The sequence below is a fragment of the Metopolophium dirhodum genome, chromosome 1 (genome assembly GCF_019925205.1).
Source record: "Metopolophium dirhodum isolate CAU chromosome 1, ASM1992520v1, whole genome shotgun sequence".
In the NCBI taxonomy this organism is placed as follows: Eukaryota; Metazoa; Arthropoda; class Insecta; order Hemiptera; family Aphididae; genus Metopolophium; species Metopolophium dirhodum.
The window spans coordinates 26,921,830-26,993,918 of NC_083560.1; the positions used below are offsets into that span (position 1 = coordinate 26,921,830).

Consider the following 72,089-nt stretch of genomic DNA (forward strand, 5'->3'; position numbering starts at 1 on the left):
TAACACCATCCATTAAAGTGACCCACTTGTAACCTACTGTACAGCAGAGTGACATCCACTTACCCACCTTTTTATGTATGGAATTTTCAGCCCATTATTATTAATTATATTTTAATTTATATCTATTTTTTTAAATATTTTTAATGTTTAAAGTAGTTCAGTTGATCAAACATAATATAACTACATTTATAATATATTATATTTTATTTAATAAAAATTATTAAATAATTAATAATAATATTGTATTATTAAGTTCAATATAATTTTTACCCAAAATCGATTTTCGACTAAATCTGAATTTCATTTTCTAATTTTGATTTTTGGTGAAATTCTAAGACAAAATAGAAATTAAATTTTGACTGAATGTTTATATTAGCATTTCCTATACACCATAACATTTTCAAAATATTTTGACTTATTTTGAGCTGTTTACGGACATTTTCAGTTTCTTTTTCTATTAGTTTTTTTTTCTATAATTATCAATAAAATGTTATTTGTTGGATACAAAGCTTGAATTTTTAATAGAAAGCTCCTAATATATTGTTTCAAAAACAGATAAAAAACATTAAAATATTTTAAGCCATCATAAAATAAACAATATTCTGTTATATACGTAATATTGTGTAAAATTAAAATATCAATCTGTTGTAACTGTTGATTTTGCAAAATCACCCTTGATCAATCCAACTATGCTATTGTCGTAGATAATGTAAGGAAGTGTTTGGGTTAACACTATCAACACCTATGTTTGAGAAAGTATACAGATAAGTATTTGGAAACTTATAAATTGTATGTTAAGAATTTAAGCTATATATATTTAAATAAGTGACATGGAATCTAATGTCTCTAATAAAATAAATGAGTAAATAATTAACTTTCCATTGTTTCAGTTCTTATAGTTTCATGGAAAAATTTGACTACTGTACATTTATAAGCCGGGTTTGGTCTATAACAAATGCTGTGCATTCATGTTAGGAATTTATAATATTATATTTGAAATAACATACATTTTTTTTTAAAATTTGTTTTGGACTTGACAAATGTTTGGAGATTCCTAGCTATCTTTCGAATTTGTGTTTTTTCTAAACTACTGAACACCAGTATAAAATATTTTCTTATACCCTAAAAATACACTATTATATAATATTGTAATATTTTTGTTAGACCTTCATGGTAATCCGTACATTTTCACTTTAGGAATTCGGTGATCGAAACTGATAGACTTAGCGACCGGCTATTTGTCATACTTTATTAGTATATACTATATAATTGTTTCTGCGTCATTGTTTGTTTAATTAACTGGTTAGATAACAAACAAATATCACTTGGTGCTATAATATTATATTTATAAATTAATTGAACTTTATGACACCTAAAAATCTTGAAATTATCAAAATGTTCATAATAAACATTTTAAGCAATGAACCGTACAATTTGACTGTTTACCTATATTATTATGTGCTGTTCTTAACGCTTTAAAATACGAAGGATATTAAAAAAAAAATCAAAGTTCATTAAAAGCACCGGTGCACGGCAGTAAACCGAAACGTTGTGCGTTTGCGTAAAAAAAGATAATTCAGAAGGATATAAATTCAAAAATAAAAATTACTTCAAATTTATTTTACATCATCGTTCTTAACATGTTGTAATACATGTTTAAAAAAATCAGAAAAACGCGTGAAAAAAAAGTGAATTTATTTGAAATACAAGTAGGTTACCTAATGTTTTATAATTATTATTGTAAATAGGTATTTATAATTTTTATCTTGACACTGGACGTCCTCCCCCCCCCCCCTTGTCACCAATTGGTGATGAGGAATTTTATAAGTGCCCTGAAATGCATAATTTCTAAATATAGCCCTGCCTATGTGATAACTTATGATGACGCATACCGAGACGTGAAATACACCAACGTAGCATCGTTTATTAATTATATTATATTGTATCCAAGTATCTATGTGATATAGCTAAATACTAAACTATGAATCATTTCAACAAGGATTTCAAAGATAATTTTGTATAATTGCATACATTAAAAAAAAAAAATTTAATTCAATTCAATTTTAGAATTTTTTTAATGCCATTAAAATAAATTTATATCAAATTTCATACTATCAATTTTACCAAGATAGAGCTTGTTATTCGTGTATATAATGGTAGTTGTAATAGTTATGCGTTAGCTGAATTATTATTTTACTACTAAAATATAAAAAAAAATATTGTTATAGGTACCTACGTGAACTCGTTTGGGGTTCAAAAATGAGGCTGCAATTTTAAACGATTAAAAATATAAGATTGTGGCACTGTCAATATAATGAATTATCTCATATAATATAATAATAACTATGTGATAACTTACGATGACGCATACCGATACGTAAAATACACCAACGTAGCATCGTTCATTAATTATATTGTACGGTATCCAAGTATCTACGTGATTTTATCGCAATAACTTGATGACGCATAATATTATAACGTGTTCTAGTACAATAAACAAAACGTTAAAATCTCCGAATTGCCCGTTTTGTTATATAGCAACCATATTTATCATTTTATATAATATACGAACCGCAGACATTTTCCCCCAGGACAGTCCCCCCTCCCCCCTGATATATTTTTGATGTATACAATTTTCCACTGTTTTATTTTAAAGCCTGCTGTTTAATAATATCATTTAAATATGAAATTATTTTTTGTCTAATATTTTTATAAATTATAGATGTATATTATTGATGAACTAAACTACTTGAATCAAATTCAAAAGCAATTATTACATTTTAAAATATCAAACTGGCAGCAGTTAAAAAATATTAAAAATACATAGGCACAATTTTTTTATATGCATTTATTGTTCAAATTTTCACAAAATGTATCAAATTTTAAATTTAACAATTATTTTGTAGTTAAAAATTAAATATAATAACGTATTCAATGACAATGATAGGTTTGTGTAATGCACTATTTTATTGCGATAACTTGATGACGCAATGCGTCAAATGCATGTAACGTGTTATAGTATACGATAAACGAAACGTAAATATCTACTTATTGCATTTTTATTAATTTTTATATAGTTACCATATTTTTTGTATCATTTTATATGACATACTTTAGTATTAATAGTATTATACGGTATAATCGTTGTAAAAATGGTCGAATGTTGTCATTTACTGCACGAATTCAATAGTCAACCAATTATTATTTGATATATTCAATATGATGATCATATTAGTTCATCATTTTCTCATATTTAATATTCACTTAAGTATATAATAATGATGGTGAAATACACCATCATTAAAATCTCTGTAGCATTGTTTATTATATATTATACGGTATCCAAGTATGTACGTGTTATATCTAAATACAAAACAGTTTCCAACAATGATTTCTATAAAAACGTTGAATAATTGCATACATTAAAAAAAAAATGCAATTTTAGAACTTTTAAATGCCATTAAAATTAATTTATATCAACGTTACCAAGACAAGCTTGTCATTATGCTGGAATTGTTAATATAATGAATCATCTCATATAATATATTATTTAAATAATATAATATTTAATCCAATGTGAATGATAATTTTGTGCAATGCACTATTGCAATAACATGATGTGGTCTAGTACAGTAAACCAAATTCTCTGTATCGTCTTATTTATTATATATATAGTATTATAATAAAAACCGCGACAATATGAATAACCTCTGCCATCGACCGGCACATACATACACAACACAGTTTCGTATTTAATTAGTTTTTATTTTTGTGTTATTGTATTATCTGTTACATAAAATATGTAGATTACGTACGTAGGTTCGGTAGTGCTAACGCTGAGTTATATTATATTGATTTAAGGCGCAAATCGCCACATTATTATATTGTTTTACGGCGTGAATCGCCACGAATATTATTATAGTATAATATTTATGAACTTAAGTCAATGATAAAAATATGGCATATGGCATAATATGATTTTGATAAATATTAAATAGTAAATATTCCTAATATAATAACACAATGAATTTGGTTTTATTTACAGTCTAGGTAGAAAAATGTCTAGATAATATTAAAATGTATAGTATAATATCGTATAATTATTATAATCGTACAATTTATTTATACCTTTAGCTTCACAAAAATCTGACGAACAATATAAATTATTTTCAAACTCATTTTACAATAAAAAAAAAAAAAGATTAGAATTCAGTTGTGCTAGTGTGCCAGCTGTGGATCATCCATTTTATTTGTCTGTGGACTGTTGTTGTAATATAAGTACAATAAGTACATAAAATACTAAATTTCATTTTCACATTTATATATAAAGATATAAATTCCTATGAGTAAGTTTCGCATGTACACGGATTTGATATATCTGTTTCGATTATTATTGTTATTTGTTATTCACTATTTTAATTTATCAAGTATACATATTATTACATATTATTTATATGAATAAAATATAGGTAGTAAAATAATAATGCGAGGAGTTTCTTTAGTTGAATCATTTAAATAGGTATTCAGTTTTTGAATTCTAGATTTATACTCCGCCCAATCGAAATTATTCAATTATTACTATCAAACAAACTGTCACTTTTTTGGGAAATCGTCATCTCTGCCTCTTCTTTCATTACATAGCTGGCCTCTCCCTCTCCTGTCAATAAATTATATTGGTCCGCCGCCATATCAGTTTCACCGCCTTCTAACTCCTCGGTCTGTTCATCCATGGTCACCACCGATTTAACCGGCTCACAAGTAGACATTTTCAGTTCCGCGCCTGCTGTCGCATATAGTTCGTTATCCTTTTTGATAATGTCCTCATACTGGAAATCTTCGGACCGCTTAAAGTTAGCCACCAGGTAGGTAGTATTCGGATTTCCCAAGTAACTAGCTGCGTGTCTATATGGGTCCTTAGGTGACTTCTTTAAAATGTCATTGATCAACAGCAACGCTATCGCTTCTACCTGCCCGTAAGAACGAATACTCATCAAACAACATAGAAAAAAAAAAGCGACGTAGGTATGAATGAAAATATAGCTATAATATTTTCAGTCGTGCAGTACCGTATGGAGTATATCATGTACACCTACACTTGTATTCTAAATGTAAATCACAAATTCGTATTTACAATAATTAATAACACAAAAATTGAATGTATACGACCATTGTTCATATACCACTATGTTGGAAAAATAAACAATCACCAATCAATGTATGTATTATTAAATATAAATTCAGGTCGTATTAGTACTTATTGGTATACTAAAAATGATATGATCGATTCTCACTTCTTTATGATTATTTAAATAGATAAAATTTTCACGACATAAATGTATTCTCAGATCATTAAGTATGCTCTGTTGACGATCGCTTATCACATCATCACGATAAGGGTCCATAGCTGTCGGCGCTGCATCTCCTCTGAAGTCAAATTCGACCGACAAACTATCATGGTCGGAATTTTCAAAATCCATTTTTTGGTACTCTAAAACAAATTAGAAAAAACTAAAATGATTATTTCAATAATTAGTGTATTAAAAAAATACATATTGTTTTTACGTAACTATAGGGACAATCTATTAAACAATCATTGCTGTGATAACAACACATGTTGTACCTACATCTGAATACTTAATTATTTAATAATGATAAAAAAAAAATTTAGTATTAATTATTTGTTCAGATATTAAATTGTACTTTATTTAGTGATGTGCATAATTGAATAATTTCAATAATCGAATGATTAGTGACCGAGACGTTTTCATAATCAAGTGAATCTCTCGAAAAATCTCTCTAAATTTTTTTTTTTTAATTTTAATAATTTATTACCAAAACAATGAACTGACATACAGTGTAACAATGTAACAATAAATTATTAATTAATCTACCTCATTAAGCAATGTTTGTGGCGAGGTAGATGAGTTGATAGTGTACAATATAATATTTTAAAACAAATAAAAATAAAAATGAAAAGATTAAATAAACAAGACTTAAACAAATTACATTTTTGATAACCAACAATATTAAATACTTAAATTCTAGAAAATATACACTAAAGTTCAAGTAATAAGTAATTAACAGTAGCCTTTTTATTAGTTATAGAATTATTCTTATTTACATTAATATAAATACATTTTTTTAGGTACAGCGGCAATGAATTAAAATTAGTTGAACCTAAATATTCCACAGACTTTTTCCCAAAACTCTTATTAGAGTAGTTTACTTGCATATCATATGACCTATTTTACCTTCTGTTATTTTTTTGGAAACCAAAGTTATCAATTTGAAACATAATAGAACTGCTTGTATAGATATCTGACCGGTAAATTAAAATCGTTTATTCATTAATTGATAAAAATAATCGACTAAAATATTTTTTCTAATCGAGAGAATCGAAAAATTTACTCGAAATATTCAGAAATGAATATACTACTATAGTAAATAGATAAGCCAATTTTGTTTTTTTTTTCATTTTTCGGTATAATATTAATAATTACATTTTAATTTAGAAATGATAATAAATTACTAACCATATTATTGTAAAGTAATTGATCTGTACGCATTAATATGACACATGATTATTGGTTCACGAATCGCTACTCACAGGTTGTCGGCCTCGTAGTTACGAAATATTCCATATAAGGAACATTTCGGCAAACCAATTAAACACACAATTATTGCAATCTAATCAACCTGAGCGGGCCAACATAATCATCATTGCGAGGCCATGAGAGCAACAGTCGACCGCGACACAGAAGCGCCTTCACGCCACCAGCCATTGTACAAGACGACTACTACTACTAAAAGGATATATATAATATATATACATTATTCTGTTATAATTTGACCATAATTTTATTTCGATTAATAAAAAAATAAATTAATAGGTTTACTTGTAGGTATAAACGGTTTTCCCAAATATGACCTTAGATCAATAATCGTATAATCGTATAATAAATAATAATCAATAACCGGGGTAATAAAATACATAATAAGATAAAGATTTTAAAGACTAAAATTTGTTTTAGAATATATTTTTGATATAAATTGATTCCTATTTTTTTTTATAGATTAAAACTACATACAAAAAAAAAAAAGTAGATAAGTATTTATAGTAGGGTTCGATAATTTTTTTGCTAAATTTATTATGCATATTTTTATTTTTTGTGCATATTTTAACATTTTAGTGCATATATTTATGCATATTTAAAATTTTTTAGCACATATTTGGTTGGTTTTTTATGCATATAAATCCGCGCTCTATTTATCACCATGGAAATGAATAAAAATTATAATATTATAATATTAATATTCAACTTACTGGCTATAATAAATAATAACAATATAAATTATCCAGAATGACAAACTGTCTCAGTATCGTTTTTCTTATACAATGTTATTATATTATCATTGAATTCAAGTTTCATACAATCCATTAAACATGACCCAATTGTAACCTACTGTACAGGGGAGTGACATCCACTTACCTGCTTTTTATATATTTAAACTAAAACATCATAAATATTTTACAAATGTCTGTAATGTTTCAAATACAATTATCGTTATATATCGTATAAATATCGTCCAAATTAACAAAAAAAAAAACAATTAAGTAGTAAAAAAATATTTAAATCAGCTCCTCATAATAATAAACTGAAAACTAATAAAATATACTTCCTCTCTTTCTGAAAACCTCTATTAAAAGCTAATAATTTTTCAGTACCTACCTTTTAAATTTGTCGTGTCTCCGTAATCTCTTTAATTATTTTCACTCATTTGACACGTAACAGTTTTATTTTTTGGATGTTTTTTTTAATGTTCCCATACAAGTATACAACTGAACGTTGTTTAGCCTGATATCATATTTAACCTGTGAAAATAAATAAGAAAATAAATAAAGTAATAAATAAATACAGTAATTAGTAATTATTGTATTTGAAATCATCGAAAACTATACAATGAGGTACCAATTGTTAACTATTTTACGGTTCGCAAGCCAATGAAATAAAACAATTGAAAATCGACAATATACCGATGTTAAAATTAAATAATAATATGGGGATTTGCGGTAGTAGAGCTTATATCTGTAGCTTATATCTGTCATATCGATCAGATATATATAAACTATTAACTACATAATAATTATTTTAATGGATAACAAAGGTGCTGATTACTTTATCTTCAATGATATGATAATATTATATAAGTGGTAATTTTTAAAATTTGGCAAGTTATGTGTGATTGTGTGTGTTCATTTCTGTCTTTTTGGTACTCCAGTGGTGTTAATTTGGACTTTAATTATCAAAATAATAAAAAAATTGTCGGCAGATCGTGCAAAACTTGCTCAGCAAAATATATAGGAAAGTCCAAAGCAAAATTTTCAAAATAGAAAATCGTTTAAAAATGATTAAAAACCGAACGATTAAATAGTAAATACTATTCAAATTACAGTGGACACATTTAAAAAAAATATATACTTAAATTTAAGCAAACGATTTTTTCCGGGGTTTTTTCTCAGGCAAATCAGTTATAATTTACTATATTGGAAATTGTGTTAATGTATATCTTACCAATTTTCAGATTAAAAATATACTAATTAGATCATTAAATAGTAAATTAATTAGTAATAATAATAATATTTATCCGGCACTCGATAATTTAAGACATTCCAACTATTTCGACTATTTCGAGATCTAGAGAATAATTCGATTTTTTACTCGTATCAAAACTATTTGATTATTTGATTATTTTCATTATAATCGAAACATCTCGATTATGCCCATAAGCGGAAATTTGGTGAAATTACTAGGGGGGCTGAGCATTATAATATGCTCGTTATACACCTATATAGGTACCACCAGGGCTTGAAACCGGTTAACGGTTTTTTACCAAAAACCGGTAATTTCCCGGAAATTTAGGGAACCTATAATCGGTTACCGTTATTATAAACCTATTTGTACTCCCGGTTATCGTGACAATTTTTCAGCTAACATAAAACGTTATAATAACGTAATATGTTTTAACCGGTTAAGAATCGGTTACCGATATTTATAAATACTGACTACCGTTACGTATGAACTATAATGATATTATGTTTAATTTATTTTAGCTAGGTACATAAATGATTATACGCTCGTAGCTACTAATGGTTTAAGAAATAATAACTTCTTAAAACTATTCTTAAATCATACTATTATATCTTCGTTTTTTTTCCCGAGTCTCAATTCTTGCAATAACAATTCAAATAATTGGTATTGTACATTTCTATTTCCTAACTACCTATAACATAAAATATCGTTGGTTGGTAATGAGTAATGACTGTACTCAATAGTCGATAGTCCCGGTCTCCCTCATCGTATATTGTACTGGGAAATCTAAAAATAGCTTGCTTCCTATAACAACACAGATATTGTATTAAGTAAACGGGTACAAAGGTGAAGTACAATTTTTTTTTAGAAACGGTATTCAATCGGTTACCGGTAACCGACATTTTTTGGAAGCGATAATCACTTAACGGTAACCTGTAATTTTGAATCTAGTACCGGTAATTGGTTACCGCTAACAACAGGACCGGTATAAAACCGGTAACCGGTATCCAAACAATTTTCAGTTACCGCTAATGCGGTAACAGATTAAATTAATAACGGTTTTAAGCCCTGGGTACCACTGTACTAGAGCCGCTCGCAATTATACTAGACAAGTTCAACATATTAAAAAAAACGACCATAATTGAGTACAAGAAAAACTAGGTGCATGCCTTATTTTTAACATTTTAGAAATATTCTAAACAAAAATAATTATTAAGTTATTCATTTTTAATTTAGAATTACAACCAATGACAGATTTAAGTCAAATAAAGTCGGTGAATCCATAAGAGGTGCCTCGTACAAAATGTATAAGTCACAATATACCTACCTCCATTTTACTGAACCTCTCGCTTCGCTCGCGAGAAATATTGACCAACCAATATTAATTGTATAGTAACAAATCATCTAATGAAAATAAATTTACTGTGTAATTATCTACTGTGTGTCTGTGTAAAATTTAGATAATAATTAAAATTCAGTTTGACAAAAAACCATTTTAAAAAATATAAAAAATGTGAAGGTATAAAGTTATTCATTATAATATTATAACATAAATAATACCTAATAATTTCTTAGACATAGGAAATAATTTATTTATTAAAAAATAAATATCATTTGTAAAAATGTAAAGCACTCAAATACTCAATACGATAAGCGGAGAAAAACAAAAATACTTAAAATTTGTCGATTATGCTGGTGTTGGTGATATTAAAAACCTTCATAATATTAGTTTTAAATATCATATTAATTATTAATAATTAATACGTAATATTTTCATCGAAACTGGGACTACGCACTACGTGACGCGGACGATTGCTGATAAACAACCTATGCTGGTATTATTGATATTACATAATTACGATATCGTTCCAAGTTATAATAATAAGTTAGTAATATCTTACGAATTTAATTTAATTTTTATCAGTGAATATTTTTTTATAATTTATTTTTTAGTTCAGTTATTAAATATGAATTTTACAATAATTATAACAATTATTGTATATTTAGTCACTTTAAAATTGTGTGGACCAGGGGGGCTAAGAACTGTATTGAGAATTTCTGGGGGTGGGGCTTTGTCCCCTCAACCTCCCCTCGATTTCCACGCATGTGACTATCGCTATAATAATTATAACATTGCACACAAAATACACAGGTCGGTCGGTGTTTAATAAGGTATAGCGTGGACAATTATTGTTTACGTTCCTGGCCAGCCCCGAAATATTGTTTTCCAAATACAAACAAAATGACCTGGTTTGCGGCCGCTTTGTCGCCGCTGTAGTGACGGACGGGTTGTTGCGTGCGGTGCGACAAGCGTCGCGGTGGTACACATTCGGTGTTTGTGATGTACCTAGGTAAATTGGGTCCGTGATAATTTGGGTATATTTTGAAAGCTTTGAAAGTTGATTCGCGGCCAAAAAAAGTAGAAGGTAAGTTGGGTCCAGGCTATATAAACCCACATACCTACTTGTCGGCCCGATCATTCAAGTTTTTACCAAGAACATAATATCATAATTCATAATAAATAATAAACACATATATATTAATTTATACCATTTATACAATTTATACCAAGATCATAATACTTTATATTACATATTTATTTAGAACATATAATATTATGTAATATAAAATAATATAAAATCTATATTATAAAAGCGAAATAGAAATCTTTGTTACAGGTTGGCTCCAAAACGGGTAGAAATTAAGGAAAAACAGGAATTTTTACGCAAAATCGGTTTTCTAAAATTGTCTATTAGAAAATTAAAATGTGCGTTTGAAGTTCAAATTTTTATAACACTGGATTTCTCGTATAGCAATTTTCTTAATTTTTTGTAATTCAAAAACGAATAACGTAGACACTTAAGATTTATATCATATGTTTATATTCTCATTTTCTATACACCATGAAACTTTGACTCGTTTTGAGCTGTTAACGGACAATTTCAAATTTACATTTTTTTAGTTAGTTATATTTGTTGGGTAAAAAAGCGTAAAAATGTAATGCAAGGCTTAAATATACATATTATTATGCAAAATTTTTTTTTACAAGCTTTTAAAGTTTGAATTTTGACAAGATTTATCAAATTTAACATTTAATAATTATTTTGCAGTTAAACATTTATAAAATGTTCAAGTTTTATAGGCAAAGATTGAAACTTTAAAAAAAAAGTTCCACGTAAATAGGTTATATAATATAAATTACTTTAATCACAATAATATCATCAAATACACTTACACAGTAATATCTAGGCTGACTGACCGTGTTCGCTCAGAATCGTTTTTCTTATACAATGGTATTAAATCAATGAATTCGAATTTAACACTATTCATTACAGTGACCTACTGTACAGCAGAGCGACACTTACTTTCCTACCTTTTTTTAAAATAATAATTGTCCACATGAATTGGGCAAAACTGATTAATATTATGCACTTGTAGAGGTTTACAAATTACGACGTGACGATTATAAATATATTAAATGCATATCAATATAATTTAACATGTTTTTCCGCAATAATACAATCCATTATACATTGTCCCACTTGTAACCTACTGTACAGCAGAGCGACATCCACTTACCCGATTTTTTATATGATTTTTTTATTATACAACATAGGCAATTGGCCGCTTTATACGTACTTATTATAAATTATCGATTTTTAAATATTTAATTATCACACTATAGCATTTATTATTACTTTTATTTTTTATATTTATTTATTTTTATTATTATAAATAAAGGCATAAAAACATAGGCATTTGGGAAAAAATTCATTCGGAAAAAATACCGGTCCGCACACTGTAGGTATTGCAATATTTTCTCATGACAGTATTATTTTTTTGTATTCTATTTTTATTTTAAAAAAACAGAAAGTGTCACAGGCGACCCTCGGAAGATGTGAAAACATATTATATACTATGAGGTTAGAAATATAGATTTATTATGTTGAATTTGAAGTTAATATTGAGGCCACACCATTGTCGGTACACAAATCCGCCGTCGACTCGTTGGTGGAAGACGATTGATGCTCCAGCAAGGGGGGGTTGGTCCATAGGTGGCAACGGGTGATAGGGCAAAACGATGTGGCGTTTCGATGATGGACATTGACACACAAACAATGGGACCATCGTGGCTGCTAAACGACAAGACAACCGCCGACGACACTACTGCTGCAAGAGCAGTATACAAGCGTCACGTCATGACGACACGATATCAAAAATATTATTTTCGCTATCTGAAGATGAAACATTGGTCCAAGAGGTGCAAAAGAATCCTATATTATATAATATAATTTTATGGAAGAAGTGAATTATAGATATAATATAACAAAAGATAGGATATGGAAAGAGATATCGATCAAAATTGATAAATCTGGTAAATAAAAGAATATAATATAATTGATAACTTAACCAAAAGTTAACTATACCAAAAAAAATAAAAAGATTCCGAAATCTATTTTAATAATTTTGTAGTAGACGACACTAAAAAGCGATGGAAAAATATTAGAGATTCATACGCACAAAATAAAAGAAAACCTGGAACTGGATCATCAGCATCAAACAAAAAAAAAATAGTACTTGGCACCACATCTTAGTTTTTTGGACCAAGTTCAATGTGAGAGAGAGTAAGTATATAAAAATTAAAGGTTAATGTTATATCATTATTATAAAAAAAAGGTAGGAAAGTATAGGTGTCGCTCTGCTGTACAGTAGGTTACAAGTGGGTCACTGTAATGGATGGTATTAAATTTGAATTCAATGATATAACAGGCATTTAACTGTTGCATAATATTTTTGAAAAAACATCTTTATTCGCTTTTTATGGAGTAATGCAGTATAATGCAAATAACTCTATTCTCGTACTAATTTTAAAATAATTATTGTTTTCGTATTATACTATTCCACTGTCCACTAATCACTATACAAGGCATTGGTACATATTATGTTAAAAATATTACGCACACTATTTTCCTATACAGTAGAGTAGATTTGACAAAAAAAAAAATAAAAATAATTTAACTTATTCTTATTTAAAATCTTTTTTATGCACCTGACCATGATGAGGCGTACAGTGTTTACCGTTGCCTAAAACTAGATATAGTAAACGCGAAAACTAGAACACGCAAAACCTTATAGACGCAAATCATGCGGTTTTGAGCGTCGGCATAAAGGGCAGCACAATTTACGGTATAATTCTATCATAAAAACTATGTATGTAAATATTGTATGTAGTGTTTGAAGTAGGAAATATTTCACAAAAAAAGTGTAACATCGAAATTACTGTTGATACAAATTACAAATATTAACGATGGTTATTTTATTATTTACCAATTATTAATTATATAGTTAAAGAGAACCTACATACTAGGTATAATCATTGATACTAATGGAATATGAGTGCTGCGATTTACTTATTAGTATAGTATATTATATCAGGTATATTGTATTATATATTTTTATCATTTAGACATTTTTACACGTTTTTTTGCCAATTTAATAATTTCGGATACCAATTTAAATGTATAATATCAAAGTTTAGCTATATAGTTTTATTTAGCTTCCAATTATTATAGCACAAAAGTTAGGTTGAGAGAGGAAAACATTAACAAACAAAATGTTAGGTATAGTGCCATTTATGAAGGTAATTTATGACAATAAACTTATCAACAAAAAAAAACAACATTTATTAAAATACTGAAATAATTCATGAATATTTCAAATTTTTGAATTTCATGAAATTTTCAAACACTTATATTGTATGTACTCTTTTTTCGCATTATCACATTTTGTTTACAATACAGCTGTGATATTTTATAATATAATAATATGATATTATTATGTTCCTCGACGAACACAAACGTGTCGTCAATTCACCGGCGGCTAATCCCCATTTCATGACGCCGCCGGCTCGTTTGACTCGTTTACGCATGACTCATTCCGATTTCCAACACAATTGCCGATATCACCATGGTTGCCGACAAACGGAGTTCAACACTCACGGTACCAGGGTCGCGTGGACCATAGTCGTGGTTCCGTTTCGACTCATTATTCGTCGTCGTTGTCGGTGCAAGTGTGGGCGGGAGACGAGCGGCGACGGTAGCTGCAACTGGTTCAACGGGCAGCAACACGATATCGGCATAAGTTCCTGTTACTTATTAATTATTATTATTGGGAAAACCGGCGCGAAAGATCTACTGATGGTTAGGTGGTTTCCCCCCCCCCCCCCCCACCGCAGAGTCAGTTGTCTCATATGATGCCACTCTTTTGATGAACCAGAACCACTTTTTTTAGAATTTTTTCGCCTTGTATATTCTTCTTTTAAATATTTCCATTTATTTTCTAATGTTTTTATATCATATTTGTCTAAATTATTAACAGAAACTATAACTTATGACTTTTGATTATAATAATATTATATAAAATAATTACAGTTCAATTCTTTATGAATTTCAGACCATAGTTTATTTTTTATTCCTTTAGATCTTTGATTTACAGGCATCTTGTAATCCCATAATGGGCGACGATCTTGTAAACATGATATCAACACCTGTTCAAAAGTAAAATCTTGTGCATGCTGAGTACTTATAACTTATAAGACCATCAATTGATTCTTAAACAAAATAATTATACAGACATTATTAATTGTTTTAAATTTTAAACTTATTTGAAAATATTATACTTTGAGTTAACACAGTATTTTCACATTCTTCAGTATCATTTATTCCAACTTGTTCTATTTCAGTATCAATTTTTCTAAGTATATTACATTCAAAGGAATTTGATTGGACATCTTAAAAAATGCATTTAAAAAATATTATATATAGTTGAATTAATGCATAGTGCCATAGTCCATATTTCATAACATATTAAATAAACAGATTCAAATAATAATAACAAAATAAATACACTTTAAGTTTACAGCTAAGAATATTTATTATATTATATTATTAGGCAGGTATATGAATCTGGGCATGTAATGTTTGGTACTGTTGTATACTATACACAGTCCTGTAAAGTATTTGAGTAAAACTATTCAAATACTTTTTTAAGTATTGAATAACTTTTTAAATACTTTCAGCATGAAGTATTTTGAATGGTATTTTAAATACTTTTTTTTGTATTAAATACTTTTTGGTATTGAATACGTTGGTTTATTATTTCGAACATTTTATTTTTATTCGAATTAATTGGTTGGAAAAATATTATTGTCAACTACAATAATAGAATAATAGTTTTATTTATTATTCTGTATTTCTGTTTTCACCGAAGCCCGAAGGTTTGTGAAATGTATGAGCGATAAAAATTATGAATACATTATATTTTTAAAATGTAATAAACATTTATTTAATAGATATTAAATAAAATGATTATACACCTACTACCTATGTGTCTATATTACAATAACTAGAAACGCACTTTAAAAACCAAAAGTACCTATTTGAAAAGTATTCCAAAGTATCCTAAGTATTCTTAGTTTTTCAAAGTATTTGAGTAGTATTTGAAATACTATACAATTAAAGTATTTAAGTAGTATCTTAAATACTTAAAAAAAATGTATTTGAGTATTTACTCAAGTACTTTTTAAAAGTATTCTTTATAGGACTGACTATACACTACCAAGTACTAATACAGTATACCATATTATGGACACTTTATTTGTATACTTGTATTTTATAACTTTTATTGATAATATATAAGTAAATACTTACTTCGTTGACATGTGTGGCTTTTAACCGAATTCGGAATGGAGTTTTTGCAAGCAACACATATTTTTCCCTTTTTAAAGCAAATAAATATTATAAAAATGTAAACATTTTGATTTTTTTAAACAAATTATAAAAATACTTTTCAATAACTACTTACAACGACAGCCATGATAAATATTTAATATAAATTATAATATCATAATAGAACAAATATTTTAACTTTACTACAATAATAAATTGTACAATATTATGAACATTAATTAACAATTATTAACAAGATAAGATAATAAAAATTATAAATAAATTAACGAAAATTTTTATTAGATATTATTATTATACCAACAATAACCACACGGTGGGAAGTTGAAATAATTCAACTTTTGGTAACAAGTGGTAACGTGGAATATCATGGTATCCAAATTACGGTTATGAAATTAACTATCCAATCATATCATTGGATATCGCACGGTCTACACGTTCAACACGGAACACGGTGTTAGTGGAATACCGCCTTAAATGAAGTTCTTTATTCGATAATATTAGTAGGAAATATAAATTACCAGCGTATAAAGTAGCAATAGCAAAATTAATTTATTAGAAAAAGTAAAATAACTGATATAAAACTATAATATGTATACCCCGCCGAAAAGGTAGGTAAAAATTGTCTCCATCAGAGCGCGTTAAGTAAATTCGTTTTCCCAACAGTCCACGACACTATGTAGGTGTATAAGCTTTTTTTTTTATCAAGTAGGTACCATACAAAGTAGAGAACATTTCGACGTTACGGTACCTAGTCAATTATTGAAATTTTAAAGACAATTTAAACAATTAAACTCTAGTTAATTCTTAAAATAATATTATTTCATTAAATCATAAACATAATATTAATAATGATGTGGATGGTAAAGGGAAATAAAGATAACTGGTATCGCGGAGGAGAAATATTTTCGATTTTTATCGACAGTCGCTGCGTTCTGCTGCTGCGACGCGAATGCTAAATTTAACAGTTACATGAAAACATTATCTACTTTTATTACTGCCTGAGCAGTCTCGAACCATAGATAATTATATTATCTATGTCTTGAACGAACTCAATATTATCTTAGATAATATTTTTATATTTCGTATGATATATATATATATATTGGATTAATCCAAAACAATATTTAATATTTATTTCAATCAAATTTAAAAATTGACTTTTTTCCGCCTAAAACGGGTTCTCAGACCACTGTGCTACGGCGGTTACGGAAATATTGCTCAGTAATAATAATAATAATAATATTATTGCGACTGTTGCGGAAATAATGTTACTGCCGAAAATCTAACTGAAAACAGGTTTACTTCCCGTCCAGTTAATTAAATCGATTGTCAAAATATTAGTATACAAAAACACGAATTTAATTTCTTTCAATAATATTTCTCATCGCCGACGACCGGGACAAAATAAGTCGACAACAAGCAGCGAATTGTCTATGGCAATGAGCATTCTAACATCCTACGATTTATATTTCTATCGTATTTATAACCAATGATACAATCTGAGAACTTGTATTCATAGTATAGTAATATATTGAAATGTTGAGCAATAATACAAATTGCAATAATATTATAATATGTCGGAACATTATTAATATAATATTATGTTATCGTAGCAGTTTTATATTGTATTTTGTAGCAACACTTATGCGGTGGTGGCGGTGGCGGCTGGTATTGCTGCGCCTATGTAGGACGGTGCCATCTGGTGTAGTTGCACCATAGATTACACTGATCAGTGGTGCCAGTGGTGCACGCGAATCATATGCGATGCAAGTACGTTCGTACGCACAATCGCGTTGCGCGGATTATCAGTAGCCGTCGCCGGTCGGGCCGTGCGGGACGGTGGGAACTCGGCGGCGTCATAAGACATAGTGGGTAGATGACCGTGGGGCGCTGTTCCGCGCGACCACGCGCCGTTCTCAGATGTCAGGTGTGGCGTGCATTGAAGTCGGCGGCGCGCGTTGAAGTAGGCGGCAACTACTACTATTACGTGCTACTGCGGATACGGACGTACGTGGCGCCCGCGTGCATGTGTCGTCGTTGTAGGCGGCGGCACTCGGAAGGTGAACCGTGCAACGTTAACGGCTCCACCCCCCTCGCCGCGGACCAATAAGATAGAACGTGTCGTACTGTCGTCTTCCGCCGCGCTCCGACGGCGGCAGCGTTCGGTATAATATTTCGAGGACAATAACAAAAGTCTCGTTGCAATACGGACGTGTCACAGTTGGTATTATAAAATACTATGATAATATTATTATAATCATTTATTTAATTAATTATATTGACAACAAGCGGCAATGTTCTCTGTATTCGACCGACGCCTTTACTCGTCTTCAGTCGTACCCAGTCGAAGGAAATAGTTTTCTGGCGGCGTGCGTTAGCCACCGGCGATGACGTCTCGAAGCATAATATTGTGCCTAAAGTTACAAAAAATACTATTGAGATACATTGGGACCATTTGGTAGATAAAAACAGAAATACGTGGTTCAATACAGAGATTTATAAAAATAAAAGACAACACTGTGCTTTAGATGCTTTAGTAAATTATGTAAAAACGACTTGTGGTCAAAAATACTTAGACTATATATTTTAATTCATCGGATTACGATATAAAACAGAAATTACTATATTATTAAACCAAAATTCAAAAAAAATAGAATAACAAATGAATGGTTATTAGCGTGCAATTTACCATAAATCAAATATTTTTTTGTATATAATATATTATGCTATGTAAATATTTTATTCTAGGTTATTTATTTCATATATTATGTAAGAATATTATGTCTCATATATTTGTCTTTTCATCATGTACTAACTAGTTCCTAATATATAGAGCACTGAGCAAATAATTCGAGGTGGTGACCCGGTAATAAATAGCACCTCTAGAACAACACTGCCACAACTCAAAATCCGTTAACTACTTTCGAATAGTAAAAATGTAGTTCTATTGAACATTTGAACGCAAGAACGCCACGGTAGTCTGAACGCGGGGCCGCTACAGCAGTATTAAGAGGATGTCAGCGCACTATTTGTTTTCTCTCTCTGGCGTACGCGCGGCAACATAGACGAAATGCATTAACGCAGAATCATTTTTTCTATGTTTTTATGTAATTTTAGAGTAAAATCACTCATTTCAAAAAAGATAGAGAATGATATTTTTGAGGAAATGACATATCGATTTTTTATTTTATTGTTATTTGACTTTGTATTCGACTTTTTTAACATCGTAGTATTTGGCGCGCGTTGCCCGAGAATCCGCGCGAAATCGGTCCCGCAATTACGTCGGTCGACTATGTGTCGACGTCGGCCCCCAGAGCAATATACCTACCGTGGTTTTTTTTCAACATACGTAATTCTTATTATTATTTTTTAGTATTTAATTTCGGACACATTTTGCAAAACTTCTTCATCTACATCATCGTCCGCCGAATCACCTCCACCTAAATCTGTACCTGTCATAGGAAAACTCTTCATCAGACGATAATGGTTCTTTGAACATTTCGGAAATATCGTGATCGGATAAACGAATTTTTTAGTAACCGGTGATTTTGAACGATTATGGGACGGACCCGGTGTACTTAAAGATGAATCCATTTATGCAATTTGATTAGTTAAAATCTCTACATAAATAAAATAAAAAATAATGTAATAAATAAAATATGTACGATTTATTACGAAATTTATACTTACGTAAATAAACTCGTAAATCAGAATAATAATAATGCACGTCGGTGTACACCGAAACCGTAGAAAATAGATGACCGAAAACTTCAGCGTATTGCACGTGACTAATAGACGTGTACAATTAATATTAAATAATAGCTCTAGTAATGAATCGTATGCAGGTAAACAAAATAATAATATAATGATGTAAATTCCTTGAATTATTTTCGTTTATACATCATAATAATATATATATATTTATAATATAAGGAAAATAAATTTGGCAACACGAATACTATATTTAATTACTTTACAACCGTATATTATAAGAATAATAAATATATATACTATATAATTATGTATAGAATTGTCGTGGTCGCCGTCATCGACGATTTTCTGGGAAAAAATAACCATTACTTTGCTAAAAATAAACGAAAATAAAATCCGAATACACCGTTGAAAAGAAGACATTTCAATGAATAACCACGTATAAAAACAGAAGAGTTGCTCTGATAACCGAGTAAATTATAAGGCCATAAAGATGCCTATACAAATTGTCGACTACCCGTCGACCGCGGCCTCAGAGGCAACGCCAGTGTTGTCGACTACCCGTCGGCACTCAACGTGTTAATAAACAAAAAAATGTTGTAAATTTAAATTATGTTTAAATTGTTTTAAGACAATATTTAGACAAATCGATATGTCATTCCCTCAAAAATATCATTCTCTATATTTTTTGTGATGGGTGATTTTACTCTAACTTAAAAACATAGAACAAATGATTCTGCGTAATTGCGTTTTGTCTATATTGCGTGTGGGCCGGAGAGAGAAAACAAATATTGCGCTGACATCCTCTTAAATCTATTATTGATAGGTGCCTTATTTAATATTTATTTTTTTTTTTTATTCGAATTAAGCCACGGCAACAATTTAATATTATACCATCATTTAATTGTAAGAAACTAAATATAATATACAGGTAGGTTAGCCTACATATTGGAGTAGACTGTAGACCGTAAACAGTTAAAATATATACTCAATTTTATTATTCCGTGATAATAACTAAATTTGTGCTGTGTTAACCATTTTTGTTATCGAGATGGGAAAAGGGGAAATATATTTTTGTATGTTGAAGATTATTATTTTAATAAAAACAAAAACAATGAAGGAAATTTATTAGTTATCTGCCTTCCACATTTTATTAATTATTTATTTCTCATAGATTGCATTTTAAATTTATCTGTATGCGTTATTGTTAACATTTAAAAAATATTTTAATAATTTTACAATATTGAGACAATCACTGATACTGTGATTCACATTTTATAATTATTATGTCTAAGAAAATTAATAATTGCAAGCGACTCTAGTACAGTAGGTGTAATGAGCATATTATAATAAATTTCCGCTTATGCTCCGCGTTTTAAAAAAAATGACTGTTTCTCCCATGGCCAAAATTATACCTCGTCTGTTCACGCATAAACTCTCCTGATATTCTGGTAATACTACTTCCTGAAGGAAGGACCAAAAATATTGTATACAAAAAGGTTTTTGTTTACAATAATATAAAAATAAATTTAAAAAAGACAAACTAAGCATAAAAACTATTTTTACTCAACAATGTTACACATAATATTCTAAAATTATATTGTAAATATGAAATAAATAAAAAAGAGTGTGTAGCAATTATTCCATGGAACGCATTTAACACACGCATTAAATAGTCAATAATACAATTCTTCATCAATATTAATTTTAGACAATATTAAATTAAGTATATGAATATGAACATGAGAATAAATCGTTAGTAAAAAAATTCGCGTGACCGAAATATACTAATATAGTAATATGCCACTAGCCACCAATATATTATAATATAGGTAGTTACTTCATTTTTACGTATGTATTTAGAGAATCATATTTTACTAAAAATCAATTTATGATTGAATACGTAAAAGAAATTTGGTATTGTTTTTAATTTTTAATTCAAGAAATATAAAATACAGATCGCCAGTAATATAAACACGCCACGATTTATTCACGACCATTTTTGTGTGTAGGACCAAACTTGGAGTATATTATGTACAAATATGCCCGTAAATGTCATCAGTTTAATGCTATGCATAATTAAAAATTATAATACCTGGCTATACGATTAAATATAATATACACACATATATATATATAGTAAATATTTGTAAAGCTATCTTATATAGGTACTAAGTTGTTTTTAATAATTAGTATGTAGGTACTAAACAAATATTATTAATGCATATTATATAGATAGCCTATAGGCTAGGAGCATCTTATAATCATAATTTAAAAAAAGGTGGGCAAGTGGGTGTCGCTCTGCTGTACAGTAAGTTACAAGTAAATCACTGTAATGGATGGTGTTAAATTTGAATTCAATGATATACTATCATAACGATTCTTAGCGAAAACGGTCAGTCAGCTAATGATATTATTAAATATTTTTGATGATATTATTGTGAATAAAGTAATTTATATAGAACCTATTTACGTGGAACCTTGTTTTATATTTTAAATTCATAGCTATAAAAGTTAAACATTTTATACATTTTTAACTACAGAACAATTATTAAATTTTGTAAAAATGCCAACCTTAAATGCTTATTAAAAAAATTGTACCTACCTATGAATTTTCAATATTTTTAACTGCCGTTTAAGCAAAAATCAGGAGCCTTGTATTTAATTTTCACGCTTTTTTACCCAACTAACAATATTTTATTGACAATTATTGTAGAAAAAAAACCAAACTCAAAAAGAGTCAAAATTTGATCGTGTAAAGAAAATGAATATTCAGTGAAATTTTCATGTATCTACAGTTATTTGTTTTTGAATTACAACAAAATAACAAAATCACTACATGAGAAATCGAGTGAATATCCAATCTTGTGAAAATATGAACTTCAAACAATCATAAAAATTTAATTTTATTTGCTTGATGACATTTTTTTTTGGTTGATTAAGGTAGAAAAACTTATGAAGAATCTTGTATTACATTTTCAAATCCAAGATTTAAAAAGAAAAATGTTTATGAATTTTCAACTCAAAATAATTAGATAATTTTCGTAATTTTTCCGTATTTTGTTAAGATTTGAATTTTTAATGCTTATAAAAAACCTATGACTAAGGATTTTTAATATATTTTTCAAATGTCATTGTAACATATACTATATAGGAGCCTTGTATTAATTTTTCACGTATTTTCAAATAAAGTTCTATTGACATTCATAGAAAAAAAAAGGTGGGCAAGTGGATGTCGCTCTGCTGTACTGTAGGTTACAAGTGGGTCACTGTATAATGGATGGTATTAAATTTGAATTCAATGATATATCATTGTATAAGAAAAACGATTCTGAGTGGAGACGATATGTCAGTCTAGGTATAAGACATATTATACACTTATCTATGGTATTAAAAAAAAAATTGACCTATAATAAATTCCAAATTAATCATATCACAATATCCATTAGGTACATATAACGCGTTATACATCAACAACAAACCGTGATACTATCATCATAATATATCGATGAAAATATTACAAATTAGAAGTTTCAAGTGCCCAAGAATAATATTATACAATCACAACAAAATAACTAAAATAGTTATTCTAGGTTTTTATGTAATTTCGTCCAAATTAGAACTTAAAATTACTATACAAATAAACTGTGCTTGTGTATTTTTTAGATTTTTTGGTAACCGAATTATCTATTTACATGGAATCTTGTTTTAAATTTTCAATCCTTAGCTATAAAAACTGAACATTTTATAATTTATTAATTACAATGGTTGATAATTTTCGAGATTTTGATAAATTCTGTCCAAATTTGATCTTTAAATGCTTATAAAAAAAAACTGTGCCTATGTATTTTCAATATTTTTCAACTGCTATTGTAAAAATATATCAGGAGTCTTGTATTAAATTTTTACACTTTTTGGCCCAACAGATAAAACTTTATTGATATTTATAGAAAAAAAAACTAAAAAAATTGAAAACTGAAAATGCCCGTAAACAGCTCAAAAAGTGTCAAAATATTTTCAAAATTGTATGGTGTATAGGAAATGCTAATATAAACATTCAGTGAAATTTTCATGTATCTACAGTTATTCGTTTTTGAATTACAAGAAAATAAGGAAATCGGTACATGAGAAATCGAGTGAATATCTAATGTTGTAAAAATATGAATTTAAAACGCTCATAAAAATTTAATTTGACTTTCTTGTAGAAATTTTTTTTTTGATAAAGTTAGACAAACTTATGAGGAATCTTGTATTAGATTTTAAATTCTTAGATTTAAAAAGAAAATTTTTTATGAATTTCTAACTCAAAATAATTTGCAAATTTTCGTGATTTTTCCGTATTTTTTCAAGATTTGAACTTTAAACGTGTATAAAAAAAAACTGTGACTAAGGATTTTTAATTTTTTTCATCTGCCTTTGAAACAATAACCTAGGAGCCTTCTATTAAATTTTCAAGCTTTTTTACCCAACAGATAAAATTTTATTGATATTTATAGAAAAAAAAATTTAAAAAAACTGAAAACTGACAATGTCCGTAAACAGTTCAAAAAAAGTCAAATTATTTTCAAAATTGTATTGTGTATAGAAAATGCAAATATAAACAACCAGTGAAAATTTCATGCATCTACGGTCATTTGTTTTAGAGTTACACCAATAACCAAAATCGATTTTGTTAAAAATCGATTTTGCGTAAAAATTCCCGTTTTTCCTTAATTTTTCTTTTGTTTTTCACATCGCTTTTGAAAACTACTGGGAAATTAAAATTTTGACCTCCCCAATGCACCAACGATATTCACTTTCCCATCGAACAAGATACTGAAGTCGAAAATCGAAGCATTATTTCGACTACTTATCGTGTACACAGACACAAAAATAAAAAAATAAAAAAAAATAAAAAAAAAAATAAAAAAAAAAAATAAAAAAAAAAATAAAAAAAAAAACACACATCATTGTAAAATCAATACATTCATCGTTTCACTCAGAATCTAAAACTAATAAAATTGGAAACTGAAAATGTAGGGACAGTTCAAAACCAATCAAAATATTTTGATAACATTGATACATTTTATCGTGTATAGATAATGCTAATATAAACTTTCGGTGAAAATTGTATGTACCTAACTATGGTCAAAAGTTACACCAAAAACCAAAATTGATTTTGCGTAAAAAATCTTGGTTTTCCTTAATTTTTCTTTTGTTTTTCCCGGCGCTTTTGAAAATTACTAGGAATTTTAAATTTTGACCTCCCAATGCGCCAACAATATTCACTTTCACATCGAACAAGATACTGTAGCATAAATTCAAAGCATTCGACTACTTATAGTGTACACGGACACAAAAATTAAAAATTAATAATTTAAAAAAAATTAAAACCCACATTATTGTAAAACCAATGCATTCATCGCTCCGTTCAGAGTTTAAAAATACAGTTGAACAAACAGAATTTTTTTAAATACCGGTATTTTTAATTTTGGTTCCAAGCCCCGGTGCTACTGTTTTTCATTTAAAAATTCTGATCTCTGGTACTTATTTAAATAATACAATTAAGTAATTGCCTACCAATTACATCGTACGTGTAGTGATTACGAACTACAAATAGTTAAGTATAAGTGCGTACAGCCAATAAATTATGGAAATATGGAATTATCGACTTTAATATTTTAACTATTTAGCTACTATGACAATTTTTTTTCTTCAAATAAAGCTAAAATTTTTATACAAAATAATAAATAATATGATTGATTGCCCTGAAATACTTCAAAACATACATTTTAAAATAAATTCAAAAAATTGTCGAGAAAAAAACTTATTTTATATAAAAAATGTAACCACATCATACATGTCAAATTCGCCGTCAAATATTCTAATGTTGGCTGGAAATTATGTTGATAATATTGATTTGTTTAGTACATCCTTAACAGAATTTTCTGTTCAAATATTAAGATATATCAAATAAAATCATTTTAAGTATTTCTTTGTATTTTTTGCAAGGCTGGGAATTAACGAGTTAAAAAGTTAAAGATAAGTTAAAAAGTTTATTTTATTTTAACTTTTTAACTTAACTAGTTAATTTTGGCTTCTCATTAACTTAACTATTAACTTACTAAATTTATTTTTTAATTAACGTGAAATTAACGAGTTAATTTTTCATTTTAAGAAGTAAGTTAAGTTAATTTATTTTGTTTTAATTTAATTATATTTCACTATTTAAGTCTATTTCTTTTTCATGTCAAATAATATATATCGTAAATTGTTTAAAGTTAAAAATGTATATCATTCGAATCTAACTTAGATGGAAGCACTGTACAAAGTATAAACACTATAGTCTATAATTTAGTTTTGGGTTGGAAAAAAATTAAGTACGCTAGCGTTGTATAAACAAATTAACTTTTTTTTAACTTAATTAAAAGTTAACAAAAATTGTGTATTAACTTTTAACTTAACTGAGTTAACCTATAGTTAAATTAACTTTTAGCTTTTAACTTTTTGTTATTGGTGCATATTAACTTAACTTAACTGAGTTAAAAAAAATCATTAACTTGCCCAGTTTTGATTTTTTGTATACTTTTTGATTTTATTGTATAATTGTTGTAAATTAATATACAGGTATCATAGCTATAAATATTTTGTATTAAATAATATATATATAAAAAAAATGTAATTTGGAATTATATTTCCGTTAATAAAGATTAAAGTTTTTAAGTGAGTTATTAGCATTTTTAATTTACATTTATCATACACGTTATAACTCACTTAAAAACTGAATTATCGTAAAACAACTTCCAACAAAACACAGATAATGTTCTCACCATCATGTTTCATGATAAGTCGATTCACTCTAATTTTTAAGCTAACGGCACAAAACTTGAATTCCGGAGCGTAAATTTGGTATGTTACGCGTTTGTAAGACGGACACAACACATGGCGTCCTCTTAATAAAGATTATTATTATGCTTGTATTTGTGCAGTTAGGATAAATCCTTACAACTTACAACTTACAGTACTGAATATCGCCTTTTACGATCCCGACAAAAGTCGAATGTCGTATGCGACGATGTTCGTGGGACGACCGCATGTACGCGATATCAGCCGGATATAAAAAAAATTGTTATTTGGAATTATATTTCCGTTAAGAGGACGCCACACCCGCATGTGTTGTCTCCGTCTTACAAACGCGGAATATACCAAATGTACGCTCAGAAATTCAAGTTTTATGCCGTTGGCTTAAAAACTAGAGTGAATTGACCTATTATGAAACATGATGGTAAGAACATTATTTGTGTGTTGTTGGAAGTTGTTTTACGATAATTCAGTTTTTAAGTGAGTTATTAACATTTTTAATTTACATTTATCATACACGCTATAACTCACAGTACATGCGGGTGTGGCGTCCTCTTAATAAAGATTATTATTATTATTATTATACTTGTATTTGTGCAGTTAGGATAAATCCTTATAACTTACAACTTACATTACTGAATATCGCCTTTTACGATTCGCGGGACGACCGCAGGTGCGTGGCGCATGTACGCCGTATCAGCCGGAAGCGCTGGTGCCGGTTCGGGAAAATGTATACGGCTGCGCGGATCACACTTGGCGACACGGTTGGTACCGCCGATCAAACGCCTCGTCCTCCGCGCAAAACTCACGGCCCGCCGACTTTGTTGCACTAATTTGTAACTTTGTGCAATCGTGCCTAACCTATATTCTTTATTCCGACGATTTGCCGAGCGAAGTCGGAAGCGCCGCCCGCACGCCGCACCTACCGGTTGCCGATCACCGAAACACGTTTTTTCGCTTCCCGTCCGCGTTGCTCAACGTTACCCATTAATACCGTTCCGTCGTTCCGCCGTACATTAACCGACACCTTGACGGTACCGCTCTCCGTCCGTTCTCTCGTAACGTTCTTTTTCGTCGTCGCCGAATTTAACGGACATGGCAGGCTTTTTGAAAATTATGTCCGACTTATCTACAGTGCACAATACATGTAGCGCCACGAAATGTCAAAGTATTTATAAAGAAAATAGACACTTTCACAGAGAGGCGTAAGTACTTACCCACTTCATTAATATCGTTTTTAATAATAATAACTAAAAGTTTATTGCAGGGCTTGAAATCAAAACGAAAAATTTAATTTTAATTTCGCGTAGGTATCCATATTTGTTTTTTTCTGATTTAAATTAAAAGTACTAGGTAGGTATATTGATTTTATAAATTTATGATTTTTACGATTTGTTGTGCCTTATCGATTTAATTGTAAGTATATGTATTAAGGATGATTTTTAATTAGAATTTAAACGTAATTTTTCTTTTTTTTCGAAATAAAATAGATAGGTAGGTAGGTACTACTCATCCATTTTACATTTTTACGATTTTAATTTTGAGATTGACGATGAAACCAATTACGAAAAACCTGTTGTCGTTTGCACGGCTGCGAAACAGTTCTAAGAAAACGAAGTATTAGTTATTTATAATTACCTACATAGTACCTATGAACAACATGATCGGCTTATCGGCTATTGTTGAATTTTAAATCAATCTATAGGAAATTAAAAAAAATAATTTTACCTACCTAAGAATTATAGTTTCAAATTTTTTTCGATATTTAAAATCGATTTCAAGCCCTGGTTAATTGAACAATAAAATGTATAGGCACAAGTTAAATAAAAAATATAGTTACAAAAGTGGAAAACTCATCCTATTAGCAATCAGCTTTGGATGCAGATGAGTTGAGTTTAATTAAAATGTAATGAATTAATATTAATCATACCTACATTAAACAAAATTATATAACAAATGGTGGGCAAGTGGGTGTCACTCTACTGTACAGTAGGAACTTCAATTATTTTTTGATTCAAATTTCAAAAATGTGTCAAAATTCGAACTTTAAATGCTTATAAAAAAATGTGTATTTTTAATATTTGTCAACTGCTATAGTAAACATATATCAGGTACCCAACAAATAAAATTTTATTGAAATTTATAGACAAAAAAACTAAAAAAAATTGAAATTTGAAATCGTCTTTAAACAGCTCAAGACAAGTCAAAATATTTTGAAAATTTTATCGAGTATAGGAATAGATAAAATAAACATATTATGATATAAATTCAAATAGTCTATGGTTATAACTAGGGTTCGGGACTTGATGCATTTGTATGTTTTTTTGTACTGGTCGTAGACTATATTCTAGGTGAGTTATAAATTTGTTTTATGAAATTACGAAATTAAATACTAAGTTTGAATTTGCATATTTTGTCATATTTTGAAAAAAGTGCATATTTGAGCAATTTTTAGCATATTTGGGCATATATTGCATTTATATATTTTTATAAACGTACAATTGTTTGGAAAAATCATAATTGGATGGTCGTAGTTAGTCGTATCTAACGCGTACGTCTGTTTGCGATAGTCTATTTATCGCTTTATAATAATCAACCTTTTTATCGACAATAACGACAGTTGTATAGTTGTGGTAAAACCTAATGAGCCCTATACTCCTACAGACTTATCTTAAAACAAATATAAATTCAAACTTAGTCAGACAACATTTTTTTTTTTATAAAAATATATAGTAAATTATATTTTTATAATTATAATAAACTTAAAATAAAAAATTAGCTGTATATTTTGACGATTTTTACTGCATATTTCGATAATTTTAAGTGCAACAAGTCCCGAACCCTACCTAGTTATAATTATATTATAGTTATAATAATATGACGATTCGCGCATTGCGATGATTATATTACAATAGTTATAAATGGCGATTCGCGCCACCGCAAATAACAATAAAAATAAGATTGGAGCGATTCGCGCCTCGGCAAAAAAACAATAAAAATATAAAAACCACTGACGATTTGCGCCACGACAATAATAATTATAATAATAAGTACAATATAAAACACACTGGCGATTTGCGCACGGCAAAAAGTATCCCGCTGACACCGTACACCAGTGACTAAAATTGTGTGTAGTACGACACACTTTGTGTAGTACGAAATGCTAAGTGTGGAATATGAAATTAAAAAGTGTGTAGTGGCCTGTAATAACTACTAACTTTTTTACAGTTTTTTTCTTCATTAATTGAAATATTATTTTACGTTGCATAGGGAAATATAATATATATTACGAATTTAATGTATAGCCGTATAGGTAGGTACTATATTTATATATGTTATCAATATCTTGATTTATTTTATATGAACGATGAACCATAAACTAAGATAATAATATGGACTGGGAACGATGTGGTCCGGCTTTCGTACGGATTTTCTATATTTATATTATAATATTCAAACATTAACAATAATATTTTGTTTTATGTTCTGTAAAAATGAAATCCCCGAAATAAAATATTACGTTTCCTTATAATATTTTGACGATCATTTTACAAATTTTTCTTATATTATGTATAATATTTAAAATATTATAAAATAAAAATTAAAAATATTTCATCTGTGATCGATCTGTAAAATAATACATAATAATAATTATCAAACAATAGTTAATGAATGTAGGTACCTATTCTTTTAAAAGAACCATTAACATAACGTGTTGTTTTAAATCGTGATATAGGTAAAACAAAATAATAATATTGTTGACGTTTGAAAATTATTTATTATATATAAATTGTCTTAATGATAAGAATAGGTACCTAAACATAGTTTTTTTTTGTAATTAAATATTAATAATGTGGTAATTACACTAATTAGCTTTTAAAAAGTATTTAAACATTTGATCAATCAATTTCATATAATTGTGAGTAATTATATTGTAGTCTGGGGATAATTTTTCCAAGGGTCCGGGATTTTTTCCCGGGATTGTTCTTCGAGGGTTTTTTTGGGGATTTTTATCCCGCAATTCACTGTCTGTATAATATTATAGTTCAGTGCATATACTGTACAATTATGTGTAATAATCTTACTGATATACCGACATACATCTTTTTATTGTGATGTAGTCCGTATACTCTGTAGATAAAGAAAAATATAAATTGATTACTCTATGTTTATGTATACCTATGGATTAAATACATTTTTGGGGAGGTGTGGGGGGGCAAATTCCCCCACGGTAGCTCCAGGTTTAATATAAAGTGTGTATAGTACAAAAAAAATTATATTTTTGCGTCTGCCGTAGACCGAACTAGTTTTCGGTGGCCGTGTTAAATTGGGAGATGGTATTTTGCGCCAATTTAATGACTTGTAATTTGTGACACAAATATGTACATTTAAGCGCGTATGTAATTTAAAAATATAATATGTACCTAAATATTATACAATAATAAATAAATAAATATAATACATAAATATGTAATATAAAAAATAAACACGTATTTTGCGCAACATCTAAAAATTAATTTTGGTAATTTGCGCCACGACAGGAAACGAAATGGAATATTATATAATCTGCGCCACACTTTCAACTTTAATTGTTGGAATTTACCAGCAGATAAATTTACTGATATCGCATCGGAAATACGATAATAGGTAGGTACTAACGCGTGCCGGATATAATATCCGTTGTGTTCTACTAATAATAAGTAGAGACGAGATCGATTACGTCTAATCAAATAAAAATTACTAGTATCATGATATTTACAGTTATTCCGATATTAATCGAAAATATATTGATTATATATTTATTTAATATACCCCCACATAGCGTATTTATCCTTCTATAAATGTATTTATAGTTATAATATTACTGATTTTTTATTAAAATAAACTTGATTATTTAATTATTTTAAAGTGGTGCAAATTACAATTTTGATAAGGTGAGCAATGACGCGAATTACAATTTTTGTAGGTACACGATGGCGCAGATTATTAATTAATACCATTTCATTTAGTTTTGTGTGGCGCAAATTACCAACATTAATTTTTATGTGTGGCGCAAATCACGTACGCCGCTCGTTAAATTTGCACACCTGTGAGCCGACGGCGGGCGTAATCTACAATTATAACAATTTATAATACATCAAACAACAGAATAATACAAAAATAAGACAATACAATTAACGAATAATGTGTGTGTGTGTGAGTGTCGGTCGGTGGCTGTGCTAGAAGACGTTCCGGGTCTCAACACGTCATATCATTTTTTTTTAAATAATAATAAAAAGTGGGTTAGTGGTGGTCGCTGTACATCTGTATATCTGTATCTGCTGTACAGTATCCGTTACAAGCGGGTCACTGAAATGGATGGTATTTAATTTTAATTCAATGATATAATATCAATATATCATTGTATACGAAACATGGTTCTGAGCGGAGACAAACCGTCAGTCTTTGATATTTTATATTCTATTTATGTGTTATTACGTCTTATTATCAGGCATCAGATTTTATAGCATTTGCTAGGTTTTTAGTGCTATCTTTTAAGATTTGGTGCTATTTTTTGCTAATTTGCATAATATAACGTTTTATTTTGTATTTTCATAAATCTAGTTTATGTTATGTGCTATGAAAATTATAAAAATTTTATCATTTATTTTAATTTTCTTTTTAATACACATGAAAAATACGCACATTTTCGTTCATATTAAAATCTATTTTTAAATTCGTTTAAATTCGTATTTTTAAGTTCTTTCTTCGTTAGCCGAAAAAATGTTAAAAGATAAAATGCCGCACTATTTGATACTTAGATATTTTCTGTCTAACTTTGGCAATGACGTCTTTTCGATCGACGAGAGTAGGTACTCTATTTTACAAATATTGTGCGAATGTAAAGTTAATAGTTACAAAAAATTCAACGTTTAGCAACACATAAAACGGATAAACATATCAAAGCAATCAAACAAAAGCAAAATAAAATTGAAAAAAACAGCAGCTGCTTACAAGTTACAAGTGCTCAACAAAAATCAACTTTTAATTTTGATCTCTGCAAGACTCTTATTTCTGAAAATATACCATTAAACAAGTTTATCTAATGAAAAAGTTCAACTAAAAATCCAATTCCAGACGAATCAACATTGAGATAACTCTACGTAGATGATATAATCTTCAATTAAACTATTGAACAAATTATTATTAATACAGTAGTCAGTAAGTTGAATTAATATTATAAAATTACAAAAAAAATTACTAAAATCGTTACTTTTGGTTAGTTAATATATGTCATTTCATCTAAATTTGAACATAAAATAATTGTAAAAAAAAAATTGTATTTTTATACTTTTAAATTTTTTGATTAGGTACAGAATAAAATAAAATTTGAATTCAATGATATAATATCATTGTATACGAAAATATTCTGAGCGAAGACGCCAATACGGTTGTGAGTATTTCAACTGATATTGTAACAATTTCTCAGGAACCTTCTATTGAATTTTCATTGACATTTATAGAAAAAAAACTAAAAAAATTTAAAATTTAAAAAACCCGTAAACAGCTCAAAATAAGTCGAAATATTTTGAAAATTTAATCATGTATAGGAATTGATAAAGTAAACATATGGTGCAAAATTTTAAGTGTCTACGGTTATTCGTTTTTGAAGTACAACATAATAAGAAAATCACTATGTGAGAAATTGAGTGAATATCCAATGTTGTAAAAATTTGAACTTTAAACGCTCATAAAAATTTGATTTGACGTTCAGGTAGACATTTTGTTTTGATAAAGGTAGACAAACTTATGAGGAATCAAGAAAGGAAAATGAAAAAACTTTATGAATTTCTAACTCGAAATAATTTGCAAATTTTCGTGATTTTTACGTATTTTGTCAAAATTTGAACTTGAAAAGCTTATAAAAATTTTCTAAAATTTTCGTATCAGAAAAGAATAAAAGATATTGTTGAAGAAAATCCAATCATTTTTACCGTACTAAAAGGTTCCGACAGGCACAAAAAAAAACTTAAAATAAAATAACACACATTATTGTAAAATCAAGCGGTACATTCATTGCGCCGCGCGCCGCTCAGAATCTAAAATATGATAATATTTTATATAATATTACAGCAAAAAAATAAACATTAAAATACCTATGTATGTATGTCAATTATATAATAAAAATTTAACCAAGAAAGGACATTAAGTAAAACATTTTTATTGACAAAAGAAAAAAACATTGAATACCAGAAAGTGAAATTTAATTTTTATGACCATTTGAATTTAAAATTTGTACCGACAACATTGGGTATTCCCTAGATCTTTCATGGAGCTTCTTATATTTTTGTAATTGAAAAACGTATAACTGTGGATAATTACTTATTTATTAATTACTTGATTATTTTCTATACTTGATAACATTTTCAAAATATTTTGACTTGTTTTGAGCTTTTTATGGACATTTACAATTTATAATTTTCTATTAGTGTCAATAAAATTTATTCGTTGTATCAAAAACTTGAAAATGTATTAAATGGCGCCTCATATATTGTTAAAATCTTAGTTTATAAATATTATAAAAATACACAGGCAACATTTTTTTTATAAGCATTTCAAATTTAAATGTTGAGAAAATTGACAAACTATTTTTCAGTTAAAAATGTATATTAAAATGTTCAATTTTAATAGCTTAGAATTAAAAATTTAAAACAAGCTTCCATATAAAATATATAAATACATTTTTTTTATAGATATTTTAAGTTCAAATTTGGATGAATTTATATATTAAATAAACAAGAGAAACAATTTTAATTATTTTCTAGTAATTTAAAAATATTAATCATGGGTAGGTACTTGAAACTTCTTAAGTATATTATTATACAGGGTGATTTATTAAGCGTAAAACACTCATGATCTCAAAAAATATTAACGTTTTTGAAAATATTTTTTTACATAGTTTCAAGTTGTTAAAAAAATAACATTTTTATTAAAAATTATATTTTTAAATATTTTTTATCCTTATAATTTTTTAAGTTTTTTACTTTTTTGAATAACAGCATAGAGTTTTAATTTCATTTTCCAAAGCAGAATATTTTTCTAAGTATTTTAATACATAAATATTGAATTTAGGACGAGTAGTTTATGAGTTATAAGTATTTAAGGTTTAGACAAGCGTTAATAAGTAATAATACTATAAATATAATAAAAAATATCCTAGGAGCTCAGTATCGTTTTTTCGTGTACAATTATATTATATCAATGAATGCAAGTTTAACACCATCCATTACAATACATACTTATAACCAGGGCTAGGATTTATACGCAAAAGCATGTTTTTTTTGCGACTACTGATTATTGATTTTGTCAGTAATGTCCACGAATCACCTCATGATGAGATAAATGGTGGTATTTTTATTTTGCATGTTTTTGCATATTTTGGATGAAATGCATATTATTGCATATATTGAATAAAATGAATATTATTGTACATTTCGACTATAAGAATGCGAAAAATAAATGTTTTATAGTAAATTTCATAATACTTGGTTTTTTGTCAAACATAAATTTTATTTTTATAAAAACAATCCTATGGTACGAGTTTAGGAAAAAAAAGCAAGTGAAAAAAAAGCATATGGATAAAAAAGCAAATTGAAAAAAAAGCGAAAACTAATTATTATCATTAGTTTATTTTTTAGGTAGGTATTTATTATTTATTATTATAGGTATATATCATTACAAGGTTTGTTAAAAAAATCGAATCAAAATAATTTTATTAATTAATTAAATATATTAAATATATTATGTATATAATTATATTATAATAAGTCATAAGTATATTACATTTTACTATTAAAATTGACAAATAATTATTATATATAGTTTGTTAAAAAATCGAATCAAACAAATGTATTTATTTAAAACGTATATAATAAGCTACAGCGTTTAAGAAGTGTTCGATATAATTATCATCATTATTATTCTTGTATTTTGTACACAGTAAAAATAACTTTTCTTGAATATTTTCATACATTTTTTTTTTTTTTTGGTCGTAAATTACCTATATCAAATTGAGCTATTTTAGTGCTATCTGAATCTATCTCTAATCTAATTTTTTTAATCAGGATCCAAATAGAGGGATGATTATAGCTAACGAGTTTAGAAAATCGATGATTAAATCCTTCTGTTTGATTATTAGTACGATATAAATTTTTAAGAGTTGTTTCGTGTACATTCCACGTAGCAGGTGGAAAAATTGATGGAATATTTCGAAATTTGGTTTTTTTACCTGGCCGTGAAATTCCAATTGGTCTATTTATTCCCGAAATATAAGTTCGATCAAAATAATTGACTAGTTCTCTAGCCTCTTCTGGCATAATACTTTTAATATAGTCAATTCCAGCTGGAACATCATCAACAGGTAAAAAAGCTAGAGCATCAATTTTTCTACAAAACAAACTAAAATTTTCATTCTTCGTGTATAAATTTACTAAACCAAGGTATTGTATTTTCCTATAGGTACTTTGCGTTAAATGAAAAAAACAACCTTTTATATTTACATGTTCACCTAATATAGATGTGACTGCATTTATAGCTGCCTTTTCGAAGTCAATATGAACATTAATAGGGTCTGGATACAAGTTTTAATTATGACATGCATTAAGTAACGATTGTAACATAATATATTCATAAGTAGTTTGCGTTTTTTTTTTCTAATAAACAATATACTGTATTTGTATACAAATCATGAATTTTGACTCTTATTACGTATAATTGTTGAAAAATAGAAGGTGCCATTGCAAAGTTACCATCGAACATCCATGTATCCGCCTCGGTAAGATGTTTTAACCCTTTATCAGTGGTGAATATGATAACTCAAAAAATAATTAATTAAAAATGTTTTATCGTAATTACATAATATATTATATTATTAATATTTAAAAATATTAAAAAAACTGATAGGTAATCAATAAAATACTGTTCAACTATTTATCAATAAAAAAAAAAAACCTAAATTATAATATAGTATTTTCATCTTACCTTCGATTACACAGTCATCTAAATGTCTGGGTTCTTTTAAATTATTTTTTGATCGTTGATTACGAAGAGTTCTTTTAGTAATTGTTTCTGGTGGCATCTTAGCTCGAGTTTCATTATCCAAGCTTCCAAGTTCTTCACAGTAAATCTCAATTGGATTTGTTGACGTAGTTGCTTCCTTATGTTTCATTCGTGCTAAGCATTTATCAACTTCAACTTCATGCGTGTCTGGAGGATAAGTATGTGCTTTATCGATTATTGGTATTTCAGTAGGATTTTCTTTCGATGTTTTTAATTTGCCTGGACACTTGAGACTCGACGCCTTAGAGCACCTCCAAACATCAGATATTAAAGTACTGTAATGTTTCGTATACATGTGGCCATTAAAACAAACTTTTTCCGTATTTTTATTAGATTTTATTATTTGATGTGACATTTCAATTAATAAAAAAAAAAAATAATAATAATAATACTAATTTAAAACGAAGTAGAAAAAACGTTGAATTTTTATATTAGAGTAGGTAATGAACGCAGCTGAGCTGTAATCTCGTAGCTTTGGACAGACTGAAGTCGGCGATATTATATTTGGGTATATTGGGTAATTTTTGTAATCTATAATCGGCATGTGATTTGGAAAAACGTTGGTGTCATAAGCCGTTATCCGAGCGCAGCGATAACCAAAATATTGACGAGTTATTTATTGTCATTTTGTATTTACCTATAGGTAGGTACATCGTACATAATATGCTATACCTACTGCTATAGCCATATTATTAATGAATAGTAGTCATTTTCGTTATTATATACGAAATAATGTTTATGGTGACTGTAAAATGTTTAACTTGCTTTTTTTTACTTGCTTTTTTTCCTTTGCTTTTTATTCACTCACTTGCTTTTTTTTCCTAACCCCCTATGGTACAATAGGTATGCGATAAAAGATTAAATAATTTAACATTCATTTTCGAAAATTTGAAAAAATATGTGATCGTAGCATGTAACACTCGTAGTGAATGTGAATTATAAAATTTATTTATAAATTATTTTTTTTTCTCAATTATATTATACTAAGGCGCCCGATGCCGATGCCATTTTCTCCTCAAAAATATATTCTGCGGGAATAATGATACCACCTTATAGAATCAACCAAATTTCATAATTTTTTATTTAATTGCTAGAGAGAAATACAGCTCGCATCGATTTCTGTTTTTCAATATTTCATTCTCAAACTTTATAATATGTCTAAAAAAATACAAGATAAAAAGCATTTTTTTTACAAATTTTTTAATTCAATTTTCATTTTCATCATTTGAAATAAAAACGAAATCAGAGATCGATGTGGGCTGTAGGAAGTCTTCTTCTTTCAGATAAAAAAATAGTCATCAGAATCCGACAATTCTACAAAGCTTGAGCGTTATTCCCGTAAAGTCGTTTTTTTCGATATAATACACCCTATAACCCCCCACCCCCACAGGTAGTAGATTAGTGTAAAAGTCTTATGATTGAAGTGGCAACTAAAATATAAAATTTAATTTTCAAATTTTCAAATTTTATAGAATTGTGAAAAATTTGAAAAACTGGCAACGTGACCCTTAAGACGAACAGCTAATCACTGATGTATTTCAACAAAAAAATATTTTTTTTGTAACTATATTTTTGTGTTTATCTTATAAAAATTTTAATGCATATTTTTGCATATTTTGGTAAATAAAATGCATATTTTACCGTTTTTTATTGCATACAAATCCTAGCCCTGCTGATTACCAAGTGTACAATAATTTTTTTTTTGAAATTGGCATATTAATGTAAATTTAAATTTAAAACAATTTCTTTAAACATTTTCTACTTTTGTTGTATCAAACTTAGCATATACCTATGTAGATTGATCTATGTATCTGTGCATGTATTTTTTATCGATTAATAACTATTATTCTAATTTTGATTTCACACCGTGATCCATTCCATTGTTATGAAATTGGATATTATACATTACAGTGCTCATGTAAATCGTTTAGTGGATGTAACTTATAAAAATCACCATTAGGCTCTATGACGGTAGATATAAAAAAATCGGTGTTTATACAATGATTATGATATTCCACCATTATACCGTTGGAATCCTGGGGATACAGTTCATCCAATAGTTATATTATTAAAAGAACAAAAGACAACCAACAGGATTATTTTAATGGTGTCTTCATCAAAGCATCAGACAAAAATAAAACTATTGAATAGAGGGCCTTAGAAAAAAATTTTAATTTTGTAATATTGTAAATACTGTGGGTATTTAAGTTGACCGTAAAAGTGAAATTTGTAAAATATCTAAATACTATGAAACTTGTAGGCATCCAGACAAGTAGATAATTAAGATAATCATAATATAATACATCTGTTTTGGACATATTATTATCTTATTGCCAATTGTACGTACTATTAGTGATATTTGGAATTCTGGCTTATTTCATAAAATGTGATTTCGGTAATTTTTAATTACTAATTACATACATGTTAGGTAATTTTTTAAGAATTACAAACTACTTCAAAAGTTTGTATGCATATACCAATTACAAATTACTTGAGTAATCTAAATAATATATAATTAATTACAGTAATTTAAAAGTTCCCAACCCTGATTACAGGGCCATAACAAGCTTCATCAGCTCTCCTGGCCATTTAACATATTTCCGCCCTAGTAAATTATTTTGAACCCCCACCCACAATAGAGATTTGCTTATAAATTATTTTATTTTGAAAAAAGTAATAATAATAATAATATTAATAGGAAAATAATTAACTATATTGATATTATATTGTATTTACATAAATTTACAAAATAGTCAATAATTGTTTTTAATAAAATATATGGTACCAACAAAGTTAATTTGTTATATATTTATAAACCAAGTATACAAACGTTATTTGTTTGGGTTTTGGAAGTATTTGTCTTCAAGTTAGATAGGTGTCTTGTTTACAACAATTGCCTTCATTCCCTAAATTATTATAAATTACATAAAAATTCATAAATAATGAATATAATTCTTAGTTTATACGTTAATTTAGTTTTTTTTGTTATTCATTAGCCGTCTTTATGATTTGTTATATTGAGTTTATTGTTATATTATTATGTTATATATACCCTTTTTACCTGAGCGTAAGCCCGTTTTTATGTAAAATAAAAAATAATAAAATAATAATAAACATTTGAAAAAAAAAGTGTTGTATTTATTGAAGTAAATATTTTAGAAGTCACATCATGCATAAACTTTCATTAACATGATTGTTGGTTTTATATTTTTCAAAATATGACCTATGTTGACATGTTATGTACAATATTACATATTATTTTCCTTAAATTGGACATTACTTAATAATGTCATAAAAATTGAAATAATTATATAATATGTACCTATATTAGGTTATTATTATTATACTATATTAATAATAATAATAATAATAATATTAACTATAATAATTCGAGTGGCATATCCTACCTAACATATTTTTATTTTTCAAACAGTGGATTATGGGAAATAGTTATGTGCTACAAATGCGGTTTATATGGAACACATAGAGTGTGCAGTTTTCTCGAATTGTACCAACTATGGCACTGTAAAGCATGCAAAGTCGATGGAGGTATGATTTATAAGTATTACATTAATATTTCTATATGCAATGTTTTATGACAATGTTTCTCAACCATTTTATTATTTTTTATTATTTCATTATTTTATTATAATTTACTTTTTTGGGTGGTGACCTTCTACCAAAAATCAATTACCTAGGCCATAGTATAATAATATTAATAATCATTTTTCTTATTGGCAATTTTATCAGTAAATTTAAATAATATAATGCAATATTGAATAGGCAATGAATACATTATTCTGTTGAATATATAGTTTATTTTTAAATTCAAATTGAATGTTTAGTTTTTATTGTATTTAAATTACGACAGCAACCCATAATAAATATTTTGCGACCCAATAAGTTGGAAACACTGCTTTATGATACTCCCTCAAAAATCAATAACCAACTGATTGATTACGCATATATAACAAATTCACGACAAAAGCTTACGAATATCCTAATTTAATAAAGATTTAAAATTATAGTTTTTAGGTGACTTGTTCGGTAAGTTTTGTTGGGCAGACCTACTTATGTTATTTTATCATTTATCTTTTAAATTACATAATTGTATTGAAACTAAATAAAGCCAATGTTAACTGTGGGGTAGTCCGGTAGTCGCAATAACAAAGTTGAGTTTAATGAAAAATTATAAACTACATTATAGTGAGTCAAGAGATTCTGTAAAATATGTATAATGTGTATACTATATACATACATGAAATATTCTAAATCGTAAATTGTTCATAAAATATAACTTTATAAATTTGAATAACTTGATTTGGTATATCAGGTATACAAGAAGAAAGATTGTCGTCTCAGAAGAGAGGCATGGCAATACAGTACATGGATGCCTATACAGTACCTGTTCTCAACGCTTCTGTTCGGGTCTCAGAAAGGCGTACTTGCAATATTGAAAAATGTCTTTGTCCTCATAAAGAGAACCGAAAATATCAAAATAAGATGTAAGTATTAATAAAAATAATTTTTATTTATCCCCAAAGTCAAATAATACAGTATATCATAGTTTGTGATAAAGAGGCAGTTGAAAATACTTATTTAATTATTACGTTCTTAAATTGTGTGAAATATTTGTGAAATTGACATATTATTGTAACTTGAAATTCAAAACAATTTTATTATACATTTCCAACTTTTGTTGTATCAAATTAATCATACATGTAATATGTAAATTAGCATCTATATGTCTGTGTATATTCTAAATACCATATAATATGTACATTTTATTGCATTAATCAATAATCATTATTCCAATTTTAATTTCCATTACATTATTATCAAATTGGATATTAATTATACATTATAGTTTTGAGTGTTTAATTAGCGGAGGTAAGTATCTAACGCTTAACTATGACTGTTAAAATAGAAAACCTGTGCTTAAACATTAATTATAATATGCAACCCTTATATTAAAGTTATATTATATTAGGTATATTATGGTTGGTGTGCTTACCATACACCAATAGTTATGTAAAAAAAAGAATACCGTTATTAAAAGAACAAAAGGTGAGCAACATGGTTATATTAATGGTATCTTCTTCGAAGCATCAGGAAAAAATAAAATTATTGAAGGTGCAGAAGTTTGTGAAAAAAATATTTTAATATTGTAATACTGTTAAATATATTATTATAGTACTTATGTAGTATATTTAAACTTTTGTGTATGCTGGTTATACAAGTTCCGTCCCCATACCCTAAAATATGATGTGTAGTCGTTTTTGTTGTTTTTGTAATTTGTTGGTTTATTGATTTTGTTATTTGTCGTTTTGTTGTTTTTTTTATTTTTTTGTTCAGAAAACATTAATTCTTCTTTCTTAACAGCCTATAGATAAAATGTTTTCAACTTACTTTTTATAAATATATACAATATATGGACATAAATTCATAAATAATTTATTACTGTTTCTTTCTTATGTGCTACCTATATTTTCTTTTGATTAGGTGGTTTAGAGCTTTATTTTTATTAAATTAATATAAATAATTTGGGATCAGTTAATAAACTACGTTCTCGTGCTTTATTATTTTATTTAAATTTAGTTAAAAGGCACTTCATAAGCATATTAAACTTTTATTAACATAATCTTCTGTTTTTATAGAAACTCAAAATTTAACCTTTGTTGACTTGTTGTTTACAAAATTAAATTTTCCCATTAAATGTAATAATAATGTAATTACACTTAAGACTGTCATAAGAAAATGCCATAAATATATAATATGTATTATATATTATGATGATGTTATTATTATTATACTCTAATTCAAAAGGCATTAATACATTTTTTATTTTCCAAACAGTGGATCCTGGGAAATACTACTATGCTCCAAATGTGGTATTAGCGCAACACATAGGATATGCAGTTTTGTTAAATGTTTTCAACCATGGTGCTGTAGAGCATGTCAAGCCAAACGCAGCCGCAATCATTAAACTATATAATTTTGATTCATATGACAACAATGTAACAGTGCACAGGTAATACATATTGAATGTTTTCAGTTGATTTCAGGTGTGTGTTATTGATATTATGTATTGATGTGTTTGTATTTATATAATGTGATTTTACTATTACACCTTAATACAATAATTTAATAAAAGTCTAAGTAACCTTATAGGTAAAATAATAATAGTTAACAATGTGTATACTCCGTTCCACGAGAGAAGTAGACCTGGTGGCGACCAAAACTCGTCATTTTCCGCGTATTCCCACTGCCGTCAGCCTACATGCGCGAAATTATTATCTACTTCTCTATGGTATAGTCTATACCAGGGGTGGGCAACTGAAAGTTACTAGAGGGCCAATTTTTAGAAAATTAAAATCTAGCGGACCTAGAGCATAGAAAGCAACAAAAAAAAGGTCATTCAAAATCTTCATTTTTTTAATTTAGCATTTATTTTGTTTATAGTGTGAATATTAACGACGAATAAAAAAAGGTTATTAAAAATAATTTAATTAAATATAAAATATAAATAATAATATTACTAAATATAAAAAGGTGGATAAGTGGATGTCGCTCTGCTGTACGGTAGGTTACAAGTGGGTTGCTGTAATGGATGGTGTTAAATTTGAATTCAATGATATAATATCATTGTATAAGAAAAACGATTCTGAGCGAAAACGGTCAGTCAGCCTATGATTTTACCAAGTATATTTGATGATATTATTGTGAATAAAGTAATTTAAATATAACCTATTTACGTGGAGCCTTGTTTTAAATTTTCAATCCTTAGCCATAAAAGTTAAAAATTTATAAATTTTTAACTACAAAATAATTAATAAATTATAAATTTGATAAATGTTGTCAAAATTTGAACTTTAAATGCTTATAAAAAAAAATTGTGCCTATGTATTTTTAATATTTTTCAACTGCTATTAGAACGATATATCAGGAGCCTTATATTAAATTTTCACGCTTTTTTACCCAACAAATAAAAATTTATTGATATTTATAGAGAAAAAAACTAAAAAAATTGAAAACTGACAATGTCCGTAAACAGCTCAAAAAGAGTCAAAATATTTTCAACATTTTATGGTGTATAGAAAATGCTAATATAAACATTCAGTGAAATTTTCAAGTATCTACAGTCATTCGTTTTTTAATTACAATAAAATAAGAAAATTGTTACATGAGAAATCGAGTAAATATCAAATGTTGTAAAAATATAAATTTCAGACGCTCATAAAAATTTAATTTAAGTTTCTTCTAGACATTTTTTTTTTGATAAAGGTAGACAAACTTATGAGTAATCATATATTACATTTTCAAATCTTAGATTTGAAAAGAAAAATTTTTATGAATTCTCATCAAAATAATTTGCTATTTTTCGTGATTTTTCCGTATTTTGTCAAAATTTGAACTTTAAATGCTTATAATTAAAAACTGTGACTAAGGATTTTTAATTTTTTTCATCTGCCTTTGAAACAATAACCTAGGAGCCTTCTATTAAATTTTCAAGCTTTTTTACTCAACAGATAAAATTTTATTGATATTTATAGAAAAAAAAACTAAGAAAATTGAAAACTGACAATGGCCGTAAACAGCTCAAAAAGAGTCAAAATATTTTGTAAATTTTATGGTGTATAGAAAATGCAAATATAAACAACCAGTGAAAATTTCATGCATCTACGGTCATTTGTTTTAGAGTTACACCAATAACCAAAATCGATTTTGTTAAAAATCGATTTTGCGTAAAAATTCCCGTTTTTCCTTAATTTTTCTTTTGTTTTTCACATCGCTTTTGAAAACTACTGGGAAATTTTTACTTTTGACCTCCCCAATGCACCAACGATATTCACTTTCCCATCGAACAAGATACTGAAGTCGAAAATCGAAGCATTATTTCGACTACTTATCGTGTACACAGACACAAAAATAAAAAAATAAAAAAATAAAAAAATAAAAAAAAAAACACACATCATTGTAAAATCAATACATTCATCGTTTCACTCAGAATCTAAAATAATACTAATACAAAAATAGTTATTAAATATAAATGATACTATTACTACTTGTTTAATGTGAGTTTTGAGGACGTGTGACTGATGTTAATGATAACACGGCAAAATCAACTTCTATTTCGAAAGAGGAAACACGAAGTAGGTTAGGTTAGTTTTCATCTGTTAGACGATGTTTTTGTTTTGATTTAATATGCTTCATATTTTAAAATGTAAATTCACAAATGTATGTAGTTCCAAACACGATTAACATTTTTAAAGCAAACTCTCGTAAAAGTTGATATTTTACAATAGGTAATTTTTTCCAAAAGCTTACGTCAATCTCTTTCGTAGATAATAATAATGGATCAGTTTGCAAATCGCATAATTCTAATTGAAGTTCAGCATCTTGCTTTTAAATTTCAACTGTCATTGGATTATTAAAATAATTTATTTGAGGGCGCATAAGTTCACCTTCTTCAAATCGTCTTTCGAATTGTACAGTTAATTCGTCCAAGTGGCCAGTGGGTAATGTATTGTTCAAAACTACACTCGTCGTCAAATTCTATTTTTATAATTTTGTAACACGGAAAATGTATTAATTTTTTTTCAACGACTGTATTTTGAAAAACTGCTTATTTTTTTCTTAATCCATCTGAAAACCCGATAATTTGAGAAATGAAAACTGATATAATCAAATACGGTACGAACAGCTATGGTTAAAAGCTATACGTATATATACGTACACTATAATATAGGACATTTTTAGACATATTGAGTATTGACATATTATGTTGTTCAATACTAGATGACAATTATTATTATATGGATAAGATAGAGCATAGACTATAGATATAGAGTATAGACGATTAAACATTAAAATGTATGATATAATTTGAAAATGTAGCGCGGGCCAGATAAAAAAGGTTTGCGGGCCACCACTTGCCCACCTCTGGTCTATACCATGATCTACACAGAATTAGACACTAACAAAATCGTGGCTACGGGGTTTGTACTCATGCAATGTAATGCATTCTGCATGTTAGTAGCACGATCAATGTCTTTTTTATAGGATAACAAACGGTATTAGGATAATATCGTAGTGTTGGTCATTTAGAAAATTACACACCCTAGTTACACTAAGAAAAGACATTTTTTCTTTATTTTATATAGTTCAATTTTCATGATATTTTTTATAATATGTAAAAAAGATGCAATAATACATCCAACACAGATCTCATTCTTCAATCAAATTTAGATAGTATGTATAGTAGTTGACCTTGATTCATGAATATATTAACCAAAGTGTTTGATTTTCGATAAACTATCAAAATATGCTCTAAAAACTTTGAGTATTTTATCACATATTTTGTGAAATGTAATGTTAATTTACTAATCCGATAAACTTGTACTCTCCATATTACCTATTGTAAACATTTTATTACATATTGTATATATATTCTTGTTTGTTCGAAAAAAAAAATAAAAAATAAAAATATGGTATATAATTGCTCGTACCACCCAAATCTTGATTTTCGTGTATTCATTAAAACTATACAATTTTTATGATACAAAATATAATTTTAATAAATTATACCATACTTAATTTAGAAATATTATATAATCTAAGAATATTTTATAAATTAAAATACTGTTAAAAATTTAAGATTTATCATTGATAAATAAAAAAACTAAATAAAAAAAGCTATTACAAACCTGGAAAATACGCTGAAGGGCCTTTTTATAGCATTTTCTCTTGGTCAACATTTAAAATTATGTCTTCTATGTCATATTTTTTCAAGAATGAAAAAAATTTGGTGTAACTATGTTGATGAGGCATGCCTATCCTGCCATCCTCATACACACACTTATGGATTCAACTATGCATGTAAACAATCAATTTTAAAAACCGATAGGTTTAAGATAATTGAAGGGAATGTAGAAAACTAGTGTAATACACAGTGACGGCGCCAAAGGGTGGGGGGAAAGGGTGGGCGACTACACCCCAGGATAAGTTCTTGCCCCCCCCCCTATTTCAACTCATATTTTTACTGGTGTGTTACCGTTTATATGATGGACATTATATTATAATCTTAAATACTAAATGGGATTACTATCTTAATTTTTAACTCGCCGCAATCGGTAAATGTGGTCGTTCAAAATTTTTAAAATTAGCGGCGTTCACCTATTAGTTAGTCGAATTTCCCACACGAGTCGTCATTCTGTTAATTGTGTATGTGTATAATATGTATGTGTCATGTGTGTGTGTGTACATGGTCGCATTTCGTTCATTCGTTAGTATTTGGTATGAACATTCGTCGGTGCAAATGTTGTTTGATTTCACTTAAATATTAAATTTCAAAAACTGAAAAACAATAACAATATATGATACTTTTTGATTATTTTCATTTCAAGTTATATAGGCACAGTTAAAAATATTTTTATATTTAAATCATAATTTGAATTGTCATTTTTATTTTTTAAATTACTATTATGACGTATTAAATATCATTATTATTTTTTCTATTGATAGAAGTACAATTATTGTTGAACTTGCCCCATTACAAAAATTGACTTGCCCTTTATCGCCCCCCTAGGAAATAAATGCTGGTGCCGTGCCTGGTAATACTAGAATGCAAATCTAATCTAATACCACTTTGTGGTATACTCATAGCCCTACTCATAATATATAATTATTTCTGTAGCGTTTAACTTATGTATATGCTCCAAAACCCATTTACACATTGTTCGAACTCCTCAAATTCAGATCTAATAATAGCCAGCTATAATTTAATGAGTAATGGTTCTAATAAGATTCTAAAAATATTATTTTCAAAATTAGTCTTGATTGAAATATATTTTTACTTTGTTGATTTTGCAGGTATTGGTTTAACTTCAAGCAACTACTATCATCAAAATAACACATGAAACATAAAAATTAAGTAATAATTGGACTATCAGGTCTCCTATATACTATATATTTAGTAGATACTAATATATACTATATTGTTCATGCTGTATACATTACAATAACTACGGAAAAAATTATACAAAATGAGACAGATGGATTGGTTTTCTGCTATATATATCATATAAGCGGCTTACCAATTTAAAACTACTTTCTGTAATGACACATAATATATTTCACAATTTTACATGTTGTAGATAATTACTAATTTATTTAAATACAAACTCCATAACACTGCCCATCATTATTAATATCTAACTAAGGTAATATGTTACCTATGTATTTATACTATTTTTTATATTTGATTGATTGTAACTATTTATTTTTATTTTTTTATTGAATATTTTGTGTCCAAAGTTTTGTTCATGTAATTATATTTTAGATTCTGAGCGAAGCGATGAATGTATTGATTTTACAATGATGTGTGTTTTTTTTTTATTTTTGTCTGTCATCACCTTTTAGGACAGTAAAAGTGCTTGGATTTTCTTCAACAGTAACTTTTCTGATAGGAAAGTGAATCTAGTTGGTACTTGGGAGTCAAAAGTAAAATTTCCCAGTAGTTTTCAAAAGCGACGTGAAAAACAAAAGAAAAATTAAGAAAAAACAGGAATTTTCACGCAAAATCTGTTTTCGAGAAAATCGATTTTGGTTTTTGGTGTAACTCTAAAACAAATGACCGTAGGGACATGAAATTTTGACTGAATGTTTATAATTGTATTTCCTATACACCATAACATTTTCCAAATTTTGAGCTGTTTACGGATATTGTCAGTTTTCATTTTTTTTAGTTTTTTTTTCTATAAATATCAATAAAATTTTATCTGTTGTAAAAAAGCTTGAAAATTTAATAGAAGGCTCCTAGGTTATTGTTTCATAGGCAGATGAAAAGAATTAAAAATCCTTAGTCACAGTTTTTATTTCTAAGCATTTAAAGTTCAAATTTTGACAAAATACGAAAAAATCACGAAAATTAGCAAATTATTTTGAGTTGAGAATTCATAAAAATTTTTCTTTTTAAATCTAAGATTTACGATTACTCATAAGTTTGTCTACCTTTATCAAAAAAAAAATGTCTACAAGAAACTTAAATTAAATTTTTATGAGCGTCTGAAATTTATATTTTTACAACATTTGATATTCACTTGATTTCTCATGTAACGATTTTCTTATTTTATTGTAATTAAAAAACGAATGACTGTAGAATGTAGATACTAAAAAATTTCACTGAATGTTTATACTAGCATTTTCTATACACCATAAAATGTTGAAAATATTTTGACTCTTTTGGAGCTGTTTACGGACATTGTCAGTTTTCAATTTTTTTAGTTTTTTTTTTCTATAAATATCAATAAATTTTTATTTGTTGGGTAAAAAAGCGTGAAAATTTAATATAAGGCTCCTGATATATCGCTCTAATAGCGGTTGAAAAATATTAAAAATACATAGGCACAATTTTTTTTATAAGCATTTAAAGTTCAAATTTTGACAACATTTATCAAATTTATAATTTATAAATTATTTTGTAGTTAAAAATGTATAAAATGTTTAACTTTTATGGCTATAAGGATGGAAAATTTAAAACAAGGCTCCACGTAAATAGGTTATATATAAATTACTTTATTCACAATTATATCATCAAAATATATACTTGGTGATATCATAGGCTGACTGACCATTTTCGCTCAGAATCGTTTTTCTTATACAATGATATTATATCATTTAATTCAAATTTAACACCATCCATTACAGTAACTCACTTGTAACCTACTGTACAGCAGAGCGACATCCACTTATCCACCTTTTTATTTATGTGTTAAGAATTTAAGCTTATATAATAATAATAAAAAAAAAAATACAATAACTACTCAAATATAACTAAGATAATATTATGTTTTTATATTCCTTATATATTTCATTGTATTATTTTCTTTTTTTTCTTGAATATTTTGTGGTAAAGTATTCTTACTATGACATTGTTAATTATATTTGATAAAATTGTATTCTTATTCTATTTTTTTATTAAATATTTTGTAATCGTAAAGTTTTGTTCAATCCATAAATAAAATTGTTATTTTTCATATGTTTGGTTATTGTCAAAATAAAAATGCTACCTACCTATCTTATTTTTCTCGTAGGATAATGCAATATAACAAATTAAATATTAATGTTTTTGCTTGAAAATATCTATAGCGATGCAGCCATAGGTACTACTAACGGAAAAATTCAGTGCACAACGATGCTAATAATAATTTAAAGTTAAATAGTAGTTTTGGCGTAACACTGGAAAAAGTACGTTTTGATTTTCTAAATATCATTATTATGTACGGAAAAGGTTTGTTATGGATTAACCAGTTTTTTTTTAATCGCAGATTTGACGACATCAATCAATTTATCGATGTTTTTTCCATAACTTGATTTTGTACATTTAGGCAAAAGTATGTTCAGGATTTCCACTCCTCATTTATGTGTTTAAGAAGATGATGTGATTTAAAATTTAAAATAATATTATCTTGTTATTGCATACATATTATAAATTATAATTAAGTAAAATTATTGAGCCGTATAAATTGTCGTAATGCCGTACTGCCGGTATATTCGTATTGCTGTATAAACCAAATTTTGAGAAATTTACTGTAATAGTTTTATCTACTACTTATGAAAAACTAGAAAGTATATCATAGTTCAAAAACACACCAGCGTCATAAACACAAAAAAATACTTGGGAGTTGGGGTTACATAAAAAAAAAAAATATATTTAATGATTGAGTCGTTGTATTTAAAACAAATTATCATAACAATTAAATAAATTAAATAGTTACTTTTGTAACATAATGATATTACTTCTACATAGTGGACAAGCTCTTCTACACTCTCACAACCACCTCTCAATGCATACCCTACAGAAATGATGCTGGTAGGGCACTACTGTAGTGGTGGAAATTCCATTATAGCAAATGATACATACTTCAAGAACTGAAAAAAGAATGTTTTAAATATTTACAAAAATGCCATATGCAATGAAAATTAATTTAATTTATCATCTTTTATTTTCGTGTTGTGGCTCTACCTCATTTTCAATTTCTACATAAAAAGCTTGTAATATGTCTTCCGTTTCTACCACGTCCTTCTACTCTTTGCTATACACACAACATAATTAAATATTTTATAATATATTATGAATTAACAATTTTTTTTATAAATGTTTTATATTACTATAATAAAATATAAAGTATTCAGTCGATACTATAAATATGAATTATCTTTTTGGAGGGTGCTAAAGAGGGTCTTTAGGAAGGTCTTTATAGCTCCCTTTATTGCTCCTATTCATGCACTATACAGTGTAGTATATTATTTATGTAAATTATTAGTTTTTACAATTTCTCTAATCCTCAAGGTACAACCTGGGTATCAAAATCTCTAAATCCGTCCATAACTATTAATACCTTCTTGGTAAGGAAAACTTTCCGAAGAGGCACAAGAAGCGAGGAATAAGGACTACAAGAATATAAGGGAACACCATAAAAGGAAAAACTCTAGACTAAATACAAATTAAGATTGGTAACCGGTCAATTCGGCGAAATCCATTTCGGCAATAGACATTTCGGCGAATGGATATACCGGCGAACGGTTATATCGGCGAATGGATATATTGGTGAAACCGCAAAACCAGAGATTTGATTGAATTAATTATTTATTAATTAATTATTAATCATTAATAATATAATAATAATATATTAAAAATATAATAATAATTTATTAATTATAATGTTGGCTTTTATTTTTTATGTTGGTAGGTGTTTATTTTCCCAGAAATGACTTCATCGCCGTTATCGATAGTATTATATCATACTAGCTGACCCGGCAATGCTTTGCTAATGCTAGGTGCATCATATATTTATATATCTTAATATTACCCGATGTTGCCCGGAAAAAAAATTTTAATTAATTATATTATATAGGTCGAATTGCGTGCGTAGCTTTTTTTGCGACAGAGCTGAGTTGAGTAAAAATCGAAAATTGATCGAATAAGCAGTATAAATTCAATAAAAATTTACTTTACTACACAATACACATGTTAAAAACAAATAAATTGATTATGTGGTACAAAATAATAATGGATTATGAGTACCTATTTGTATTAGATATGTTTTTATATTTTAAATAGGTGTTGTTGAATTATTTAAATTTTTATAATACAATATAACGTACAGGCGTTTCGTGTATATGTTTGAATCGTAGGTTTTTTTTATGTGTGGGTCATCAGCTTTTGGGACATCCGTAAGTTAACAAATTCAGATAAAATCTTTTTTTTATAATATTGTTGTTATTCCAAAACTATTAAACATTATTAGAACCGTTACAAAATGTTATTTTCAAACAACTTTTAAAAATTGTAATCATATACGAGACAAAAATATTGATTGTTGAAATACGAGAATCGTTTAAATATTGTTAAAAATAAAAAATAAAAGTTGGTATTTAGTATTCTGGAATAAAATATAGTGAAAAAGTATTTTTAAGTGTTTGAAATACCAAAAAAGTATTTGAATACTTAACAAGTTTGTATATAATATGATATAATACAATATTATGTTAGTACCTATGTTATTATAAAAAAATAATTATTATTATTACGGTAGCCGGTAAGTTCAATTAATATTTTAAATTTAAAGCAAAATACCAAACTAAAATCGTTATTTTTGGTTATTTAATATGTCATTTCATCAAATTTTGAACATCAAATAAATATAGGTTACAGAATAATCTACTTACGTAGAATATTGTTTTAAATTGTCAATCCTTAGCTATAAAAGTTGAAGATTTTATACATTTTTAACTACAAATTTGTTTTTAAATTCTCCCTGTCAATTAAATAAATATTTATATGAATAAATATATTATTTTTTTTATTGGTATGGAAATTTATATAATTTCTGCTTCGACAACTTGGTCATTAGCATTACACTAAAGTACTAATGATATAAGGTTACATTTTATTTTATATTTTAAATATATTTATTATCCAATCTTGACTGGTTAAAGTTAACATTATCCGGATAATGTTGAAATAATATATTAGCCAAAACAGATAGCTAATTTTCATTAATGTCGACATTATCCAAATGTTAAAATTACCCGTAACATATATACATACATGATATATCACTTTAAATTTGATAGCCAGGTACTAGGTAGTTAAATAGACCACTAACGGCACGATAAAGGATGCCCACTCCGTGACCAAGCGCGATGTCGTCAATATTTTTTTATTTTCACGTGTTAAAATTACTTATAACATCGATTTACCTAACTGTAATCCAATAATAATTTTTTTTCGTTTTTTCATTATTCTTTCAACTTGGAACTCTTGGTCTTAAATTGGAACCTTCCCAAACGAATTATTCCCTTTCAATTAAATAAATATCTATATATTTATATACATCGTTGTTATTATTTTCTGCAAATGTATTTAAAAAAAGTAAAATACTTCACAAATACTTTTTTGTAGTATACTCGTACTTGTATTAAAATATTTGTACGTTATCACAGCATTATAAAATGTTATATTCAGACAACTTTTAAAAATTGTTTATTATATACGTCAAAAATATTGTTCGTTGAAATACAAGATTAGTTTAAATCGTTAAAAATAAATTAAAAGTAGGTATTTAGTATTCTAGAATAAAATACAAAGAAAAAGTGTTTTAAAGGGTTTGAAATACCAAAAAAGTATTTAAATATAAGTATTTGAATACTTAACAAGTCTGTATATAATATAATATTACATTATATTATGTTAGTACCTATGTTATTATTTATTATTATAATGGTATCCGGTAAGTTGAATTAATATTATAAAAATACAGCGAAATACTAAAATCGTTATTTTTGGTTATTTAAAATGTAATTTTTTTAATAAATATAGGGTACAGAATAACATACTTATATGTAGCCTTTATTTAAATTTTCAATCCTCAGCTATAAAAATGAACACTTTATACATTTTTAACTACAAAATTTGATAAATGTTGTGAAATATAGAACTTTAAATGTTCATAAAAAAGTTGTCATTAGCTGGTATTACACTAAGCATAAGACTGGTAGTAGCAAAAAAATGCAAGAGATGGATGGAGGCAAGTGGTTGTTGTGGCAATAGACCTAAATGGCCCGTAAAAGCCAAAAAAGAAAGAAAGAAAATATATCATATTTATATTTTATTTTGAATAATGAACGCCAATCGGCATTTACAGAATGGTGTAGGTACCTACTTAAGTTTAATAACAGTTTATATAATACACATTTTTGATTTACTCTTAAACATAATATTTAATAAATATAGGTTACAGAATAGCCTACTTACTAATAACATTGTATTGACAAATATGTCATAATATTACTTATTATTAAAACAGTAGCCGGTACGTTAAATTAATATAATTATAAAATTACAACAAAATAACTAAATTTGTTATTCTTGGTTACCTATTTAAAATTTAATTTGACTTTCTAATAGACATTTTTTTCATCTGACATCTTAGATTTAAAAAGAAAAATGTATAGGATTTATTATCTATATGTGTGCGGGCTGGGAGCGTATAATAATGATACGCGTGCCCGGACACCAACTTAGGGTCTTTACGCCACTGACACCTAAGTACTAGAATTATGGAGGACAAGCTGCGTGTGTAATGGTGTAATAGCTCAAATGGTAGTGGTTGGGATCGCCTAGCAAATACTGTCGTCTATGTAGTGCGTGTTGTGTAATCATGTGTATCAATGTGTGTTGTATGTGTGTGGGTGTGTATACAATTAGACAAATAATAAAAAAATGGTAACTTGGTTTCTGGTAAGTATAAGTTGCTGTATAATAAACGGATTTAAATACCACACAATGATAATATAGTAAGATGATAATGCGCGGCACTTAAGGCCGAACAGAATAGAATAATATTAGGTAGAAGTATAATAAAATATGGTATAATATAGACTTAACAGTACCTACAACAATAACACAGTACAAGTATAATATTAATAACGTTCGGACCTTATGGCCAAATGGAACAAAATAAATTATAATACTATATGGCTTTTCTGGCCCAACCGAAACGATATAATAAAATAATATATAGAAAAGCAATTTGAGACGCTACCACGTATATTATATATATATAATAAAGATAATAATAAAAATATATTACATATACATAAATGTCCGGTCCTTATGGTCGAACAGAAGAAATTGTATATTGACAGAGCTGTTTAAGCTGTTAGCTCGTACTTATAAAATATCTTCTGGCACGAAAAATAATAATTATAAAATATCTAGGTATTATCAACAATTTAATATGTACAATAAATAAATAATAATAAAAACATTGGAATTTATATATTTTAATATAGTAATTCACGGACGACACAATTAACGTAGAAAAATAAAATAGTCTAATAATGTGTTGTGTTTGTGTGTATGTGTGAGTGTCAGGGGCGGAGTGGTAGGTACGCGGCGTTTATCAATACCTATTATTCGTTGGCTTTATAAAACATTTATACAATAATTAAAATAAACTAGGTAATACGTTGTTAGCAATACGAATGGTCGAAAAGATTAAGTGATACATAAATGCATTCAATGTACGCAGCGAGTCGGCAGTACCCCTACTACCACGCATCGTTTAATTAGCGATTGCCACGGACGCGCGGCGGAAATGAAATTACGCATAAATCGTAGTATGAAGGGGAAATATGGTCAGCGCGTAGGTACATAAAAAAATATTGATTACAAATACAAATATTATAAGTGATGATACAACATATACCTACAATTTAAAAAAAATAGCGTTTCAATTATTAAATAACCATGCTAATATTTTTGCATATCATTCGGGCTGTAATCCAATCAACAGGACATTTATAAAAGTATCGTCTACACATAGCACACCGATTAAGCCGTGTAAATTAGTCAATCAGTAAATTCAAGTCAATCAGTTCATTAGTTTAGGCATACATAGAGATCGGACCTATAACCATTACGATCTTGTACCTGCAGTCAGTGGCGTATATAGGTGGAGGCCCCATAGGCCAGAGCCCATAGTGAAATTGCAGGTTCAATTAATGCATTTACATGTATAATATTATATATCTACACTGTTAACAGTGTTTCACCCTGGTTAATTTAGCCGACGATTAAAAATTTTAAATCGTTTTTGAGGAATCAACAAGGAAATATTAGTTTGTCAGGACTTGTTTTGATGACTTTGATGTAAAATTCATAGTAAGATAACATTTAAATATAGGTATATATATATATGAAACTGTCAATGTTTTTTTTAAAAAAAAGCAAGTAAGTGGATGTTGCTCTGCTGTACAGTAGGTATTACAAGTAGGACAATGTATAATGGATTGTATTAAACTTGAATTCAATGATATAATATCGTTGCATAAGAAAAACGATTCTGAGCGGAGACGGTTTATCAGTCTGGAGTTTTTAAATTTGTATTATATATTATAGCCTTTAAGTAGAATTAATACTTTAATATTATAATTTTTTATTTGTTGCTATATGATGATAAGCAAATCGTTAGAAATTAAAATCCCATTTTAAGTGGTTTTTCGTAATTTGTCAGTAGTTTTTCCCGTGGCATTAAATAACTATTGAGAAAATCGAAAAATTACCTGTCTAAAGTAACATCTTGATCAAATTTGCTAAAAGATAAGGTACGATGTGTTAAAATCGAAGGATTCCATCTGGTAGAAATTTTGTATATAGGGTATAAAAAAAAAAATAAACACCATTGTAAAACCACTAGCTTCCTCGCTCCGCTCAGAATCAAAATTAATTTACATAATAATAATATTATAAAATTATAAAAATTATATGTCATAATTTATTATTAAAACCTCCCAGCTCCCTAATAATGTAAAGTTATGCCTATATTAGTCGTCCTGTGCTTGACTAGTGATAAATAAAATTGGCCGATACTGAAAATAATTCGTATATACGCCACTGGTGCCAGTGTCGCGCCGCCACCGGTGAAATGTGTTGGCCGCCACCGCCGCCGCGATCACCAGATGTTGACTGTAGGTAGCGCTGCGAGTCCCCGGCGACTGTGTTAACTGTGCAGCTCGTACGGTGCCCTTCACTTCTGAGACTGACTACTTTCGCGCTAGTACTGCGTTCGTGCCATCTTCTCACGGCCTCCGAAACGACAGTGATCGTTTTCCGTTCGGTACGCCATCAGTCGCATAACACTAATATTTATTAGATACGAATAATAAGACAACTCGTTATATTTTTCTCATCGCCCATCGACGCCATTGTCGATTTCGAGTCTCACGTGTTTTGTATGCGCTTTTAAATTTTATCCGTTGTGTGCCACGATTCGATAGGCTTATTTTTCGACGTCGAAAAATCGTCACTTCGGTACCGTCGATTGCAGTATTGTCACGTTATGAAATCCGCTCCGATGGACACTGACCATGTCGAGGACAAATACTGTTTGGCACGTGCAGGGTATCCAGATCGGTTGCCGGTCAGGACCGGTTGCTGCTTATTTCTACTTCGGCTGCAAGTACGTGTAAACAGTGGTTGATTACTTCTGAACTCCAAGTAAGTACTTATCTATAACAAAATACATTATGCAATTTAGTTTAAAAATATCTGTCTGGTTAACTCACGAGTTTTTAACAGTTATGATTAGTAGTGTAAGTACTTAGTTTTGTCTGTTGGTAGATAACCAATTAGTAGTTACTACAGTCGTTGCTAGTTAAGAGGACGTCACACCCGCATGTGTTGTCATACACACGTACGACATAGACCAGCGGTTCTCGACCTTTTTATATGCGCGTACCACCTACACGGTTCGAAAATTTTCATGTACCTACCACTTGAGCAAATGACGTTTTTTTTTGCTTTTCGAAAATGAATACGTAATTTTACAGGTATGGAAATTTATTATATTAGGAACTAAAAAATTTTCATAATGTGTTGTCATCTCTAATATATTTTTTAAATGACTATCAATTAAGACACTTAGGTACTTTACATTTTTTTTTTTATACAACGAAATCGAATTGTTTCATTTTGAAGAATATTTGATTCCGTGTACTTGAACTGTTCGATAACTATACACCTTTTACCTTTTTTCGTAGTTAAAATATGTAAAAAAAATATATATAAATATATCAAAGTAGGTATTACTTTTTTTTAAAAGGTAATCGAAAATTAGTTGAGCTTCAATTGTTTTCTTCTTCATTTCATTAAAAATGGCACACACTTCTGTAGTAAGTTTTGCATATTATACGTGATCCTCCGTCGTTGCGTTCGAACTAAGGAAAATTAAAAATATCAATTTAATTGCAGTATTTTTTAAAATTTTTATTTTGTCATATTATATGAGTATGTACATTAAAATGTATTAGGTCGTTAATGTGTTCTTTCAATGTCTTTCCTTCATGAATATACGTGAATATGTCAAAGAATCTTTCATGTGAAGCCTTCAGTAAATGTGTTGTCATCTCTAATATATTTTTTAAATGACTATTAATTAAGACACTTACTTTACATTTTTTGTCTGTACAACGAAATCGAATTGTTTCATTTTGAAGAATATTTGATTTCGTGTACTTGAACTGTACGATAACTATACACCTTTTACCTTTTTTCGTAGTTAAAATATGTAAAAAAAATATATATAAATATATCAAAGTAGGTATTACTTTTTTTTAAAAGGTAATCGAAAATTAGTTGAGCTTCAATTGTTTTCTTCTTCATTTCATTAAAAATGGCAAACACTTCTGTAGTATGTTTTGCATATTATACGTGATCCTCCGTCGTTGCGTACGAACTAAGGAAAATTAAAAATATCAATTTAATTGCAGTATTTTTTTAAATTTTTATTTTGTCATATTATATGAGTATGTACATTAAAATGTATTAGGTCGTTAATGTGTTCTTTCAATGTCTTTCCTTCATGAATATACGTGAATATGTCAAAGAATCTTTCACGTGAAGCCTTCAGTAAATGTGTTGTCATCTCTAATATATTTTTTAAATGACTATCAATAAATTAAGACACTTAGGTACTTTACATTTTTTTTTTATACAACGAAATCGAATTGTTTCATTTTGAAGAATATTTGATTCCGTGTACTTGAACTGTTCGATAACTATACACCTTTTACCTTTTTTCGTAGTTAAAATATGTAAAAAAAATATATATAAATATATCAAAGTAGGTATTACTTTTTTTTAAAAGGTAATCGAAAATTAGTTGAGCTTCAATTGTTTTCTTCTTCATTTCATTAAAAATGGCACACACTTCTGTAGTAAGTTTTGCATATTATACGTGATCCTCCGTCGTTGCGTTCGAACTAAGGAAAATTAAAAATATCAATTTAATTGCAGTATTTTTTTAAATTTTTATTTTGTCATATTATATGAGTATGTACATTAAAATGTATTAGGTCGTTAATGTGTTCTTTCAATGTCTTTCCTTCATGAATATACGTGAATATGTCAAAGAATCTTTCATGTGAAGCCTTCAGTAAATGTGTTGTCATCTCTAATATATTTTTTAAATGACTATTAATTAAGACACTTACTTTACATTTTTTGTCTGTACAACGAAATCGAATTGTTTCATTTTGAAGAATATTTGATTTCGTGTACTTGAACTGTACGATAACTATACACCTTTTACCTTTTTTCGTAGTTAAAATATGTAAAAAAAATATATATAAATATATCAAAGTAGGTATTACTTTTTTTTAAAAGGTAATCGAAAATTAGTTGAGCTTCAATTGTTTTCTTCTTCATTTCATTAAAAATGGCACACACTTCTGTAGTATGTTTTGCATATTATACGTGATCCTCCGTCGTTGCGTACGAACTAAGGAAAATTAAAAATATCAATTTAATTGCAGTATTTTTTTAAATTTTATTTTGTCATATTATATGAGTATGTACATTAAAATGTATTAGGTCGTTAATGTGTTCTTTCAATGTCTTTCCTTCATGAATATACGTGAATATGTCAAAGAATCTTTCACGTGAAGCCTTCAGTAAATGTGTTGTCATCTCTAATATATTTTTTAAATGACTATCAATTAAGACACTTAGGTACTTTACATTTTTTTTTTATACAACGAAATCGAATTGTTTCATTTTGAAGAATATTTGATTCCGTGTACTTGAACTGTTCGATAACTATACACCTTTTACCTTTTTTCGTAGTTAAAATATGTAAAAAAAATATATATAAATATATCAAAGTAGGTATTACTTTTTTTTAAAAGGTAATCGAAAATTAGTTGAGCTTCAATTGTTTTCTTCTTCATTTCATTAAAAATGGCACACACTTCTGTAGTATGTTTTGCATATTATACGTGATCCTCCGTCGTTGCGTACGAACTAAGGAAAATTAAAAATATCAATTTAATTGCAGTATTTTTTTAAATTTTATTTTGTCATATTATATGAGTATGTACATTAAAATGTATTAGGTCGTTAATGTGTTATTTCAATGTCTTTCCTTCATGAATATACGTGAATATGTCAAAGAATCTTTCACGTGAAGCCTTCAGTAAATGTGTTGTCATCTCTAATATATTTTTTAAATGACTATCAATTAAGACACTTAGGTACTTTACATTTTTTTTTTATACAACGAAATCGAATTGCTTCATTTTGAAGAATATTTGATTCCGTGTACTTGAACTGTTCGATAACTATACACCTTTTACCTTTTTTCGTAGTTAAAATATGTAAAAAAAATATATATAAATATATCAAAGTAGGTATTACTTTTTTTTAAAAGGTAATCGAAAATTAGTTGAGCTTCAATTGTTTTCTTCTTCATTTCATTAAAAATGGCACACACTTCTGTAGTAAGTTTTGCATATTATACGTGATCCTCCGTCGTTGCGTTCGAACTAAGGAAAATTAAAAATATCAATTTAATTGCAGTATTTTTTTTAAATTTTTATTTTGTCATATTATATGAGTATGTACATTAAAATGTATTAGGTCGTTAATGTGTTCTTTCAATGTCTTTCCTTCATGAATATACGTGAATATGTCAAAGAATCTTTCATGTGAAGCCTTCAGTAAATGTGTTGTCATCTCTAATATATTTTTTAAATGACTATTAATTTAGACACTTACTTTATATTTTTTGTCTGTACAACGAAATCGAATTGTTTCATTTTGAAGAATATTTGATTTCGTGTACTTGAACTGTACGATAACTATACACCTTTTACCTACTTTCGTAGTTAAAATATGTAAAAAAAATATATATAAATATATCAAAGTAGGTATGACTTTTTTTTAAAAGGTAATCGAAAATTAGTTGAGCTTCAATTGTTTTCTTCTTCATTTCATTAAAAATGGCACACACTTCTGTAGTAAGTTTTGCATATTATACGTGATCCTCCGTCGTTGCGTTCGAACTAAGGAAAATTAAAAATATCAATTTAATTGCAGTATTTTTTAAAATTTTTATTTTGTCATATTATATGAGTATGTACATTAAAATGTATTAGGTCGTTAATGTGTTCTTTCAATGTCTTTCCTTCATGAATATACGTGAATATGTCAAAGAATCTTTCATGTGAAGCCTTCAGTAAATGTGTTGTCATCTCTAATATATTTTTTAAATGACTATTAATTTAGACACTTACTTTATATTTTTTGTCTGTACAACGAAATCGAATTGTTTCATTTTGAAGAATATTTGATTTCGTGTACTTGAACTGTACGATAACTATACACCTTTTACCTTTTTTCGTAGTTAAAATATGTAAAAAAAATATATATAAATATATCAAAGTAGGTATGACTTTTTTTTAAAAGGTAATCGAAAATTAGTTGAGCTTCAATTGTTTTCTTCTTCATTTCATTAAAAATGGCACACACTTCTGTAGTAAGTTTTGCATATTATACGTGATCCTCCGTCGTTGCGTTCGAACTAAGGAAAATTAAAAATATCAATTTAATTGCAGTATTTTTTTAAATTTTATTTTGTCATATTATATGAGTATGTACATTAAAATGTATTAGGTCGTTAATGTGTTATTTCAATGTCTTTCCTTCATGAATATACGTGAATATGTCAAAGAATCTTTCACGTGAAGCCTTCAGTAAATGTGTTGTCATCTCTAATATATTTTTTAAATGACTATCAATTAAGACACTTAGGTACTTTACATTTTTTTTTTATACAACGAAATCGAATTGCTTCATTTTGAAGAATATTTGATTCCGTGTACTTGAACTGTTCGATAACTATACACCTTTTACCTTTTTTCGTAGTTAAAATATGTAAAAAAAATATATATAAATATATCAAAGTAGGTATTACTTTTTTTTAAAAGGTAATCGAAAATTAGTTGAGCTTCAATTGTTTTCTTCTTCATTTCATTAAAAATGGCACACACTTCTGTAGTAAGTTTTGCATATTATACGTGATCCTCCGTCGTTGCGTTCGAACTAAGGAAAATTAAAAATATCAATTTAATTGCAGTATTTTTTTTAAATTTTTATTTTGTCATATTATATGAGTATGTACATTAAAATGTATTAGGTCGTTAATGTGTTCTTTCAATGTCTTTCCTTCATGAATATACGTGAATATGTCAAAGAATCTTTCATGTGAAGCCTTCAGTAAATGTGTTGTCATCTCTAATATATTTTTTAAATGACTATTAATTTAGACACTTACTTTATATTTTTTGTCTGTACAACGAAATCGAATTGTTTCATTTTGAAGAATATTTGATTTCGTGTACTTGAACTGTACGATAACTATACACCTTTTACCTACTTTCGTAGTTAAAATATGTAAAAAAAATATATATAAATATATCAAAGTAGGTATGACTTTTTTTTAAAAGGTAATCGAAAATTAGTTGAGCTTCAATTGTTTTCTTCTTCATTTCATTAAAAATGGCACACACTTCTGTAGTAAGTTTTGCATATTATACGTGATCCTCCGTCGTTGCGTTCGAACTAAGGAAAATTAAAAATATCAATTTAATTGCAGTATTTTTTAAAATTTTTATTTTGTCATATTATATGAGTATGTACATTAAAATGTATTAGGTCGTTAATGTGTTCTTTCAATGTCTTTCCTTCATGAATATACGTGAATATGTCAAAGAATCTTTCATGTGAAGCCTTCAGTAAATGTGTTGTCATCTCTAATATATTTTTTAAATGACTATTAATTTAGACACTTACTTTATATTTTTTGTCTGTACAACGAAATCGAATTGTTTCATTTTGAAGAATATTTGATTTCGTGTACTTGAACTGTACGATAACTATACACCTTTTACCTTTTTTCGTAGTTAAAATATGTAAAAAAAATATATATAAATATATCAAAGTAGGTATGACTTTTTTTTAAAAGGTAATCGAAAATTAGTTGAGCTTCAATTGTTTTCTTCTTCATTTCATTAAAAATGGCACACACTTCTGTAGTAAGTTTTGCATATTATACGTGATCCTCCGTCGTTGCGTTCGAACTAAGGAAAATTAAAAATATCAATTTAATTGCAGTATTTTTTTAAATTTTATTTTGTCATATTATATGAGTATGTACATTAAAATGTATTAGGTCGTTAATGTGTTATTTCAATGTCTTTCCTTCATGAATATACGTGAATATGTCAAAGAATCTTTCACGTGAAGCCTTCAGTAAATGTGTTGTCATCTCTAATATATTTTTTAAATGACTATCAATTAAGACACTTAGGTACTTTACATTTTTTTTTTATACAACGAAATCGAATTGCTTCATTTTGAAGAATATTTGATTCCGTGTACTTGAACTGTTCGATAACTATACACCTTTTACCTTTTTTCGTAGTTAAAATATGTAAAAAAAATATATATAAATATATCAAAGTAGGTATTACTTTTTTTTAAAAGGTAATCGAAAATTAGTTGAGCTTCAATTGTTTTCTTCTTCATTTCATTAAAAATGGCACACACTTCTGTAGTAAGTTTTGCATATTATACGTGATCCTCCGTCGTTGCGTTCGAACTAAAGAAAATTAAAAATATCAATTTAATTGCAGTATTTTTTTTAAATTTTTATTTTGTCATATTATATGAGTATGTACATTAAAATGTATTAGGTCGTTAATGTGTTCTTTCAATGTCTTTCCTTCATGAATATACGTGAATATGTCAAAGAATCTTTCATGTGAAGCCTTCAGTAAATGTGTTGTCATCTCTAATATATTTTTTAAATGACTATTAATTTAGACACTTACTTTATATTTTTTGTCTGTACAACGAAATCGAATTGTTTCATTTTGAAGAATATTTGATTTCGTGTACTTGAACTGTACGATAACTATACACCTTTTACCTACTTTCGTAGTTAAAATATGTAAAAAAAATATATATAAATATATCAAAGTAGGTATGACTTTTTTTTAAAAGGTAATCGAAAATTAGTTGAGCTTCAATTGTTTTCTTCTTCATTTCATTAAAAATGGCACACACTTCTGTAGTAAGTTTTGCATATTATACGTGATCCTCCGTCGTTGCGTTCGAACTAAGGAAAATTAAAAATATCAATTTAATTGCAGTATTTTTTAAAATTTTTATTTTGTCATATTATATGAGTATGTACATTAAAATGTATTAGGTCGTTAATGTGTTCTTTCAATGTCTTTCCTTCATGAATATACGTGAATATGTCAAAGAATCTTTCATGTGAAGCCTTCAGTAAATGTGTTGTCATCTCTAATATATTTTTTAAATGACTATTAATTTAGACACTTACTTTATATTTTTTGTCTGTACAACGAAATCGAATTGTTTCATTTTGAAGAATATTTGATTTCGTGTACTTGAACTGTACGATAACTATACACCTTTTACCTTTTTTCGTAGTTAAAATATGTAAAAAAAATATATATAAATATATCAAAGTAGGTATGACTTTTTTTTAAAAGGTAATCGAAAATTAGTTGAGCTTCAATTGTTTTCTTCTTCATTTCATTAAAAATGGCACACACTTCTGTAGTAAGTTTTGCATATTATACGTGATCCTCCGTCGTTGCGTTCGAACTAAGGAAAATTAAAAATATCAATTTAATTGCAGTATTTTTTAAAATTTTTATTTTGTCATATTATATGAGTATGTACATTAAAATGTATTAGGTCGTTAATGTGTTCTTTCAATGTCTTTCCTTCATGAATATACGTGAATATGTCAAAGAATCTTTCACGTGAAGCCTTCAGTAAATGAGTTGTCATCTCTAATATATTTTTTTAATGACTATTAATTAAGACACTTACTTTATATTTTTTGTCTGTACAACGAAATCGAATTGTTTCATTTTGAAGAATATTTGATTTCGTGTACTTGAACTGTACGATAACTATACACCTTTTACCTTTTTTCGTAGTTAAAATATGTAAAAAAAATATATATAAATATATCAAAGTAGGTATTACTTTTTTTTAAAAGGTAATCGAAAATTAGTTGAGCTTCAATTGTTTTCTTCTTCATTTCATTAAAAATGGCACACACTTCTGTAGTAAGTTTTGCATATTATACGTGATCCTCCGTCGTTGCGTTCGAACTAAGGAAAATTAAAAATATCAATTTAATTGCAGTATTTTTTAAAATTTTTATTTTGTCATATTATATGAGTATGTACATTAAAATGTATTAGGTCGTTAATGTGTTCTTTCAATGTCTTTCCTTCATGAATATACGTGAATATGTCAAAGAATCTTTCACGTGAAGCCTTCAGTAAATGTGTTGTCATCTCTAATATATTTTTTAAATGACTATCAATTAAGACACTTAGGTACTTTACATTTTTTTTTTATACAACGAAATCGAATTGTTTCATTTTGAAGAATATTTGATTCCGTGTACTTGAACTGTTCGATAACTATACACCTTTTACATTTTTTCGTAGTTAAAATATGTAAAAAAAATATATATAAATATATCAAAGTAGGTATTACTTTTTTTTAAAAGGTAATCGAAAATTAGTTGAGCTTCAATTGTTTTCTTCTTCATTTCATTAAAAATGGCACACACTTCTGTAGTAAGTTTTGCATATTATACGTGATCCTCCGTCGTTGCGTTCGAACTAAGGAAAATTAAAAATATCAATTTAATTGCAGTATTTTTTTAAATTTTTATTTTGTCATATTATATGAGTATGTACATTAAAATGTATTAGGTCGTTAATGTGTTCTTTCAATGTCTTTCCTTCATGAATATACGTGAATATGTCAAAGAATCTTTCACGTGAAGCCTTCAGTAAATGTGTTGTCATCTCTAATATATTTTTTAAATGACTATCAATTAAGACACTTAGGTACTTTACATTTTTTTTTTATACAACGAAATCGAATTGTTTCATTTTGAAGAATATTTGATTCCGTGTACTTGAACTGTTCGATAACTATACACCTTTTACCTTTTTTCGTAGTTAAAATATGTAAAAAAAATATATATAAATATATCAAAGTAGGTATTACTTTTTTTTAAAAGGTAATCGAAAATTAGTTGAGCTTCAATTGTTTTCTTCTTCATTTCATTAAAAATGGCACACACTTCTGTAGTAAGTTTTGCATATTATACGTGATCCTCCGTCGTTGCGTTCGAACTAAGGAAAATTAAAAATATCAATTTAATTGCAGTATTTTTTAAAATTTTTATTTTGTCATATTATATGAGTATGTACATTAAAATGTATTAGGTCGTTAATGTGTTCTTTCAATGTCTTTCCTTCATGAATATACGTGAATATGTCAAAGAATCTTTCATGTGAAGCCTTCAGTAAATGTGTTGTCATCTCTAATATATTTTTTAAATGACTATTAATTAAGACACTTACTTTATATTTTTTGTCTGTACAACGAAATCGAATTGTTTCATTTTGAAGAATATTTGATTTCGTGTACTTGAACTGTACGATAACTATACACCTTTTACCTTTTTTCGTAGTTAAAATATGTAAAAAAAATATATATAAATATATCAAAGTAGGTATTACTTTTTTAGGTAATCGAAAATTAGTTGAGCTTCAATTGTTTTCTTCTTCATTTCATTAAAAATGGCACACACTTCTGTAGTAAGTTTTGCATATTATACGTGATCCTCCGTCGTTGCGTTCGAACTAAGGAAAATTAAAAATATCAATTTAATTGCAGTATTTTTTTAAATTTTTATTTTGTCATATTATATGAGTATGTACATTAAAATGTATTAGGTCGTTAATGTGTTCTTTCAATGTCTTTCCTTCATGAATATACGTGAATATGTCAAAGAATCTTTCATGTGAAGCCTTCAGTAAATGTGTTGTCATCTCTAATATATTTTTTAAATGACTATTAATTTAGACACTTACTTTATATTTTTTGTCTGTACAACGAAATCGAATTGTTTCATTTTGAAGAATATTTGATTTCGTGTACTTGAACTGTACGATAACTATACACCTTTTACCTACTTTCGTAGTTAAAATATGTAAAAAAAATATATATAAATATATCAAAGTAGGTATGACTTTTTTTTAAAAGGTAATCGAAAATTAGTTGAGCTTCAATTGTTTTCTTCTTCATTTCATTAAAAATTGCACACACTTCTGTAGTAAGTTTTGCATATTATACGTGATCCTCCGTCGTTGCCTTCGAACTAAGGAAAATTAAAAATATCAATTTAATTGCAGTATTTTTTAAAATTTTTATTTTGTCATATTATATGAGTATGTACATTAAAATGTATTAGGTCGTTAATGTGTTCTTTCAATGTCTTTCCTTCATGAATATACGTGAATATGTCAAAGAATCTTTCACGTGAAGCCTTCAGTAAATGTGTTGTCATCTCTAATATATTTTTTAAATGACTATCAATTAAGACACTTAGGTACTTTACATTTTTTTTTTATACAACGAAATCGAATTGTTTCATTTTAAAGAATATTTGATTCCGTGTACTTGAACTGTTCGATAACTATACACCTTTTACCTTTTTTCGTAGTTAAAATATGTAAAAAAAATATATATAAATATATCAAAGTAGGTATTACTTTTTTTTAAAAGGTAATCGAAAATTAGTTGAGCTTCAATTGTTTTCTTCTTCATTTCATTAAAAATGGCACACACTTCTGTAGTAAGTTTTGCATATTATACGTGATCCTCCGTCGTTGCGTTCGAACTAAGGAAAATTAAAAATATCAATTTAATTGCAGTATTTTTTAAAATTTTTATTTTGTCATATTATATGAGTATGTACATTAAAATGTATTAGGTCGTTAATGTGTTCTTTCAATGTCTTTCCTTCATGAATATACGTGAATATGTCAAAGAATCTTTCACGTGAAGCCTTCAGTAAATGTGTTGTCATCTCTAATATATTTTTTAAATGACTATCAATTAAGACACTTAGGCACTTTACATTTTTTTTTTATACAACGAAATCGAATTGTTTCATTTTGAAGAATATTTGATTCCGTGTACTTGAACTGTTCGATAACTATACACCTTTTACCTTTTTTCGTAGTTAAAATATGTAAAAAAAATATATATAAATATATCAAAGTAGGTATTACTTTTTTAGGTAATCGAAAATTAGTTGAGCTTCAATTGTTTTCTTCTTCATTTCATTAAAAATGGCACACACTTCTGTAGTAAGTTTTGCATATTATACGTGATCCTCCGTCGTTGCGTTCGAACTAAGGAAAATTAAAAATATCAATTTAATTGCAGTATTTTTTTAAATTTTTATTTTGTCATATTATATGAGTATGTACATTAAAATGTATTAGGTCGTTAATGTGTTCTTTCAATGTCTTTCCTTCATGAATATACGTGAATATGTCAAAGAATCTTTCATGTGAAGCCTTCAGTAAATGTGTTGTCATCTCTAATATATTTTTTAAATGACTATTAATTAAGACACTTACTTTACATTTTTTGTCTGTACAACGAAATCGAATTGTTTCATTTTGAAGAATATTTGATTTCGTGTACTTGAACTGTACGATAACTATACACCTTTTACCTTTTTTCGTAGTTAAAATATGTAAAAAAAATATATATAAATATATCAAAGTAGGTATTACTTTTTTTTAAAAGGTAATCGAAAATTAGTTGAGCTTCAATTGTTTTCTTCTTCATTTCATTAAAAATTGCACACACTTCTGTAGTAAGTTTTGCATATTATACGTGATCCTCCGTCGTTGCGTTCGAACTAAGGAAAATTAAAAATATCAATTTAATTGCAGTATTTTTTAAAATTTTTATTTTGTCATATTATATGAGTATGTACATTAAAATGTATTAGGTCGTTAATGTGTTCTTTCAATGTCTTTCCTTCATGAATATACGTGAATATGTCAAAGAATCTTTCACGTGAAGCCTTCAGTAAATGTGTTGTCATCTCTAATATATTTTTTAAATGACTATCAATTAAGACACTTAGGTACTTTACATTTTTTTTTTATACAACGAAATCGAATTGTTTCATTTTAAAGAATATTTGATTCCGTGTACTTGAACTGTTCGATAACTATACACCTTTTACCTTTTTTCGTAGTTAAAATATGTAAAAAAAATATATATAAATATATCAAAGTAGGTATTACTTTTTTTTAAAAGGTAATCGAAAATTAGTTGAGCTTCAATTGTTTTCTTCTTCATTTCATTAAAAATGGCACACACTTCTGTAGTAAGTTTTGCATATTATACGTGATCCTCCGTCGTTGCGTTCGAACTAAGGAAAATTAAAAATATCAATTTAATTGCAGTATTTTTTAAAATTTTTATTTTGTCATATTATATGAGTATGTACATTAAAATGTATTAGGTCGTTAATGTGTTCTTTCAATGTCTTTCCTTCATGAATATACGTGAATATGTCAAAGAATCTTTCACGTGAAGCCTTCAGTAAATGTGTTGTCATCTCTAATATATTTTTTAAATGACTATCAATTAAGACACTTAGGCACTTTACATTTTTTTTTTATACAACGAAATCGAATTGTTTCATTTTGAAGAATATTTGATTCCGTGTACTTGAACTGTTCGATAACTATACACCTTTTACCTTTTTTCGTAGTTAAAATATGTAAAAAAAATATATATAAATATATCAAAGTAGGTATTACTTTTTTAGGTAATCGAAAATTAGTTGAGCTTCAATTGTTTTCTTCTTCATTTCATTAAAAATGGCACACACTTCTGTAGTAAGTTTTGCATATTATACGTGATCCTCCGTCGTTGCGTTCGAACTAAGGAAAATTAAAAATATCAATTTAATTGCAGTATTTTTTTAAATTTTTATTTTGTCATATTATATGAGTATGTACATTAAAATGTATTAGGTCGTTAATGTGTTCTTTCAATGTCTTTCCTTCATGAATATACGTGAATATGTCAAAGAATCTTTCATGTGAAGCCTTCAGTAAATGTGTTGTCATCTCTAATATATTTTTTAAATGACTATTAATTTAGACACTTACTTTATATTTTTTGTCTGTACAACGAAATCGAATTGTTTCATTTTGAAGAATATTTGATTTCGTGTACTTGAACTGTACGATAACTATACACCTTTTACCTACTTTCGTAGTTAAAATATGTAAAAAAAATATATATAAATATATCAAAGTAGGTATGACTTTTTTTTAAAAGGTAATCGAAAATTAGTTGAGCTTCAATTGTTTTCTTCTTCATTTCATTAAAAATTGCACACACTTCTGTAGTAAGTTTTGCATATTATACGTGATCCTCCGTCGTTGCGTTCGAACTAAGGAAAATTAAAAATATCAATTTAATTGCAGTATTTTTTAAAATTTTTATTTTGTCATATTATATGAGTATGTACATTAAAATGTATTAGGTCGTTAATGTGTTCTTTCAATGTCTTTCCTTCATGAATATACGTGAATATGTCAAAGAATCTTTCACGTGAAGCCTTCAGTAAATGTGTTGTCATCTCTAATATATTTTTTAAATGACTATCAATTAAGACACTTAGGTACTTTACATTTTTTTTTTATACAACGAAATCGAATTGTTTCATTTTAAAGAATATTTGATTCCGTGTACTTGAACTGTTCGATAACTATACACCTTTTACCTTTTTTCGTAGTTAAAATATGTAAAAAAAATATATATAAATATATCAAAGTAGGTATTACTTTTTTTTAAAAGGTAATCGAAAATTAGTTGAGCTTCAATTGTTTTCTTCTTCATTTCATTAAAAATGGCACACACTTCTGTAGTAAGTTTTGCATATTATACGTGATCCTCCGTCGTTGCGTTCGAACTAAGGAAAATTAAAAATATCAATTTAATTGCAGTATTTTTTAAAATTTTTATTTTGTCATATTATATGAGTATGTACATTAAAATGTATTAGGTCGTTAATGTGTTCTTTCAATGTCTTTCCTTCATGAATATACGTGAATATGTCAAAGAATCTTTCACGTGAAGCCTTCAGTAAATGTGTTGTCATCTCTAATATATTTTTTAAATGACTATCAATTAAGACACTTAGGCACTTTACATTTTTTTTTTATACAACGAAATCGAATTGTTTCATTTTGAAGAATATTTGATTCCGTGTACTTGAACTGTTCGATAACTATACACCTTTTACCTTTTTTCGTAGTTAAAATATGTAAAAAAAATATATATAAATATATCAAAGTAGGTATTACTTTTTTTTAAAAGGTAATCGAAAATTAGTTGAGCTTCAATTGTTTTCTTCTTCATTTCATTAAAAATGGCACACACTTCTGTAGTAAGTTTTGCATATTATACGTGATCCTCCGTCGTTGCGTTCGAACTAAGGAAAATTAAAAATATCAATTTAATTGCAGTATTTTTTAAAATTTTTATTTTGTCATATTATATGAGTAGGTATGTAGGTACATTAAAATTTATTAGGTCGTTAATATGTTCTTTCAATGTCTTTCCTTCATGAATATACGTAACTTATTACTTTTTTGGTAAGATCTACTTAACGTGAATGCAATCTTGCTTTATTATTAAAATTATTAACACGTTGACCACCGAAATGGTTTTCCACTATATCACTTAAATTTTCTACGAGATTGAATTCTAAATCTCAAAAAAAAATAAATACTGAACTTG

At 27.5% G+C, this 72,089-nt stretch overlaps 2 protein-coding genes across 2 annotated transcripts; one reads left to right on the top strand and one right to left on the bottom strand.

Moving 5' to 3' along the window:
- Positions 1-4,568: 4,568 nt before the first annotated feature.
- LOC132935258 (uncharacterized) lies at positions 4,569-5,477 on the bottom strand. The gene is made up of 2 exons (XM_061001746.1): positions 5,292-5,477; positions 4,569-4,967 (listed from the first exon to the last, which is right to left on the bottom strand). The coding sequence occupies exons 1-2, from the start codon at positions 5,475-5,477 to the stop codon at positions 4,569-4,571; spliced, it is 585 nt and encodes a 194-aa protein (XP_060857729.1).
- Positions 5,478-27,807: 22,330 nt separating this feature from the next.
- Positions 27,808-48,208, top strand: LOC132937245 (uncharacterized). The gene is made up of 5 exons (XM_061004080.1): positions 27,808-28,095; positions 40,422-40,537; positions 41,322-41,493; positions 42,845-43,019; positions 47,861-48,208. The coding sequence occupies exons 1-4, from the start codon at positions 27,986-27,988 to the stop codon at positions 42,972-42,974; spliced, it is 528 nt and encodes a 175-aa protein (XP_060860063.1). The 5' UTR covers positions 27,808-27,985; the 3' UTR covers positions 42,975-43,019; positions 47,861-48,208.
- The last annotated feature ends 23,881 nt before the right edge of the window (positions 48,209-72,089 follow it).

What these genes read in the sequence shown, in the direction of transcription:
- LOC132935258 (XM_061001746.1), bottom strand. Translation starts at nt 5,477, where the DNA reads ATGGATTTTGAAAATTCCGACCATGATAGTTTGTCGGTCGAATTTGAC. An exon ending in ATTTAAATAATCATAAAGAA is followed by an intron (nt 4,968 to 5,291) that starts GTGAGAATCGAT and finishes TCTTACGGGCAG; the next exon opens with GTAGAAGCGATAGCGTTGCT.
- LOC132937245 (XM_061004080.1), top strand. Translation starts at nt 27,986, where the DNA reads ATGGCAGGCTTTTTGAAAATTATGTCCGACTTATCTACAGTGCACAAT. An exon ending in AGACACTTTCACAGAGAGGC is followed by an intron (nt 28,096 to 40,421) that starts GTAAGTACTTAC and finishes TTTTTCAAACAG; the next exon opens with TGGATTATGGGAAATAGTTA. An exon ending in AGCATGCAAAGTCGATGGAG is followed by an intron (nt 40,538 to 41,321) that starts GTATGATTTATA and finishes TTGGTATATCAG; the next exon opens with GTATACAAGAAGAAAGATTG.